Genomic DNA, 72,089 nt, shown 5'->3' on the forward strand with positions numbered 1-72,089 from the left:
CTCTGATGAGAGAAACTTTTCCCACAGTCAGAGCAGCAGTAAGGCTTCTCTCCTGTGTGTATACGTTGGTGTGACTTTAAGCTGCTCTGTTGAGAGAAACTCATCCCACAGTCAGAGCAGTAGTAAGGCTTCTCTCCTGTGTGTGTTCTCTGATGAACTTTTAGCTCAAATGATGCTGTGAAGCATTTTCCACAGTCAGAGCAGGAGTAAGGCTTCTGTCCGGTGTGTATATGTTGGTGTGATTTTAAGCTGCTCTGTTGAGAGAAACTCTTCCCACAGTCAGAGCAGGAGTAAGGCTTCTCTCCTGTGTGTATACGTTGGTGTCTTTTTAAGTGGCCCAATCCTGAGAAACTCTTCCCACAGTCAGAGCAGGAGTAAGGCTTCTCTCCAGTGTGCACTCTATGATGAACTGTCAGAGCCCTTGATGTTGTGAAGCTCGTCCCACAGTCAATGCAGGAATACTGATTCTCTCCTGTGTGTATTCTTAGGTGTATTTTTAGCATAGATAGAGTTGGGAAAATTTCCTCACAATGTGGGCAGTGGTGAGACCTCTTAGCTCTGTGATCTTCCTGCTGTTGCTCTCTGGATGTAGAGAATGTCTCAATACGGTCTCCTGTGTGAACAACATCAGAAGAACCAGTCAGTTGGTGTGATATACAAATGACTTCATATCAGTAGGCTGTTCAATACAACAGGGAATAAAACTATTCTAAAAGTGGATAACAGTCAAAGGCAAAAAGGAGCGGGAGTGAAAATTATGAGCCATATCATCCTCCACTCACTATCACAAGTTAGCAACTACCAGGGTGGGTCAATTCCATTTCAATTCCAGTCAATTCGAATAATCCAAATTGCAATTTCAAATGTTCTTCTTTGAAAAGCATTGAAGAGAATTGTAATTTCAGTGATCTTCCTGAAATAACTGGAATTGAATAAAACCAATTCTGACAATACTGGTGTCAAACTATGCAAGTCTCAGTAGAATGAATTAACATCTACCTTCTCACTGAAACAGTTCATCATGAAACAGTTCTACTGCAACTTTTCATGCACAGTGGGAAGTTGGAACGAACAACACAAGCAAAAGAATGTCAGGGATGTGGGAGTCAGAATTACAGAATTCCACCTAGCAATAGACTGGGTCATAACTAGTGGAGATTTCTGTGAAGATATTATGAAGATAACTTATTGATAAATACAACCTGCTCTTACCATGAGAAACAGATTTCCCAATCTTCTCCTCCTCTTCTTCATCTTTAATGTTGACATTCAGCTCCAGTGTTTTCAGCTCCAGTGTTTGACTGCAGTCTTCCAGCTTCACTGACGCCATCTCTGGATCCTGAAATGCACACTGGGCTCCACTGTCACAATCAGGACCCAGTGACTGTAGGTTTGGACTCAGTGTGGAAGGAGAGAGGCAGGCTGGGTTTGTCCTCACTGTTGATGTTACCAGCCTCAGACTTAATCTGAGTCAGCCTGTAGTAATAAAGAGAAACGGACACAAAAGTTATTGTCTTGACAGTTCTGGCACTTTATTTTCTAAAAATATATAATATTTTCTTATTGTTCAACTATCTCATTTCAACAGATCAGGTAGCAAAGCATTGACAACAAAACATGAATTCATTCACATTAGACACAAAGTACACGCTTTAAATTACACCAATACTAATAACCTATAGTAGATTTCCTACATTCAAATAATGCATAAATGACTCACAGACCATTTAGTACAAGGTTGCAGTTTGTTTTAGGCAGCACTATGTACTATTTTCCTGAATAACCTTGTCTTCACTGTATTATTTCACTGAAAAACCGTTGGTCAGTGGTGGAAAAAGTACAAAATTGTCATACTTGAGTAAAAGTAAAAAGTAAAAGCTATACATCAAATTCCTTATATTAGCAAACCATTTTATTGTATTTTTTAACGGATGGCCAGGGGCACACTCCAACACTCAGACATAATTTACAAACGCAGTATTTGTGTTTAATGAGTCCGCCAGATCAGAGGCAGTAGGGATGACAGATCGTGATATTGATAGGTGCAATTGGGCCATATTGCTGTCCTGCCTGAGCATTCTAAATGTAACGAGTACTTTTGGGTGTCAGGGAAAATGTATGGGAGTAAAAAGTACATATTTTCTTTAGGAATGTAGTGGAGTAAAAGTTGTCAGAAATATAAATAGTAAAGTACAGAAAACCCCAAAAACGACTTGTTTATGGTAGATAGACGGAAGACATAGACCGCCTGTGCTAATTAGCTATCTAATCTAGCGTGCTCCCAACACCTGTGTGTAAGCTAACAGGGGAGGAAGTGTAGTTTGTCAACTGGAGGCACACACAGTGTATGGATCTGTGTAAAACTGCTACAGTAAGTGTATCTTTATTTGAAAGATTCGATCTCACTGACATGAAAGATAAGGGGCATATCAGAAGGTTTTATTACCCTGAGAATGGCTCACCCCTCACAGTTCTGGGTGACTTTAACCTCCCTACGTCTACCTTTGACTCATTTCTCTCTGCCTCCTTCTTTCCACTCGTCTCCTCTTTTGACCTCACCCTCTCACCGTCCCCCCCCCTTCTCACAAGGCAGGCAATACGCTTGACCTCATCTTTACTAGTTGCTGTTCTTCTACTAATCTCACTGCAACTCCCCTCCATGTCTCCGACCACTACTTTGTATCCTTTTCTCTCTCGCTCTCCTCCAACACTACTCACTCTGCCCCTACTCAGATGGTAATGCGCGGTCGCAACCTTCGCTCTCTCTCTCCCGCTACTCTCTCCTCTTCCATCCTATCATCTCTTCCCTCTGCTCAATCCTTCTCCCTCCAATCTCCTGATTCTGCCTCCTCAACCCTCCTCTCCTCCCTTTCTGCATCCTTTGACTCTCTATGTCCACTATCCTCCCGGCCGGCTCGGTCCTCCCCTCCTGCTCCGTGGCTTGACGACTCATTGTGAGCTCACAGAACAGGGCTCCGGGCAGCCGAGCGGAAATGGAGGAAAACTAAAGCTACTTTCTACCACTCTAAATTCCAAGCATCTGCCTCTAACCCTAGGAAGCTCTTTGCCACCTTCTCCTCCCTGCTGAATCCTCCTCCCCCTCCCCCCCGTCCTCCCTCTCTGTGGATGACTTCGTCAACCATTTTGAAAAGAAGGTTGACGACATCCGATCCTCATTTGTTAAGTCAAATGACACCGCTGGTCCTGCTCACACTGCCCTACCCTATGCTTTGACTTCTTTCTCCCCTCTCTCTCCAGATGAAATCTTGGGACTTGTGACGGCCGGCCGCCCATCAACCTGCCCGCTTGACCCTATCCCCTCCTCTCTTCTCCAGACTATTTCCGGAGACCTTCTCCCTTACCTCACCTCGCTCATCAACTCATCCTTGACCGCTGGCTATGTCCCTTCCGTCTTCAAGAGAGCGAGAGTTGCCACCCCTTCTCAAAAAACCTACACTCGATCCCTCCGATGTCAACAACTACAGACCAGTATCCCTTCTTTCTTTTCTCTCCAAAACTCTTGAGCGTGCCGTCTTTAGCCAACTCTCTCAGAATGACCTTCTTGATCCAAACCAGTCAGGTTTCAAGACTGGTCATTCAACTGAGACTGCTCTTCTCTGTGTCACGGAGGCTCTCCGCACTGCTAAAGCTAACTCTCTCTCCTCTGCTCTCGTCCTTCTAGACCCATCTGCTGCCTTTGATACTGTGAACCATCAGATCCTCCTCTCCACCCTCTCCGAGTTGGGCATCTCAAAATAAATAGATTGTGGCGGGAATGTAGTCATAGCGGGTTGTACACCTTTCAGTTGATGTACATTGTACACGAGAACACAGGTGAGTAAGAGGGAGCGCATCTCGCTCCTACCAGGTGGCGTGGCGAGAATCTGTCTCTGCACCACGTGCTCTCACCACTGGTGTCCCCCAGGGCTCAGTTCTAGGCCCTCTCCTATTCTCGCTATACACCAAGTCACTTGGCTCTGTCATATCCTCACATGGCCTCTCCTATCATTGCTACGCAGACGACACACAATTAATCTTCTCCTTTCCCCCTTCTGATAACCAGGTGGCGAATCGCATCTCTGCATGTCTGGCAGACATATCAGTGTGGATGACGGATCACCACCTCAAGCTGAACCTCGGCAAGACGGAGCTGCTCTTCCTCCCGGGGAAGGACTGCCCGTTCCATGATCTCGCCATCACGGTTGACAACTCCATTGTGTCCTCCTCCCAGAGTGCAAAGAGCCTTGGCGTGACCCTGGACAACACCCTGTCGTTCTCCGCTAACATCAAGGCGGTGACCCGATCCTGTAGGTTCATGCTCTACAACATTCGCAGAGTACGACCCTGCCTTACACAGGAAGCGGCACAGGTCCTAATCCAGGCACTTGTCATCTCCCGTCTGGATTACTGCAACTCGCTGTTGGCTTGGCTCCCTGTCTGTGCCATTAAACCCCTACAACTTATCCAGAACGCTGCAGCCCGTCTGGTGTTCAACCTTCCCAAGTTCTCTCATGTCACCCCGCTCCTCCGCACACTCCACTGGTGAAGCTCGCATCTGCTACAAGACCATGGTGCTTGCCTACGGAGCTGTGAGGGGAACGGCACCTCCGTACCTTCAGGCTCTGATCAGTCCCTACACCCAAACGAGGGCATTGCGTTCATCCACCTCTGGCCTGCTGGCCCCCCTACCTCTGCGGAAGCACAGTTCCCGCTCAGCCTAGTCAAAACTGTTCGCTGCTCTGGCACTCCAATGGTGGAACAAGCTCCCTCACGACGCCAGGACAGCGGAGTCACTCACCACCTTCCGGAGACACTTGAAACCCCACCTCTAAGGAATACCTGGGATAGGATGAAGTAATCCTTCTACCCCCCCCCCCCCTTACCCCACTCCAAAAAAATAAAAAATATATTGTAAAGTGTTTGTCCCACTGGCTATCACAAGGTGGATGCACCAATTTGTAAGTCGCTCTGGATAAAAGCGTCTGCTAAATGACGAAAATGTAAATGTTTTGAAAACCGTTTAAAAAGCAATGATTATTGACAAGTTTCTAAACGTTAAAACACAGCGTCCGAATTGTAGTTTACGCAGAGCCAAATGTGGGCAAAAGCAATGGCTGAAAACCCTACAATCGGAGAAGGGATTTCATACTGTACTATTGTTCTAAAAGTTGGGTTTGAGGTTCTCCAAATCAGCTCTAACTTTGGAAACAATCCCACAATGCCTCGCTGTCAGTGTCACACAGTGAGGCATAAGGCTAGCAGTGGTTAAGGTTGGGGTTAAGTTTAAAATACAATTTTAATAAGTGACATTTTAGAAATAAGTGGGGTTTATGACTTTGTGGCTGTAGTAACTACCTTAATATACAGTGCATTCGGAAAGTATTCAGACCCCTTGACTTGACTTTCTTGTTACGTTTTGCCTTATTCTAACATTTATGAAATAGTTTTTCCTCCTCATCAATCTACACACAATACCCCATAATGACAAAGCAAAAACAGGTTTAGTAGAATTTTTTGCACATTTATTAAAAATTAAAAACGGAAATACTACATTTACATAAGTATTCAGACCCTTTACTCAGTACATTGTTGAAGCACCTTTGTCAGTGATTACAACCTTGAGTCTTCTTTGGTATGACGCTACAAACTTGGCACACCTGTATTTGGGGAGTTTCTCCCATTCTTCTCTGCAGATCCTCTCAAGCTCTGTCAGGTTGGATGGGGAGCGTTGCTGCACAGCTATTTTCAGGTCTCTCCTGAGACGTTAGATCGGGTTAAAGTCCGGCCTCTGGCTGGGCCACTCAAGGACATTCAGAGACTTGTCCCAAAATCACTCCTGCGCTGTCTTGGCTGTGTGCTTAGGGTCATTGTCCTGTTGGAAGGTGAACATTCACCCCAGTCTGAGGTCCTGAGTGCTCTGGAGCAGGTTTTCATCAAGGATCTCTCTGTACTTTGCTCTGTTCATCTTTCCCTCGATCCTGACTAGTCTCCCAGTCCCTGCCGCTGAAAAACATCCCCACAGCATGATGCTGCCACCACCATGCTTTACCGTAGGGATGGTGCCAGGTTTCCTCCAGAAGTGACGCTTGGCATTCAGGCCAAAGAGTTCAATCTTGGTTTCATCAGACCAAACAAACTCCAAGCGGGCGGTCATGTGCATTTTACTGAGGAGTGGCTTCTGTCTGGCCACTCTACCATAAAGGCCTGATTGGTGGAATGATGTAGCGATGGTTGTCCTTCTGGAAGGTTCTCCCATCTCCACAGAGGAACTCTGTCAGAGTGACCATTGGGTTCTTGGTCACATCCCTGACCAAGGCCCTTCTCCCCCGATTGCTCAGTTTGGCCGCGCAGCCAGCTCTAGGAAGAGTCTTGGTGGTTCCAAACCTCTTCCATTTAAGAATGATGGAGTCCACTGTGTTGTTGGGGACGTTCAATGCTGCAGAATTTTTTTACCCTTCCCCAGATCTGTGCCTTGACACAATCCTGTCTCGGAGCTCTGCAGACAATTCCTTCGACCTCATGGCTTGGTTTTTGCTCTGACATGCACTGTCAACTGTGGGACCTTATATAGACAGGTGTGTGCCTTTCCAAATCATGTCCAATTAATTGAATTTACCACAGGTGGACTCCAATCAAGTTGTAGAAACATCTCAAGGATGATCAAAAATGGAAACAGGATGCACCTGAGCTCAATTTCGAGTCTCATTGCAAAGGGGCTGAATACTTATGTGAATAAGGTATTTATTTATGTATTCATTTTTACATTTGCAAAAATGTCTAAAAACCTATTTTCGCTTTGTCATTATTGGGTATTGTGTGTAGATTGATGAGGAGTTCTTTTTTTAAATCAATTTTAGAACAATGAAACACTGTAAAAAGTGGGATACATCTACTCGTCAATCTGCTGGGGAACATTTAATCCTTGAGAACTTCCATGGCTTTCAACAATAGAAGGAGGGCTTCAGCAAAACGTTGCTTTTCAAAGTGGATGGTGTCCCTACCAACAACGTGGTCATAAAGTATCACAAACAGCCAGCAGCAGCAGAGACCGAGCAATATGGCTTCACCCGGTAAGTTAAAGAGCTAGCTTACTACCTCTATGCTAACGTTAGCTAGCTATAAAGCTACTGCATTTAGCACATGATTTGGTCACACCAATGTTAAATTAAAGCGCTAGCTTACTATGCTAACGCTAGCTAGCTACAGAGCTGCCGTATTTAGCTCATGCCTTCCATCTAAATCAGCTTGGCCATCTCTTCTTAAAATTTGATTTTCAACCTAACCTAAACCCCAACCTTGACCACACTGATTAACGCTAAAGTAACATGTCTGCTAGCTAACTGCTGGTGCTGTCCTACTATAAATAGTACAAGCCTTTGGGAGAAAATTGTAGTTTTGGTCGCAATGGAGGTCAATGTTTTTGTATAGAGCCAGGCACCTGCACAGATAGGGCTCTACCTGCAGAGATCATGCCCCTTTGCCCTTCCAGTCTCCAAAGTGCCCTTTTCGGTGGTGGTATATATATTACATATATATTTATATATACTGTAACGACCCTGTATTGTGTTCTGTGTTCATGGATGTGTTATCGTTCTCATGGGTACTAGCAGGGGTTAAATATGCCGGGACAGATGGAAAGGTTGGGGGGTATGATGGGTAATCCCGCGGGATTTTGGGAATGATTAAATAGGGGTTACGGTCTCATATCTCTCTCTTCGGTTCGGGACCCTTGATTTGACATGTTCTATTTGTGTATGTTCGAGGTTTAGCGGCGTGGGTTGTGGCCTGAACAATAGCCCATTTAGGAATAAACCTGTGTTCTGCCTGTACACCTGGTGCCCGTCTCTCTTTTACTTTATGACCCAGCTGGGTCATTACATTGGTGTCAGAAGTGCTTTTGAACGACGGGATAGATCGAGATTAGGCGAGTTAGCTGTTTCAGTATAGGCCGTGGTTAGCTTTAGCGTGACTCGCATCTACGGTCAGGATGATCGGGGCGAGGCGGAAAGTTAAGGAAGAGTCGGACAAAGTGGCCGTTTGGGGGCTCGGGTGTACCCGGTCGGGAGGGTCAGGCGAGGACGGCTGTAGAAGAGCTGGAGAGCCACATGGCGGGAGTTAAATTGTCAGTCAGCAAGATGGCAGAACGGGCGGGTTTTCCTTCAAACCGCTCGACCAGAACAGACGTCACGGCGACGGAGATATCGACGTCACCGCGCGCGGAAATGGCTGGACCTCCTTATGTAAACAGAGATGGCAGCGCCCTATTGCCATTAGCCACGGTAGCGGCTAAACTTCCAAAGTTCAATGGACAAGGTAAATGGGAAGTTTTTTTCACTCAATTCGAGTTGTTGGCTAGAGCCGGGAGGTGGTCTGACGAGACGAAAGGGTTACAGCTTGCCCTGAGCCTGTCAGAGGAGGCGTCGGAATGCCTGCTAACGCTAGCCCCGGACGAGAGGGGCGACTACGGTGCGCTAGTGGAGGCATTGGGGGGCCGTTTCGGCAGCGATGCACAGCCCAACATGCTGCGGATTGAACTGAATAACAAAAAGAGACTTCAGGGGGGAATCATTAAAGGCGTTGGCAAGTGATATTCTGAGCCTGACCAGGCGGGCTTATGCAAATATGTCGATTGGGGTGCAAGACGAGCTGGCACGGGACAGTTTCATTAGAGCGCTCTCCTCCACCGAACTGGGTAAGCATGTGCAGATGTCGGACCCAGCATCTCTGCGGGCTGCAGTGGAGATAGCCAGGAAGAGGGAGCTGATCTGGGGTGAGGGAGTGAGAGTGGAAGTTGCCAGTCAACCAGAGGTGAGAGCAGCGGCGGCCGGGGTGCTGGGGGTCACCAAACCAGAGTGGGTCGACGAGTTGGGAGGGTTAGTCAAGACCGCTCGCTTGTCATTGAGAAGGGCTCCAGACAACATCGCAGTGTCAGCTCAACTTCCATTGTCTGCTGGGGTTGTGGCCAGACTGGCCACATTCAGCGGGAGTGTGGCAGATTCTCCAGTCAACAGGGAAACGACAGCGGGTTCTCGCGCAGGGGGCAGCGCGGGCCCATTCCTCCGCCCCGAACCCACAGTAAGCAGAAGATGTACCCAGCAGTGCAGGCAAGAGGGTGGGGACCTGCTTCCCCAGGGTGTAGCGGCCACCGTGTTTCCTAGTCCGGTAGTTGTGGTGGGACGTACCACCATTGGGGACTTCTGCAATGTCATCGTCAAGGTAGAGGGGTGGAATGTTTGGCCCTGGTCGACACGGGCTCTACAGTAACCCTGGTGAGACCAGACATACTACCTGTTGGGGTGCGGGTGGAGCCGACCTTTGTCCAGCTACGGACTGTCACGGGGGAGCTAGCCCCCATGTTAGGAAGTGTCGGGTGTCTGTGACTGTGGGGGGAGAACTGTGGGGTGTCCGGTGTGGGTAGCAGCGGTACAGGACCCCTGTATACTAGGAATGGACTTTTGAAAAGCTGTGGGGCTCAGTTGGACTTAGCTTCGGGCACTTTGAGGCTGTCGGGGGGCCCACAGTGGGAATGTCGCCTACGGGAGGGCCAGCAGGGGGCAGGGCTGTCCCTCCGTCTTCCTCCAAGCTTGCCGAAACTCCACTGGTCGTCCCGGCTGCTCCCTTGGTCGTTGTTCCATCCCAGCAGCTGTCTCCGGCGGCAACGACCTTCACTCCCCATAATGGTGCAAGCACAGGCATCCCAGTAGCCCAAAAACACACTGGCTCCTTCACCCCATCAGCCCGACGGGGGAAGGAGGAAGTTATCGACGCCGTTGAGGCTGTGTGGCTGAAAAACTGTCAAGGTCTGGACGAGGGACAACAGAGACAATTAAAGCAGCTGCTGTTTGACTTTAAAGATAGCTTCGCTTGGGGGGAAGATGAGGTAGGGCAAACGCACCTGGTTCAGCACGACATCGACACTGGGGACAACCAACCCATTAAAATTCGGCCCGTCGCATTCCCCTTGCCAAGAGGGAAGCAGCAGCCACAGCTATTGCTGACATGTTGCGGGCCGATTTCATTGAGCCATCAGACAGCCCGTGGTCCGCGCCGGTCGTCATGGTGCCTAAGAAAGGGGGTAAACTTAGGTTTTGTGCGGACTACAGGGGCCTAAATTCTGTCACCATTAAAGACTCTTACCCCATACCGAGGATCGATGAGTCGCTAGACCACGTCAGAGGGTCCTCGTGGTTCTCTTCCCTTGATCTGCGCAGTGGCTACTGGCAGGTGCCCCTCTCGCCTGGGGCACGTGAAAAACGGCCTTCTCCACGGATAGGGGCCATTGGCAGTTCAAGGTGCTGTGCTTCGGGCTTTGTAATGCTCCTGCCACCTTTGAGAGGCTCATGGACAGAGTGCTGGCGGGGGTTCCGAGAGACGAGTGTGTCGTGTACCTAGACGACATATTGGTACACGGCACGTCGTTTGAGGGGGCACTGGGGCACTTAGGCGAGTGCTGGAGAGGATCTCGGGGCGGGGCTAAAATTACACCCGGAAAAGTGCCATTTCATGCAAAGGGAGTTGGCGTTCCTGGGTCATCAGCTGGGTGGTGAGGGTATCAGCACGTTGCCAGACAAAGTGGAGGCTGTGAGGGGGTGGCCAATTCCAAAGGAAAAAAAAAGAGGTTAAGAGCTTCCTGGGTCTGGCATCCTACTATCGTAGGTTTGTGAAAGGGTTTGCGGGGATAGCAGCTCCTTTGAACCACCTTCTCAAGAAGGACACTGTCTTTCAGTGGACCGAAGAGCACCAGCGGGCGTTTGAGGCCCTCAAACGTGCCCTGGTGGAGGCCCCTGTCCTGTCCTCACCAGACCCAAACCGTCCGTTTATTCTGGACACCGATGCAAGCAAAGAGGGCTTGGGGGCCGTGCTGGCTCAGCGTGGTTCTGACGGGGAGCACGTAGTAGCTTATTACAGCAGAACTTTTGATAAGGCTGAAAAACGCTACTGCGTGACAAGGAGGGAGCTTTTGGCTGTCGTGGCAGCAGTACGCCATTTCAAGTACTACCTGGGGGGCCTGCCGTTTGTGGTGCGGACGGATCACTCCGCCCTGCAGTGGCTTCTCTCCTTCAAGGAGCCAGAGGGTCAGATCGCCCGCTGGTTGGAGGAGCTGCAACCCTACGACTTCCAGGTGGAGCACAGGGCCGGCCTTCGCCACAGCAATGCAGACGCCTTGTCCCGCCGCCCGTGTGCTGAGGACGGCTGTGGGTACTGCGCCAAACGGGTGGAGCGAGAGAGGGAACTGTGCATGGAGGAGGGAGTCACCGCCACGGTGAGTCAGCTGAGGGTGACAGAGTGCCGGGAGCTTGAGGCTGTGGACGTCGGGGAGTGGAGGCGTCGCCAGGAGGAGGACGCAGAGCTGCGTCCTGTGCTGGGGTGGGTGGAAGAGAGAAGACGACCGCCATGGGGGAAGTAGCCCCTCTATCACCAGTCACCAAAGGACTCTGGGCTAAATTCTCAGTCCTTAGAGTGGCTGAGGGAGTGCTCCAGAGGGGGTGGAAAAAGCCAGCTACTGGAGAAATGACGTGGCAGGTAGTGGTTCCCAAAAGGCTGCAAGGGAGCGTGTTACAGCAGCTTCACGGGGAGTAGGCGCAGGGCATTTTGGGGTCTCCAAAACGTTAAAGCGCGTACGTAAAGGCTTCTATTGGGCCAGGCACAGGAGGGATGTGGAGGACTTTTGCAGGCAGTGCGATGAGTGTGCTGCTAAGAAAGGACCTCCAGGTCAGTCACACGCCCTCCTACAACAATTCCCAGTAGGGGAGCCCATGGAGAGACTGGGGGTAGACATAGTTGGACCGTTTCCAATCACAGACAGCGGTAACAGGTGGATTCTAACTGCTATGGACTACTTCACCAAGTGGCCAGAGGCTTACGCTCTCCCAGACCAGGAGGCAGAAACAGTAGCTGATGCATTGGTAGGGGGAATAATCAGTCGGTTCGGGGTGCCACAGTCTATACACAGCGACCAGGGGAGAAACTTTGAGTCACGGGTGTTCTCAGAGTTGTGTAGACGGTTAGGCGCGGAGAAGACGCGCACTACTCCGCTTCATCCCCAGAGTGATGGGCTGGTGGAAAGATTTAACAGAACATTAGCACAACAGCTGGCTATCGTTACCTCAAAACACCAGAGAGATTGGGACACCCACTTACCGTTTATTCTCATGGCATGTAGGTCGGCTGTTCAGGAATCGACTGCGTGCTCCCCAGCGCTACTAATGTTAGGTCGTGAGTTGCGCACCCCAGCCGAACTGACGTTTGGCCACCCTCCTGATAACGACGACGGGGTTTTGCCTGGCCCGAACTATGTTTGTCGACTGCAGAACCGGTTAGAAGCGGCTCACACCTTCGCAAGAGAGCAACTCGAGAACGCAGGAATGCGCCAAAAGCGCCACTATGACTCACGCGCTAGGGGGAGGCACTTTGGAGCGGGAGAACGAGTGTGGCTTCACAACCCCACGCGCAAGAAGGGGCGGTGCCCAAAGTTGGACAGTGCCTGGGTGGGGCCGTGCCTGGTGATAGAGAGAGTGGGGGAGGTGACGTACCGGGTGGAGGTTCCCCACGGGGCAGGAAGGTGGTGGTCCACCGGGACCGATTGGCGCCCTACAGAGGGAGGAAAACGGTAGGGAATGGAAGTGAGGACTCTGATGTGAGCACACGGGGACAGTCTAGCGAGGAGACTATAATGCAAGCTGAGCCTGGGACGGGGGCTGCCTCTTCGGGGGTGCTGGAAATGACATTGGGGCAGATGAGTGTTCTGGGGGTCCACCAGTGGGAGTCAAGGGGAGGCACAAGAGACTGATGCGACCTCCGGGTCGTTTTAAGGATTTTGTTTTGTAACCCTAGGGGCTAGGGTTTAGAAAGGAGGGGGCTATGTAACGACCCTGTATTGTGTTCTGTGTTCATGGATGTGTTATCGTTCTCATGGGTACTAGCAGGGGTTAAATATGCCGGGACAGATGGAAAGGTTGGGGGGTATGATGGGTAATCCCGCGGGATTTTGGGAATGATTAAATAGGGGTTACGGTCTCATATCTCTCTCTTCGGTTCGGGACCCTTGATTTGACATGTTCTATTTGTGTATGTTCGAGGTTTAGCGGCGTGGGTTGTGGCCTGAACAATAGCCCATTTAGGAATAAACCTGTGTTCTGCCTGTACACCTGGTGCCCGTCTCTCTTTTACTTTATGACCCAGCTGGGTCATTACAATACATTTTTTTTGTTGTTGTTCTGAACCCACTGCCAGCAAGTCTTTATTAATTCTCATCTATTCTTCAGAGCCAAAACGTTGCACGTCATGATTGATGACCAATGACAGCCAGCATTGTTGTGTAAATGCACGCGCATATCCAGATTAGTGACCAGAAAGTATGCGTTTCATTTCCACCAGTTTTGCAAAATCAGAGTAGACCTACGTTTATCATCCATATAAAATACAGTTTATCTACTACTGACTACTATCTACTACTGACTACTATCTACTACTGACTACTATCTACTACTAACTACTATCTACTACTGACTACTATCGACTACTATCTACTACTGACTACTATCTACTACTGACTACTATCTACTACTAACTACTACTGACTACTATCTACTACTAACTACTATCTACTACTGACTACTAACTACTACTAACTACTATCTACTACTGACTACTATCTACTACTGACTACTATCTACTATCTACTACTGACTACTATCTACTACTAACTACTATCTACTACTGACTACTATCTACTACTGACTACTATCTACTACTGACTACTATCTACTACTGACTACTATCTACTACTGACTACTATCTACTATCTACTACTAACTACTATCTACTACTGACTACTATCTACTACTGACTACTATCTACTACTATCTACTACTAACTACTATCTACTACTGACTACTATCTACTACTGACTACTATCTACTACTATCTACTACTAACTACTATCTACTACTGACTACTATCTACTACTGACTACTACCTACTACTGACTCATCTTAGCCAGAACAACATCTTTGCCAGAACCTGGTGATTTGATTGATAATTTTCATATTTCAGATAGGCCTTGTTTGGGTGCCTACTGCCTCTGTCTAAAGATAATCAGCTGTGACATCACACTGCCTTCTATATTATGTGATGAAGATGTACACAGACTTCCACATTATAGGATGAAGTCGCTCTGGATAAGAGCGTCTGCTAAATGACTAAAATGTAAATGTAAATGTAAGATTTAACATGGTGAATTTATTATGATATATGTGAGGAAGAACAGGGCTATATATCCCTAGTTGATTCTGCTTGCTCTGGATTCCAGAGAAGTGACATGACATATCCCTAGTTAATATTGGCTGCTAACATGAATGACTTCCAGCTCCAAATGCAGGTGTAAAACGCAGTTTGTTTCTGTAGCCTATCTTGTGTTTTGAAAATGCATCACCTTTAATGGCTGTAATGACAGGCTACATTTGCGTAGCGATTGTGCGCTCATGTTTCACGTGTGCACACGTGCGTGTGCGGGGTCGCAAGTTTTGTACCACTCCTTTTTTTGTGGGTCGCGGATCAAAAAGGTTTGCAAACCACTGGGATACATGATAGTGGCAACACATGGAGTTGGGTTGGATCTAGCAAATGGTTGGCTACAGTATTTCTTACAATCTATTTTGACTGGAATTGTGTTGTTCATTGTTAATAAGTGCAGCATTTATTCCAGTTCAAAATAGTTTAGCAAAATACTTTACTCCTCAGATTGTGCTGCTTTCCCCTCTTCTTGTAATAATAGCTCAATAGAGCCCCACAGTGGAGGTGTCATAATACCCATAAAACCTAGCGGTCAAACAGTGAAATGGTTCCAATCTTTTATCCATTAATTTTTCCCATAGGGGATTTCTATTTTTTTTTGTAAATTTTTATTCAAGAGCACATAAATAACATGTACCATACATACAGAACATATCTTTGCAAAGGAGCGTAATTACATTCACATGTTAAGGGTACATTTTGGCTGTATAGAGCAAATATTTCAAGAGTCTCAATTTTTTTTATTTTTTTTTTATTTCACCTTTATTTAACCAGGTAAGCCAGTTGAGAACAGGTTCTCATTTACAACTGCGACCTGGCCAATATAAAGCCAAGCAGTGCAATAAAAACAACACAGAGTTACATATGGGGTAAAAAACATAAAGTCAAAAATACAACAGAAAATATATATACAGTGTGTGCAAATGTAGCAAGTTATGGAGGTAAGGCAATAAATAGGCTATAGTGCAAAATAATTACAATAGTATTAACACTGGAATGCTAGATGTGCAAGAGATTATGTGCAAATAGAGATACTGGGGTGCAAAAGAGCAAAGTAAATAACAATATAGGGATGAGGTAGTTGGGTGGGCTAATTTCAGATGGGCTGTGTACAGGTGCAGTGATCGGTAAGGTGCTCTGACAACTGATGCTTAAAGTTATTGAGGGAGATAAGAGTCTCCAGCTTCAGAGATTTTTGCAATTCGTTCCAGTCATTGGCAGCAGAGAACTGGAAGGAATGGCGGCCAAAGGAGGTGTTGGCTTTGGGAATGACCAGTGAGATATACCTGCTGGAGCGCAGACTACGGGTGGGTGCTGCTATGGTGACCAATGAGCTAAGATAAGGCGGGGATTTGCCTAGCAGTGATTTATAGATGGCCTGGAGCCAGTGGGTTTGACGACGAACATGTAGTGAGGACCAGCCAACAAGAGCGTACAGGTCACAGTGGTGGGTAGTGTATGGGGCTTTGGAGACAAAACGGATGGCACTGTGATAGACTACATCCAATTTGCTGAGTAGAGTGTTGGAGGCTATTTTGTAAATGACATCGCCGAAGTCAAGGATCGGTAGGATAGTCAGTTTTACGAGGGCATGTTTGGCAGCATGAGTGAAGGAGGCTTTGTTGCGAAATAGGAAGCCGATTCTAGATTTAACTTTGGATTGGAGATTCTTTATGTGAGTCTGGAAGTTGAGTTTACAGTCTAACCAGACACCTAGGTATTTGTAGTTGTCCACATACTCTAGGTCAGACCCGTCGAGAGTGGTGATTCTAGTCGGGTGGGCGGGTGCCAGCATCGTTCGATTGAAAAGCATGCATTTAGTTTTACTAGTGTTTAAGAGCAGTTGGAGGCTACTGAAGGATTGTTGTATGGCATTGAAGCTCGTTTGGAGGTTTGTTAACACAGTGTCCATAAGAATACAATTTGGATAAAGCCACAGAAAAACAACAGAAACAAACAGAAATGACAGAATAAGACCAGTACGCTATGTCAGGAACTCTGACCAGATCACAGGGGATTTTCTTGATAACCATGTAAATCTCTCTCGGACAAGGACAAGGTGACTATTATCAATATATTCAGCTCTTTTTCCTCTCAGATCATAAAATGCAAATTAGCGTCAAAGTAGACATCGTGCAAAACTACAAATCCCTGCAAGCGCCTGCACATTATCTCTAGCTGACACCTTTGTTAACAGTTACTGTCAATTTAAAACTTGCACAAAACAGTTCACAGAATTGATAGTTTAAATACATTTAGGCAATGTATTAATTCTACATTTAGCTAACATTAGATAGTTAATCCAGATATTCTTACTTTTCCACACTTCGGCAGTCTCATCCAGATCAATATGGCATTTGTAGTTCTTTATGATAGCCACATTAGAAGCTAATTAGCATTTCAAATTTGTGTGGGGTAAATATATCGATAAGTCACTTTGTCCTGGAGTGATTTACAAGGCTATCAAAATATGACGCCAGGGTAAGACTACACGAAACACAGCCCTTATTTTAAGTGTTTCTAAAATCGCCTATGGGAAAAATGAATGGTGGAAAAACGATTGGAACCGTTTCCCTGTTTGACCGCTAGGTTTTATGGGTATTACGACTCATATTGTGGTACACTATGAGTCTGTGACCACAGTTGCTGAAAATGTTTTTTTGGGGGGTTGCCCTTTTTTTAGTTGGTGCACATGCTCCCCGATAGGTCTGTGCACGGTTCTGTATAGAGCCCTATGCTGGGGCCGAAACTGTGTGTGTGGATCGTAGGCTAAACCGAAATGTGGCCATGTATTCGATCATGGATCAGGTGGCATTTCGGAGAAGTCCAGGAGCAAGGTTTTCTTTAGAGGAGTGGATTGTGGATTTTGCTCAATGGGAAAGTTTATTTTGGGAGTTTAGGATCAATGTTGTCACAGTTGCTTCTTGTTGAAGAGGCATCAGCTAACCTTAGCTTGCTCCGATTCTGAATTAATTTGTGGCCGTTTCTTCCTAGCTGGCAAGTGAGCTAGACTTTGTTTGTGTCCTGCCATATGTCGATAACATAGCCAAGTTTGTCACTCGTATGGGCTAGTAAATATCCCAGACAGTGATAGGGGCAAGCAAAAACCAGGGGATCTTTTCTGTTTCATTTTAGTCATTTAGCAGACAGAGCGACTTACTGTTAGTGAGTGCATACATTTTTCATACTGGCCCCCCGTGGGAATCGAACCCACAACCCTGGCGTTGCAAGCGCCATGCTCTACCAACTGAGCGCCATCTGCTGCTGGCTTGATACTGTTCACTCAAATATATTTTTCCACATGCAATTTATTAGATTTGTATTCTCTAAAGATTGTAATTGTGTTCATATCTTGTGAATATTGAAGAAAAATCCTCAGCCGTTTTCCATACCAAAATGTGAAGTACAATTTGGTGCGCACCAGTTTACCATGTATAGTAGGCAGTAAACTCACCATGTGTCATCAAAATTACATCTTGTGTTCGTGGTTTTATATGCGGGAAGCATACATTGTACAATTGTAAACTAATAAATAATGGTTCAAGTTAGAACCCATGTATATTAGTTAATATACTGCAACAACTACATAAATATATGATCGGGTCCATTATCTTCTATTTGGACTTCAAAACGCAGACAATGGCCGCCGCCATTTTACCAGCTCGTGAGATTTATTTTTACACAAAACCAATGACATATAAACGAACTCAGAAATCTCAAATAAATTGATTATTTTTAAATTACCTTAACGAAATGGTGTACATTAACTCAGACAACCCCAAAATCTCAAGCTATATGACTTGTAAAATCGTTTTCATCACGAAACAAAAATAACACATAACATCTGGTAATCCCTTGACGGATTTGTTACGTATCATGTTATGACATGTTCTTTCGATATTATAAAGTTTAAACTTGCTATTACCTACCTGTAGTAATAAATAGAAACGGATACAACAATGATCGTCTTCACAGCACAATTCTGCTGCTTTCTTTATTCTGAACAATGGTGTCCGCCCATAGAGACAGAAAAGGACTCATCTTTGTCTCTGTGCTATTATAGCGTCTGTGACAGAATGCTCAGCGGCATTGAGGGGATTCGATTAATCTGGCCTGGGCGCCCGTGTAGGCGTGTTTTGCACCGGGTGAAAGTTGATGGCATTAGTTATGGAACCGGGCTGCCTCCCAGGCGTGAGCCAGGTGCCACATTAAAAGCCCACAGTTTATTCGGCTCAAAACAAAATAGATATAATTAAGCACTTGGAGTAATGAGCAGGATTCTGTGTTATCACACGAAAAAGTTATTGCTTTTGATTAAAACGCTTTATCTGCCTTCCCAATGAAAACTGGTTTGAAAATTCTAACAAATATTTGATGGAAAAGTGATGTATGTTTCTGGATGATGTATTTAATTCTGTTATGAATGCATTGTCATGTTTTTAAAATTGTATAACCGTCTTCATTTTGCTGGACCCCAGGAAGAGTAACTGCTGCCTTGGTATCAGCTAATGGGGATCCATAATAAACCCCAGGAAGAGTAACTGCTGCCTTGGCATCAGCTAATGGGGATCCATAATAAACCCCAGGAAGAGTAACTGCTGCCTTGGCATCAGCTAATGGGGATCCATAATAAATACAATACAAATACCATGCTGCCTTGGTGACAAAATGACCGAAAGGCGCAGATTACTGTTCCATTTGAGAAGGGCGCTCCTCCCTTGCCGCTTTTGCCCATTCACTTTTTACACCATAGACCGGTGCACTGTGGCTCAGCATAATCGAATCCATATTCATGACTCCAACAGCGTCACCAGGAGGGATCAGCCAATGAAGTTGGAAGTCCCACCCAGATGACTACATTTAAAATGGTGGAAGCCCGCAATGCATTGACTTATAATATGTACTAGAGACAGCCTCCAAGATGGCCTACCGTTGTTTTGAACGTAATCTACTCACGGTCGCATACGCCTATTCATGGAGGCTGGCATCTTGCTAGTTCCGGTTTCAGCAGCCCAGTGGCTTTTTTTTAAATGAGCATGGCCTTATTTCTATTACAGCATATGGGATGACTATCATTCATATGCCATTCACCCAGCTCAATATAACATCGATAGGTTTAGGCTACTACATGATACTCTAATTTTCGCTATACCCATCATGAGGTTGCTAAAACCTAGCCTATTTCAACCAGAAATACGACTTTCCTGAATTGGATCCTTTGTTCGTACCCCCCGAGGCAATTCCACTGATCCCAGGGGCTGCTCCAAGGCGCCGCAGACGGAGAAGAGGTGTGCGTAGTGGACTTTTGGTTCGACTCAAGGTAGGTTTTGACCAGAAGCGACGCCTCCGCTTGACAACGCTACGTGTTTGAATGTTAAATGACGAGGCATTGATGCGAGTAACCAGTCTTGTTCAGTATATTGCAATACATCCGGGTATCTCAAGTACACCGGTAAAACACTGGAGTTGCAGTAATTAACATTTACCAACAGATGGCATCATCGTGCCATCTTCCAGCCATAACATCTTCCCTTTTATAAAATAGGACAGGAGCTGTCAATTCACTAACAAAACAAACCTAGTAGTAATTTCCAACATGAACAGTTAAGTATATATATTTTAATTTTTTTAGTTAACCACTTTACACATTTTGATACTCTTCACTTTTATCTCTGTCTGTCAACAATCCCTAATGGGAAACCTACAGATTAAGTCTTTTTGGTGGCTGGGACAGACGCCCGCAGCGTGAAAAGACAGGGGGCTTGTCTGCGTGGACTGCCGGCTCCCGCACAGGCATGTCACCTGACTGTCTAAGGGGAGTATTGATGGGCGAGGGAGTGGCCGACCTGTGATCCCCTGGCTCTTCGCCCAGTGCCTCAGGCCCCATGTGACTTGCTGGGGTTCCGTCTTTTGTCATGCGACCCCTATGACCATCAGAGTTCTGAGTAGATGCTGGCTCAGCAATCCGAAGGTCAACCCTGTTACGACGGTATAGTGATCCATTCACTTCGACCAAGTAGGAGCGTGGTGCCACTTTCTGTACACAGGATCCGAGTCTCCAGAGGCCCGTCCGGTCCCCTGGTAGTGGCTTCATTCGCACCGTTTCACCCACCCTGAGCTCAGGTAAGTCTTTTGCTGATTTGTCGTAGATGAACTTGGAGACCTGTCTTCTGTGACGTAGCTTCACCAGCATGTCTGTCACCACACATGGCTCCAGGAGAGTGCTTGCTACTGGCAGATCCATGCCTTCTGTCGGGGTATTGCGCCACTGCAGGATTGCTTTCCAGGCATCTTTGCCCTCTCGCAGAGCTTTTTTGCAGAGGTTCTTTGCGATTTTGACTGCCGACTCAGCCTTCCCATTAGCTGTTGGGTGTCGTGGTGATGAAGTGACGTGCTCGAATTCCCATTCTGCAGCACATTTTCGGAACTCACATCCGGAGAATTGGGGTCCATTATCTGAAATTACCCTATCTGGCTGGCCATAGCGGGCAAACTGAGCCTTGCAGCGTTTGATCGTTGTCTCTGCTGAGAGGTCGGGGAGGAGGTCAATCTCCCAGAAGTCTGAGTAATGATCAACTACCAGCAGAAAGTCTTTGCCACTGTGCTGGAAGAGATCTAGACTTACTATCTGCCAGGGGCGCATTGGTAGCTCGTGGGACATCATCGTCTCTCTCTGTTGCTCAATGGCATATTCATTGCAGATTGTGCATTTACTGACATAGTCTTTGATTTCACTCTGCATTCCTGGCCAATACAGTGTGTCACGTGCTTGTCTGTAACAGGCCTCACCTCCTATGTGACTTGAGTGCACGCGCGCCAACATCTCAGGGCGCAGAGACCGGGGAATAACGACTCTCTGACCCTTGAATATTACTCCGTTTTGAACACTGAGCTCTTCTTTGACTGGCCAATATTCTCTGATGGCTAAAGCAGTTTCTTCCTTGCAGTCGGGCCAGCCCATCAGAATCACAGACCTCAATGCCTGGAGTTGCTCGTCCCTGTCTGTGTACTGTCTGATTTGTATAAGGCGCTGGTCCGTAACATTGAGGTAGTCAGCCTGGTTGATGTGTTCAACATCCACTTGCTCTGTTTGTAAGCTGCACACTGCGTGTTGTTCATGCATGGAGCGTGTGTGAGTGCCTGATGCAGTAGCCCTGCTGAGCGTGTCACTCACATACATCTCTGGCCCTGGCTTATACACCACCTTGAGGTTGTAGTTTTGTAGGGCCAGTAGCATGCTCTGCAGTCGTTTCGGGGCATTCAGGAGAGGCTTGCTGAATATAGCAATAAGGGGCTTGTGATCTGTCTCTGCGGTAATATTGTCACGCCCGTACAGGTAGTGGTGGAAGCGTTGGCATGCAAACACAATGCTGAGGCACTCCTTCTCTGTCTGGGCATAGTTCTGCTCTGTTGGAGTGAGTGCCCTAGAGGCGAATGCCACAGGCTGGCCCTCTTGCATGAGGCAACAGCCCAGTCCATACTGGCTTGAGTCACTCTGAATCGTGACAGGTTTTGACACATCGTAGTATCGCAGTACAGGTGTCTGGGTGACCAGTTGTTTTATTTCCCTCACCGCTGTGTCATGTTTTGGGAGCCAATGCCAGATGGTGTCCTTGTCCATGAGCCTCCTTAGTGGTTCACACACTTCAGAGAACCGCGGTAGGAACTTGGCCAGGTAGGTGACGAATCCGACGAAGCGCTGCACTGCCTTCACGTCAGATGGGTGGGGCATATCCAAGACAGCCTTCACTTTTTCTGGATCCGCCTTCAATCCGGTGGAGGACAAGATGTGCCCATGAAAGCGAACCTCTGGCACTTTAAACTGAAGCTTTTTTATGCTTAGCCTTAGCTTGACCTGTCTGCATCTGACCATCAGGGCCAGCAGCTTGGCGTTAGGGTCACATTCTGCCTCCTCATCACTGTCCCCACAGCCCACTACGAGGATGTCATCTGCTATGGGTTCCACGTCGCTGAGTCCCATCAACAGCTCGTGCTGTTTCCGCTGATACACTTCTGGAGCCACGGAGACACCAAACAGGAGCTTCAACCACCTCTTCCTGCCCCAGGGTGTCCAAAAGGTGGTCATGTAGCTGCTGGGCTCGTCAAGCTTGCACTGCAGGAAGGCATCTCTGGCGTCCACGAGCGTGAAGACTCTGGCCTTTGGGAGCTTGTAAAGAACATCCTCCAACGTGGGCATAATGTAATGTGAATGTCTCAGAGCCCGGTTGAGGTGTTTAGGATCCATGCATATCCGTAGCTTGTCTGGTTTCTTGACGATAACCAGATTACTTATCCAGTCTGTAGGCTCGGTGACGGATATGATGTGGCCATCTGCTTCGTATTTGTCAAGCTGAGCCTTCGTAGCTGCTTTCATGGCCACTGGTACATTGCGGGGTGCACACTGGACAGGCTGGATTGCTGCATCCAACTCAAAGTGGACTTCGCCGGGAACTGACTCGACCGGTGCGTTGAAGACATCATGGTACTTGCTTAGGAGAGTCTCCTTGCTCAGGGGCCCAGCCTGGACTTTGTCTATAATGTTAAGATCAGCTGGGATGGTGAAGTTAATAAGCCCAAGGCGCTCACATGTAGAACCTGACAGTAATGGCTGTTGACTAGCCTCAACTATTTCAAACTCAAGAGTGTGTTTCTGGCCACGTAAAACACACTCTGTCACAAACAGGCCTAAAGAGGTCATGAACTGGCCTGAATACAGTTTCAGCTTGGTGCTACTCTGTGTGAGTTTGTCTCTCGGCGCGAGCCTCCTTTTATCTTTAAGGCTCATAACGTTACATGTGGCCCCTGAATCTAGCTGGCATTGCTGTGGTTTATTATTAAGTAGCAGAGTGACAAACCATTTTTTCCCTTTTGCCCTTACTGCCCCTATGCACTTGCTAGCATATCCATCCTCTGTGCTGTTGTTCCCTTCATCTGTGTTTATTTCAATGGAGTGCACTTTACCCTCCTTTCTCTTGCTTTTCATGCAGGCCCTTGCGAAGTGATTAGCTGTACCACAGGATTTGCATATTTTTCCATAGGCTGGGCAGTGTTCTTTTCCTCGTCCATGAGAAATGCCACAATATCAGCGGCATGCATTGGGGTTGTCTACTGCAGAGTTGGCTGTAGTATTAGCATTAGCTGTGGCAGACCTGTTCGTTTTTCTTTAAGAAGCCCTCCTGTTCTCCACTCATTACCTGTTAACTGCACCTGTTTGAACTCGTTACCTGTATAAAAGTCACCTGTCCACACACTCAATCAAACAGACTCCAACATCTCCACAATGGCCAAGACCAGAGAGCTGTGTAAGGACATCAGGGATAAAATTGTAGACCTGCACAAGGCTGGGATGGGCTACAGGACAATAGGCAAGCAGCTTGGTGAGAAGGCAACAACTGTTGGCGCAATTATTAGAAAATGGAAGAATTTCAAGATGACGGTCAATCACCCTCGGTCTGGGGCTCCATGCAAGATCTCACCTCGTGGGGCATCAATGATCATGAGGAAGGTGAGGGATCAGCCCAGAACTACACGGCAGGACCTGGTCAATGACCTGAAGAGAGCTGGGACCACAGTCTCAAAGAAAACCATTAGTAACACACTACGCCGAGCAGGTTTTCATTAAGGATCTCTGTACTTTGCTCCGTTCATCTTGCCCTTGATCCTGACTAGTCTCCCAGTCCCTGCCGCTGAAAAACATCCCCATGTTGCCACCACCATGCTTCACCGTAGGGATGGTGCCAGGTTTCCTCCAGATGTGAAGCCTGGCATTAAGGCCAAAGAGTTCAATCTTGGTTTCATCAGACCAGAGAATCTTGTTTCTCATGGTCTGAATGTCCTTTAGTTGCCTTTTGGCAAACTCCAAGCGGGCAGTCATGTGCCCTTTACTGAGGAGTGGCTTCCGTCTGGCCACTTTACCATAAAAGCCTGATTGGTGGAGTGCTGCAGAGATGTTTGTCCTTCAGGAAGGTTCTCCCATCTCCACGGAGGAACTCTGGAACTCTGTCAGAGTGACCATCGGGTTCTTTGTCACCTCCCTGACCAAGGCCCTTCTCCCACGATTGCTCAGTTTGGCCGGGCGACCAGCTCTAGGAAGAGTCTTGGTGGTTCCAAACTTCTTCCATTAAAGAATGGAGGCCACTGTGTTCTTGGGGACCTTCCATGCTGCAGACATGTTTTGGTACCCTTCCCCAGATCTACGGACAATTCCTTCAATCTCATGGCTTGGTTTTTGCTCTGACATGCACTGTCAACTGTGGGACCTTATATAGACAGGTGTGTGCCTTTCCAAATCATGTCCAATCAATTGAATTTACCACAGGTGGACTCCAATGAAGTTGTAGAAACATCAAGGATGATCAATGGAAACAGGAGGCACGACCTCAATTTTGTGTATATATATACACATTTGCAAAAATTTCTAAAAATCTGTTTTCACTTTGTCATTATGGGGTATTGTGTGTAGATTGATGAGGGGAAAAAAATTAATTTTATCAATTTTAGAATAAGACTATAACGTAACAAAATGTGGAAAAAGTCAAGGGGTCTCGATACTTTCCAAATGCACTGTAGGCCTACCTGATGATATGTGGCTGCTGTGTTAAACAATGAATGGCTTTTTCTCTAATTCGCTGATATCTATGTACTTCAGTTGTAACTGGTTCTGTTGCACTCAATGTTTTTTTATTTGGCATTTTTTATGATTTATACAGATAAGACAGAACAGGTAGAGAGCAGAACATACACGGATCCCACCAAATCAAACCCCACCCCATGCTCTAACAGAGCCCCACCCCAAAACCAGACTTAAAGCAGGCATGATATTACAATGAGTAATGGAATCAAATAGTAAAACAAAGATATTATAAAACAAAAAGTTAAAAATAATGATACAGATTCTAATTCGGGTTGGTTTATGGAGTTGTGAAATTAGCTGGGTCCATGTCTTCTACAGAGGATAGGAAAGGTTGCCAGATATTATAAAATGTAATTGCAGATCCCCTAACAGAGTAGCCTATTTTCTGTAACTTGAGATGTTGCATAACTTGAGATGTTGCATAACAGTTCAAACAGGTGCCATTAATACAGGTAACGAGTGGAGGACAGAGGAGCCTCTTAAAGAAGAAGTTACAGGTCTGTGAGAGCCAGAAATCATGCTTGTTTGTAGGTGACCAAATACTTATTTTCCACCATAATTTGCTAATACATTAATTAAAAATCCTACAATGTGATTTTTTTTCTCATTTTGTCTGTCATAGTTGACGTGTACCTATGATGAAAATTACAGGCCTCTCATCTTTTTAAGTGGGAGAACTTTCACAATTGGTGGCTGACTAAATACTTTTTTTCCCCACTGTATATTATAAAGACGTCTGATGTTGAAAAAATAAGGACGATTTTTTATGAAACCAGTTTGATCTGTAGAGATAATGGAGGGAAGGACTGACTAAACGGCAGGCAATCATCTTAGAAAGTATCTTTACATCGCAATTCAGTGAAGAAATTGGCCTATATGAACCACACAAGTTTTTTTCCCCTTTTTCAGAATAAGTGAAATACATGCTTGTGTCATTGTTGAAGGTAAAGAGTTTGAGGAGAGAGTGGTCAAAAGTGCGGAGATGTGTCTCCTGAGGAAAGGCGATATCTACTTTAAGGTGATTTAAATGAGAACCCTTTTACATGTCACTGGGTGATTTCAAGATTTACCATTACAGCTAGCAAAAGTGACAGAGCAACCAGCTGTCCCTCTCATGATATTAGGCCTAACCATGTAAAGTCAGGTGGGAAAAGGATAGATGCCAGATTACAATAACTGATCAATTAAACATTTTTCCAAAAATAGCAAATAAAAAAACCAAAAGTTGAAAAATAAAAAACAAACAAACAATACTCTGAAGTGTGGTATGAAAAATAAAACCCACCCTGGTCACCTAATAGAACAAGGTCACCACTAATCCCCACGCAAAGATATCCACACATAATGTGCTTGTAGTGTGGAACACTAAACCTATCGAGTAGAGAGCCCTGCTGAAATAGTGAAGGGTTGAAAACAAGTTGCGCATAATAAATAAATAAATACTTATTTACAACCCAAAACTAGGCTGTTTTTAAAAGAAAGTATAAAACATTTTATAAATCACATCTTACAGCAATACCACTAAGTTAGCGGCAACGTCTTTAAAGAAATGACATAGCCTAATAATAGTACTGTGCTCCATCTACCCTAGATACGGGTACCATCGATATAGAAATGAGCAGCCTCATGGTAATAAAATAAAACGTTAAAACAAGGAGAATTGACTCACCAGAACTAAGGCACTAATGTTACCTAATAATAACAATATCAACTGATACTTTATAGCGTTGCCAGTGGTATCTACAAAAGAGAGACTGAGTCTGCAGTGGTAGACACATTCACCATTACCCTAAATCACCAAATAGGTAAACATTCAAACATTTTGTTTCGTTCGACCTCGGTAGAATGTTCGCCTTTACGAAGGCCATCGCCTTATTGGGGTCTTGGAACTCTTTTCTCTGTGCCGTTGTATGTTATACGGAGCCGGGAAGGAAAAGATACACCATACCGAACATCGGTCCATCCAGGGCGCAGACTCTCGACATCGTTGAAAGGGGCACGGTCACGAGCAACGCTGGGGGCATAGTTTGGGAAGATAGAAATGGGTGCTCCGTTGCATCGAAGTGGGCCAAATTCTCTGGCACGCCGAAGAACATCAACACAATCCTGATAGTAGTGTAGTTTAGCCACAATGACGCAAGGTTTTCCGCCAGGCTTTCTTGCTTGAGAGCCCCAATGTGAGTGGTCTACAAGGACGTCTTTATCCAATATGATTGTCAAATGTATGCATTGTTCCTTAAGGCTAGCCACATTAGGTTCAAGCTTCTTAACCGTGGTTTGTAGCGTAGTTGTGTCGTCTGAGCATGTTGACAAGCCTTGTTCCATGTGAGACCGTTTCTTAACTGTTTCCAGTTCAGTACGAACCATTGCTGTATGCTTTGCGAGTCATTCTTGACTTCTTGTAACTCCGACTTAATAAAATTAAAGTCCTCACTGAGCGCCTCGTATTCCGACTTGAGTATTGAGATTAAATGTCCGCTCTGAGGGCAGCAAGAATCTCAGCCTTCAAACCTCTGTGTTCATTATTTGGCCGAGGGGAGGAGCCGCTGCTCCCACTTGTTGAAGAACTCGAGCTCCTCATCTTGGGCCTAGTGTTCTCTTTTGTCAGTGACTCCGCTGAACTTCAACTTTTGCAGGTTATGCGGCATTTACGCATTAACACTCAAATAAAAGTTGAACAAAGTAAAGCACGTCATTCAAAGGCTGTTTCTCCTAGTTCTTTTTGGGTCAAAGCACAAAGAATGTATTAAATAAATGCAATTTCAGCAGGAGCTTGGAAAAACGTGACCTACTCCATGGCTTGCTCAGTAGCGCCCCCTGTTGCACTAAATCTTTACAGTTGATAGATAACTTTAGCGCTGTTCCAAACTTAGACTTTACTAAAGCAATTTTACACGAGAAGACGTGCTCAACAACTTTTTTAGCACGGCTACGCTGCAGTCATAGGTACGAGGCGGAGCACAGCCGTGCTAAAAAAGATGTTGTTCACGAGTGTACATTTGCTTTTCTACAATGAGTTACCAATTAAATAAAAAACATTATTTTGATAAATGTATTCATAGGCTACTATTTCATCACCCAATTGAAATATAGGCCTAGCCCTGAAACATCTATGGTTGCTAGCCAAGCAGGCTGGCCGTTCATTTTATTGGTTAGGTTGCCAGAGACGCGACCCAGTCGTTAAGTATTTTTGTTCTATATCTATGGCCGCAACCTATTCGTTCATAAAAAAAAAAAATCCATTGACATGCTGGCTGGCAACACTTATCCATTGCTTGCTAGCACGCAAACTACAGCTAACACAGTCAGGTCAAACAGTGCAGCTAGAATAACAGCAAAGCTGTTTTGGATTTCACATGGAATAGAAAATGTACTCTCTCTCCTCCGGAGTGGCGCAGCGGTCTAAGGCACTGCATCGCAGTGCTAGAGGCATCACTACAGATCCGGGTTCGATCACGGGCTGTGTTGCAGCTGGCCGCGACCGGGAGACCCATGAGGCGTCGCACAATTGGCCCAGAGTCGTCCGGGTTAGGGGAGGGTTTAGCCAGCCGGGATGTCCTTGTCTAGCGACTCCTTGTGGCGGGCCGGGCGCATGCAAGTTGACTTCGATCGCCAACTGTATGGCGTTTCCTCTGACACGTTGGTGCGGCTGGCTTCTGGGTTAAGCGAGCAGTGTGTCAAGAAGCAGTGTGGCTTGGCAGGGTCGTGTTTCGGAGGACATGACTCTCAACCTTCACCTCTCCCGAGTCCGTACGGGAGTTGCAGCGATGGGACAAGACAGTAACTACCAATTGAATATCACAAAATAGGGGAGGAAAACAAAGGGCTAAAAAGTTAAAAATAGAAACTAGCTAACGCAATCACTTCAAACTGAAGCTGGTAAGACTGCAAATTAGCCGCATTTCATGTCATTTGACCTGTTTTTCTATTGACATTTCTTTGTATATATCCATAAAAATTATTTCGACTGGCTGAGAAAAGATATCCGTTCATTCTATTGGATAGGTTGCCAGAGACGCGATCCAGTCGAAGTATTTTTATTCTGTATCTATGGATGCAACCAAGTCGTTCATTCTGGCTCTTATCCCTTGCTTGCTAGCTAGCCAACTACGGCTAACAGTCACGTCAAACCGTACAGCTAGAAAAACATCAAAGTAGCTGCATTTAATTTATTTTGACTTGTTTTTCTATTGACATTTCTTTGTATATATCCATAAAATGATTTTGACTGGATGAGAAAAGATGTCCTTCTCTCTTATTAAATGACGTAGAATTGCATAAAATTAGTTTATAACAGGCTATTCTTTCCTCAGACCGCAAATAAGATTCATGCAGTGCTCATATTATAATGGATATATTTTCACCCCTACCCTTGTCCATGATGTTCTGTGAATACACAACCTCCTGGCTACTTTGTCATGTAATGCTTACAAAACGAAGAACAGTTTCTAAAACTGCATACCAAGGGCTCTGGTCTGGAAGAAAGGAAGAGAGACAGATTCTTCAAAGCAACTTATTTTATTGTAAGATTTGCAAATCTGGAGCGGTTAACAATCACTCAAAATGTACATAGTTAAGAGCCCAATGAACTGGAGTTGGTTCTCAGCTTTTATAGAAAGTACAACCCCTACTTTGGGTGGTGTGAGAACCAGACAGAACAATAGCCGTGAGGAAGCACTGGTTGTTGACCCAAATGTACAGTTAAAGGATTATGGAACCGAGAGGCTGCGGTTGGCCTGTGGTGAGGTATTTAGAAATGTCACGCCATTTCTCAGTGCTCATTGTCTCAACACTGTTTCTCAAAAGGAACCGAAACCATCTGTCCTGCTCATCTCTCACAGCTTAGTTCAGTCTACTGCTAAATAACAGGATATAGAACAGCAGCATCTGGCTGTAAGTCCAGAACCATGAGTCAGTCACGTAGACAACGGGAAGTGTTCTGGCAGAGGGAGCAAGTCTCATTAGTACATTGTGACTTCACTTAAATGCATAGATACACTGGATAAACATTATACCAGCAATATTTCCACTATACCAGTCAACCATCAGACTCCATTATTTCAACAAAAGAAACCTCAGAGGGTATTCAACGCTAAGGGCAAACCCTAGGTCATATCAATATCTTCGCAGTAGAAGCTAACAAAATACAACAAAACTGACCAGGTGCACACTGATCAGTAAAGTAAAGCGAGGTTAACATTCTATAACGTTCCCTTTCCTCTGCACAGTTCTCTCACAGTGAGAAACAATAGGATTACAATAGTGTTCTACGCTTTCTTTATTTGATCCAATTCACTGTTGCCACTTTTACAATAATTAAGTGATGGAGTGACTTTAATCTTAGCTGGTCTGAGAGAACTGATGAAGCTTCTCTCCTTCTGTTAACAAAAAAGGAGGATACTTTAAAAACAGGGGTCCATTGTCAATCAACCGAAAACGTAAGGTTTTAATCTGCAAAAGGCTTCACTCGTGTATATCTGTTGGTGTGCTTTTAAGTTGCTCTGTCGAGAGAATCTCGCCCCACAGTCAGAGCAGGATTAAGGCTTCTCTCCTGTGTGCATTCTCTGATGAACTGTCAAAGCACTTGATGTTGTGAAACTCTTCCCACATTCAGAGCAGGAGTAAGGCTTCTCTCCTGTGTGTATACGTTGGTGTCTTTGTAAGTGTCCCAGTCGAGAGTAACTCCCCCCACATTCAGAGCAGGAGTAAGGCTTCTCTCCTGTGTGCACTCTCTGGTGAACTGTCAGAGCACTTGATGTTGTGAATCTCTTCCCACATTCAGAGCAGGAGTAAGGCTTCTCTCCTGTGTGTATACGTTGGTGTTTCTTTAAGCTGCTGTGTTGAGAGAAACTCTTCCCGCAGTCATCGCAGGAGTAAGGCTTCTCTCCTGTGTGTATACGTTTGTGTTCCTTTAAGGTGCTGTGTTGAGAGAAACTCTTCCCACAGTCTGAGCAGAAGTAAAGCCCCTCTCCGGTATGTGTTCTCTGATGAACATTTAGCGCAGCTGATGTTGTGAAGTATTTACCACAGTCAGAGCAAGAGTAAGGCTTCTCTCCTGTGTGTATATGTTGGTGTGATTTTAAGCTGCTCTGTAGAGAGAAACTCTTCCCACATTCAGAGCAGCAGTAAGGCTTCTCTCGTGTATGTATACGCTGGTGACATTTTAACGTATCAAATTGGGTGAAACAATTCCCACAGTCCGAGCAGGAGTAAGGCTTTTCTCCTGTATGTAAACGTTGGTGTATTTGTAAGTTGCTCCGTTGCGAGAAACTCTTCCCACAGTCAGAGCAGGAGTAAGGCTTTTCTCCTGTATGTATACGTTCATGTGCTTTTAAGGTATCGAATAGGGAGAAACTCTTCCCACAGTCAGAGCAGAAGTAAGGCTTCTCTCCCGTATGTATACGATGGTGTCTTTGTAAGTTTCCCAGTCGAGAGAAACTTTCCCCACAGTCAGAGCAGGAAAAAGGCTTCTCTCCTGTGTGTGTTCTCTGGTGAATTGTTAGCTCAGATGATGCTGTGAAGCATTTTCCACAGTCAGAGCAGGAGTAAGGCTTCTCTCCTGTGTGTATACGTTGGTGTGATTTTAAGTTGCTCCGTTGAGAGAATCTCCCCCCACAGTCAGAGCAGGAGTAAGGCTTCTCTCCTGTGTGCACTCTCTGATGAACTGTCAGAGATTGTGATGTTGTGAATCTCTTCCCACAGTCAGTACAGGAATAAAGATTCTCTCCTGTGTGTATTTTTAGGTGTATTTTTAGCTTTGATAAAATTGGGAAAATCTCCTTACAATGTGGGCAGTGGTGAGACCTCTTAGCTCTGTGATCTTCGTGCTGTTGCTCTCTGGATGTAGAGAATGTCTCAACGTCACCTGTGTGAACAGCAACAGAAAAAGTAAGTTGTGATAAACAGTGATTGTACAAAATATTATGAACACCTGCTCCTTCCATGACGTAGACTGACCAGGTCACTTGTTAAATCCACTTCAAATCAGTGTAGTTGTATGGGAGGAGACAGATTAAAGAAGGATTTTTAATCCTTGAGATAATTGAGACATGGATTGTGTATGTGTGCCACTCAGAGGGTGAATGGGCAAGACAAAAGATTGAAGTGCATTTGAATGGGGTATGGTAGTAGGTGCCGGCGCACGGGTTTGTGTGAAGAACTGCAATGCTGCTGGGGTTTTCACGCTGAACAGTTTCCCTTGTGTATCAAGACTGTTTCACCACCCAAAGGACATCCAAACAACTTGACAACTGTGAGTCAACATTGTCCAGCCTCCCTGTTGAACACTTAAAACACCTTGTACAGTCCATTAGGGCTGTCCCCGACACCAAGAGTCGTCTGTTCTTTACACCAATCGATTGGCCGAAATTTTTTAAATGTGTAATTCTCCATATATAGACACGTGTTTTAATCAAATCAACCATATGCACTGAGCTTGTCTGATGGTTTAAGCGCACTGTTTCATTCAATCATTAAGACAGAAATGACTAGAGGGAACCCGACCGCAATTGATGCGATTGTGCTCAGACGTACAAAAAAAAAAAAAAGACTAGCACCTGCTGTCTCTCTCCTCCCCCTGGCCGCCCGCCACAACAAATCGCTGTCTCTCTCTCCTCCCTGCTGCAGCGACCACCACAGAACATCAGTGTTTATCACGCGGTCCATGTTGCTGAAGCTGCAACATAATTACAGCCATTTCTGACTGAACAGTTCCGTTACCGAAATCCCTCATTTGTTTAGGAAAAACATTCCCTATTCCTTCAACTTTTTCTCTCTTTGTGTCACATGTATGCATCGCATGTTCACCAATAGGGCCTGACCTATAGCATATTATAATCACATCTATAAATTGGTTATAACAAACTCAGAACAGCGTAATGGTTGCGGGGGGGGGGGGGGTTAATGTTTTGTACACTCTTTGTACATGCCAAATGTATTTTAAGATGCCCTTTTTACATCAGCAGTTGTCACAGTGCTTTACAGAAACCCAGCCTAAAACCCCAAAGACCAATCAATGCAGATTGTTACGTGTGACATGTTTTTCTTTCTCCCAATCTTCCTTTGTAGTGTGTGTGGTTCAGAGTGGTTGTTCTGTTGGTGTGCTCTGGTTATTTCAGGTGTGCCGAGTTGCGGCTGACGATGGTGGGCGTGGCTTCGGTTCCAGAGTCCTGGCAGCTGTGGTTGAATGACTGATTGACTAGAGTATATAAACTGTTTGTCGTGTGAGTTTGTTTGTTTGAGGATTTGGTTATTGGTTGTTTTGATTTATCTTTGTGTTCCAGCCTGTCCTCTTGCTGTATTCCACCCTACCTGGGTCCTGGAGAAGGGAAAGGTCGTTCTGCCCATGGGTGTACATTCACATGTCGATAATCCACTGTTTTATACACTAGGTTAGCCGGGCGGGTGTCACCCCTGTATATGTGGTAACAGGTAGGAGAGCTGGTTAAGGCTTAGAGTGTGATAGGAAGGATTAGGTGTGTAGAGGAGGGACCTTTTGTTTATTTTCATTACTTGGACCCCATTCCCAAACATTCCCTTCTCTTACCATCCCTGGTTTGTTTGATTGGTCTTTATTTATTACCGTTTCTTTATGGGTGTTGTATGTTATGTTGTCCAGTACCTTACTAAATGTCCCCAGAGAGCTAACATTGAGTTCTGGTTGTTGTATCTGGTTATTTTAGTTAGTTACACCCCACATTTCTTCCCCACCCATCTAGTTTACATTGTGTGCGCAGGCACGGGCATTTACGTCTCCTCCTCAGACCAACTACGCCCGAGGGGAGAACGTAACACAGATGTAGAAGCACAGTGGCTAGGAAAACCTCTCTAGAAGGCAGGAACCTCGGAAGAAACCTAGAGAGGAACTAGACTCAGAGGGGTGGCCAGTCCTCTTCTGGCTGTACCAGGTGACATATGAATTTATACAAGTAGGCTGTACAACACAAAAGGGGAAGAAAACTATTCTGAAAGTGGATACGAGTCTTCCAGAAGGACAACCATCTCTGCAGCACTCCACCAATCAGGCCTTTATGGTAGAGTGGCCAGACGGAAGACATACAACCGTAAAAGGCACATGACAGCCCGCTTGGAGTTTGCCAAAAGGCACCTAAAGACTCTCACACCATGAGAAACAAGATTCTCTGGTCTGAATGCCAGGCGTCATGTCTGGAGGAAACTTGGAAATGCACGGTAGCAGGCGATTGTTACAACCATTTGACAAAAAAAAAAAATTAGCTGGACAAGTTAATGGAAACGTAACTGAGTGGCGCAGTGGTCTAAGGCACTGCATCGCAGTGCTAACTGTTCCACTAGAGATCCTGGTTCGAATCCAGGCTCTGTCGCAGCCGGCCGCGACCGGGAGACTCATGGGCGGCGCACAATTGGCCCAGCGTCGTCCAGGGTAGGGGAGGGAATGGCCGGCAGGGAGGTAGCTCAGTTGATAGAGCATGGCGTTTGCAACGCCAGGGTTGTGGGTTCGATTCCCACGGGGGCCAGTATAAAAAATAAAAAAATTATTCACTAACTGTAAGTCGCTCTGGATAAGAGCGTCTGCTAAATGACTAAAATGTAAATGTAAAGCTAAACAGGGGTGAAAATTACGAGCCATATCATCCTCCACTCACTATCACAAGGGTTAGTAACTAGTAGGGTCGGGAAGTATCCAGATTTCTATACCATGCCTCTGCCACCCCGGGATATATGGTATTACCGGTAGTGCACATAAGGGGCGCATTTTTTTCTTCAGCAAATGTTACTTACCAGAATGCTAACAAAATGCTAACAAGTATTAAGGAATTCTCATAGCGGATGCAAGGTTGAGTAAGTTGATCACCTCACTTAAATTGCACTGAAGGAGTGACTCACCTCACGAAGCACCCATTTTGGTCGTTGTGCTTAATTGTAAACAAACACACGTGGCTCAAAACGCTGTTTTGGGAAACTACAGTTTCTGACCTCAACTATACAGGTAACTCAAAAACGCTCCTCACAGTGCTGCACAAACCTAATATTATCCAGCAAGGCTCTTGATCCAGGAGGGGATTCTCTGCTGTTACCAAGCGAATGCTTGATTTTGGAATCACATTGTAGACGGTTAACTTAATAGTTTTAAGATATCTAGCTGGCAAACATTTAGTTGTGAATTCCATACTTTAATTAGGTCACCTGGCGCATGCTGCACCACAGTGAGTGATTCACAAGGCTCCGGTCTCTCCTAGTTGTGTGCTTGTAAACATCACCATGTGACTGGGGACTACCGTAAACTACATAATGTGACAGATGAAATTAAGAACAATGTTCTTTATCTCCTAACATATTGCAAATTCACATTAAGTCATTTAGCAGACGCTCTTATCCAGAGCGACTTACAGTAGTGATTGCATACATTTCAAAATATTTTTCATACTGGTCCCCCGTGGGAATCGAACCCACAACCCTGGCGCCATGCTCTCCCAACCGAGCTACACCAGACCGACATCTACCTTCTCATTGAAACACTTCATCGTGAAACAGTTCTACTGCAACTTTTCATTCACAGTGGGAAGTTGGAATGAAATCACAAACTTAGTTAGTTAGAACCTGCTCTTACCATGAGAAACAGATTTCCCAATCTTCTCCTCCTCTTCTTCATCTTTAATGTTGACATTCAGCTCCAGTGTTTGACTGCAGTCTTCCAGCTTCACTGATGCCATCTCTGGATCCTGCGGTGGAAACTGGGAACCACTGTCACAATCAGGAACCAGTGACTGTAGGTTTGGACTCAGTGTGGAAGGAGAGAGGCAGGCTGGGTTTGTCCTCACTGTTGATGTTACCGGCGTCAGACTTAATCTGAGTCGGCCTGTAGTAATAAAGAGAAAAGGACACAAAAAGTTAGTCTTGACATTTCTGGCACTTTCTTTATTCTCTAAAAATATACTTTTAATTGTTCAATTATCTCATTTCAATAGATTAGGTAGCTAAACATTGACAAAGCATTAATTCACATTAGACACAAAGTACACACTATAAATTAGGCTACACAACGTAAGTGTACTTAACCTATAGTACATTTCCCAAATGCACATAAATGACTCAAAAACCATTTAGTACAAGGTTACAGTTTGTTTTAGGCATTATGTGCTATTTTCTACCCCACGGCATGGGTCCCAGATCATCAAAAAGTTTTACAGCTGCACCATCGAGAGCATCCTGACCGGTTGCATCACCGCCTGGTATAGCAACTGCTCGGCATCTGACCTTAAGGCGCTACAGAGGGTATGGCCCAGTACATCACTGGGGCCAAGATTCCTGCCATCCAGGACCTATACACTAGGCGGTGTCAGAGGAAGGCCCAAAAAATGGTCATAGACTCCAGTCACCCAAGTCATAGACTGTTCTCTCTGCTACCACACAGCATGTGGTACCGGAGCGCCAAGTCTAGATCCAAAAGGCTCCTTAACAGCTTCTACCCCCAAGCCATAAAACTGCTGAACAATTAATCAAATGGCCACCCAGACTATTTGCATTGACCCCCCACTTTGTTTTTACACTGCTGCTACTCGCTGTTTATCATCAATGCATAGTCACGTTACCCCTACCTACATGTACAAATTACCTCGACTAACCCCCGCACATTGACTCGGTACCGGTACCCCCTTTTATATAGCCTCCATAGTTGTTTTATTGTTACTTTTTTTGTTATTACTTTATTTAGTCAATATTTTCTTAACTCTTATTGTTCTTAAAACTGCATTATTGGTTAAGGGCTTATATGTAAGCATTTCACCGTAAGGTCTGCTGTTACTCCTGTTGTATTCGGCATATGTGACAAATCAAATTTGATTTTCCCGAATAACCTTGACTTCACTGTATTATTTCACTCAAAAACCAATTGATTTCCCGTTCACACCAGTAACAATTATAGATAACGCTGGAAACAACTGAATGTCTCTGCATATTACTACACATGTAGAAAACGGATCATCATTACGTTCAGCTTCAAAACGGTAGTGCGACCGTGAAATCGTCGCTCTGATGATGTCCGTTGACGCAGACCGAGTGGTCGCCGCCATTTTAACAGCTGGTGAATTTTACACAAAACTAATAACGACATCTAAAACAAACTCAGAAATTTCAAATACATCGATTCTTTGTGAAATTACCTTGACGAAATGATGTACATCCACTCAGGCAAACCCAAAGTCTATAACTAGCTAACGTTATGTGACTTGTAAAATATACATTTTTAATCACGTTCTTCACTCACTCGGTTAGACACAAAAATAGCACATAAAACCTTTAACAAACGTGCTAATACCTTGAAGTATTTGTTACCTAACATGTTATGATATGTTCTTTCGATATTAGAAAGTTTAAACGCGCAATTACATACCTGTAGTAACATTTTTGAAACGGACACAAAAGTTGTCGTCTCGACTGCACAATTCTGGCGCTTCCTCTATTCCGAAGAATAATGCGCGCCTGCCCGGAACTTCCTGTTCCCCCACAGAGTTTCTAAACCCAGAGACTCAACAACGCGAGTTTTTATTATTATTATTAATTCGTCTTCATTCTACATTCTTCTTATTCATTCATTCTTCTGTGGGTTTTATGGCGGACTATAACCCAAAAAGGTGTATTGCCACCACCAACTGGATGGGTAAAAAAAAAAAGAGGTAAAAATAGTTTCCCTATCACATATGGATGTTAATTTAATCCACCCAAATAAAAGTAATAAATAGCCTAAAACAAAACTCCCACTTCTTCCTTCTTTCAAATCTCCATCTCTAATTTATCAGGCTCTAGGACCTGAATGGGTGGTACGGTTTGTGACAATATTCCATGTAACTCCTCTGCCGAGAAATCTCAGGAACCGCTCCGCCGCATCCACAATAATATCTATTTTTCCTGGACCTTCTCTCCACCTTGGCAGTGCAATTAATCACAATAGCTATAAAGTCCACAAAGTCTACCTCCTTAACCTTTAAAATATCAGGGTCCTGCCGGTGAAAGGCAACCCCTAAAGCTTGCAGTGAAGGCCTATCCACCACCATGGACTGGTCAGGAGCACCATTCAAACCCTGGAATATTTTTAATCTCTACAACATCTACTTCCCACGAGATGCCAGATATTACCCCCTTGTGGGGGTGCCCTGTTCCGAAGAGACACACACGACACTTCAAACTTATCAAATCGGGTTCCTTTTGATCCGCAGAAGTACAAAACATCTAAACAAGCCCGCCTCTAGTAATCCTCACAGCCTTCACTTTACCCAGCACTCTCTCCACCAGTTTGGATTCCTCAAGCTGCTTCTCATTTACAAACCGTATTCTTACAAGATACGAAGGGACATTCTCAGCACTGTACACTACTTTGCTCCGATTTCCATTCGTTTGGACAATATTCCAATTCTCCTTGATTCTATTAGATTAGATTCACAATCCACTTTAGCGTCCGCTTCCGCCATCTTTGCCTCCCACACGGTTGAGTGACTGATCCCGCGGTCCCTATGGTGACCGATTACGTTCTACAAGTAGAACAGGCCGTCAAGTGAGAGTAGTGGCCACGCGAGACTTCCGAGAACGCTTGGGAAGCAGACCAAGCCGGGGTTTGGGGTTTGATAAGTCAATGAGAGAAGTGAATAATTCTGATGCTTTTTCAGCGGCTAATGGGGATCCTAATAAATACCAAAAAGATTTCGTGGGCACACACTTGATACATGGCCATTCTTTTATCAATTTTGTCACTGCAACGGCTTATTCACAACAACTCTCAATGCGTATCTTACATATTCTATCTTCACATGAGTAAACCGATACTGTTCTTCAAACATCAGTAAAACTGATTGACTTTCCTCCTCCGTTCCATCTACTACACGGTTTTGTGCTCCAACCACTCCAGGAATCTTCCCCTTAAGACGATGAACCTCAATGTCCAAAACTAAACCAATACTGGTCCCTCTGACTCTACCTTTCCTAATGCCTCCTTTACCATCTTCCTGACCTCAAATGGGTCTCTCAAAAATATATCATTGTTGACGAATCGCACTCCAAAAGAAACCGATGTTCGTGTACAACCTTGTTCCATTTTTCGTTGTCACCGTCTTCCATTCATTTTTACCAATTTCAGTTGAGCCATCAGAATCGAACAGCACTTCTGCTTCCACCATATTTCCCTACAAACAACCACACACCCCGCTACGGACTAACCCCTGCATGTAGAATCCTGCATTGAAGAAATCCAACAACTACAGGTTAAAGGTGAATTTCACCCTGGTTCTGCCATGGCATATAGTCATTAGTATATTAACAACATTACGTTTTTGTCATAAACATCAAAATGATCCAAACCACAAGCTAGAACTACCACATTTTTATTTCACTGGTAGAATCGGGGACTTTCTACTTCCGGTGTGTTCATCTGCTCATAGTGAACCACCAAGTCTGGCATTCATAGGGACATGGCGGGAGTTGAACAGTTGTAGTCAAGTCGAGAGAGAGGGAGGGAGTTTTTGAGGCACGAATCTTGAACCTCATGGAGTGTTTTTTTGCGTGGGCATATCCTTGTCCTTTCATTAGTTTCTTCTTTATTTTGGTGGTCAACATGGCAGGTGATTCAGGTGGTAGTGGTATTAAAATGTATATTGATTGTGATAATGATGAGAATTCCAGTGAGGATCAACCTTTTACACCGGTTGTAAATAGGAAAAATATAAATAAAAGGGATGGTAATGAGAGTGATGGAGGAATGAATACAGTGGTGCTGAAAGTAGACCTGCTAGAAAACTTGGGAATGTTCTGGAAAAGGAGAATGTAGAAGAGCGCTACAAAGTTATGGTTGATTTCCCAAACAACCATCAAACAAACACTGTCTTCCTATTCAGTTGACAAAAGCAATTCAGAGAGAGACAGGGGTGACTAAATACGACAACGTTTTGGGATTTGGCAAAGTATTGATTTTTTTGCAAATAGTAAAAGGGAGCAGGAGAAAATTCTGAAGTTAGAATCATTTAATGAGGGTCGGGTGAAATATCATATCCCCGGTGCTGAGGCCAAACTGAGGGGGATATATGCTGGGATACCATTGTCAGTAACCATGGAAGAAGTTTTGACTTCCTTGAAAGGTGGGAAAGTAATTGAAGTAAAAAGGATGTTGAGCAAACAGTGGCAGTTGAGTGGACAGCGCCACGGTACTTTTACATTTTGAAGGGAAATTGCCAACCACAGTACAGCTAGGAATGCTAAGTTATTATGTTAGAGAACATGTGCCACCTCTGCGTTAAGTGCTAACGGATGGGGCAGTTTGCTAATGTGTGCAAAAATAAAATTATGAGTATGGAAAATGTGGACCTGATACTAAAGTTAAATGTTGCAACTGTGATGGTGAGCAAAGTGCAGCATACAGGGATGTGAACTACAAAAACAAGCCATGGGAGCGCAGAGGTACAAAGTAACGAATAATGTATCATATGCGGAGGCTGTTGGCGAAATGAACAAGCCTTTTGATGGAAATGCTCTGACGCCTTTAGGATCCCATAGCACCTAGGGAGCACATTGTGCCTCAGCCTAGTGGCAATGTGACATGCCAGCATAAATGCTCGGTTACAGAGAAATCCATGGTAGTGAATCGTATTTCCTGGAGCACAGAGGTTTTATTGTGTCAACGTAAAAGTGGATTCCGTAAAGGTAGACCTACCTTGGATGCATTAGTAAAGGTGAGCAATGAAGTGGAGAAAAACTCTGGTCATGAAAGAAGTAATGGCTACTGTGTTTTTTGAACATCGAAAAGTCTTACGATACTATGTGGAGAGAAGGACTACTGATAAAGATGGAAAGATTGTGTATTGATGGGAGGTTATATAACTGGGGTTTGGCCTTCTTATTTAATCGTTCCTTTCGATTTAAAATAGGACCCAGTTTATCTGATGATTATGGAGTTGACAATGGTATTCCTCAAGGCAGGGCTATTAGTCCTATTCTGTTCAACATTATGATTAACGATGTGTTTACGAATGTGGGTAGAGGTATTGGGGCTTCCTTATATGCTGACAATGGAGCGATTTGGAAGAGGCGAAGGACTGATCAAATCGATTCAACAAGCTCTATTGGCTGTTGTAATATGGTCGATTGACTGGGGATTTAAATTATCATTGGCGAAGTCTTGCTGTATGTTCTTGAAGAAGAAAGTTGCTGAAAAACAGTTTTGTATGGACAGCCTATGGGTAGGGTTTCTACCTTCAAATATTTGGGTTAACGATTCAATGAGAGATATACATGGAAAGATCATGTCATTAATGTTGAAACAAAGTGTAAGGTGGTGGTGAATCTTGTGCACTCAGTCTCTGGTTATGAATGGGGTGCTGACGGATAATCACTTATAAATATCTATAGCGCTCTGATCAGAACATTGATCAATTGATTATGGGTGCATAGTTTATGGAACATTGGCGAAGACTTGGCTTCAGAGGCTGGACAGAATCCAGTATAGCGCTTTAAGGATCTGTATTGGTGCATTTAAATCAACACCTGTAAGTGCATTATTAGTAGAGGCAGGAGAGATGCCTTTGGACATATGTAGTAAACTTTAACTTTAGTCACTGTTACTTGCCGGCTACTCTACCCTGCACCTTAGAGACTGTTGCCCTATGTACATTGTTATTGAACACTGGTCATTTTTTTATAATGTTTACATACTGTTTTACCCACTTCATATGTATATACTGTATTCTAGTCATGGTTCATCCTATACAGTGAGGGAAAAAAGTATTTGATCCCCTGCTGATTTTGAACGTTTGCCCACTGACAAAGACATGATCAGTCTATAATTTTAATGGTAGGTTTATTTGAACAGTGAGAGACAGAATAAAATAAAATAAAAACAGAAAAACGCATGTCAAAAATGTTATAAATTGATTTGCATTTTAATGAGGGAAATAAGTATTTGACCCCCTCTCAATCAGAAAGATTTCTGGCTCCCAGCTGTCTTTTATACAGGTAACGAGCTGAGATTAAGAGCACACACTTAAAGGGAGTGCTCCTAATCTCAGCTTGTTACCTGTATAAAAGACACCTGTCCACAGAAGCAATCAATCAATCAGATTCCAAACTCTCCACCATGGCCAAGACCAAAGAGCTCTCCAAGGATGTCAGGGACAAGATTGTAGACCTACACAAGGCTGGAATGGGCTACAAGACCATCGCCAAGCAGCTTGGTGAGAAGATGACAACAGTTGGTGCGATTATTCGCAAATGGAAGAAACACAAAAGAACTGTCAATCTCCCTCGGCCTGGGGCGCCATGCAAGATCTCACCTCGTGGAGTTGCAATGATCATGAGAACGGTGAGGAATCAGCCCAGAACTACACGGGAGGATCTTGTCAATGATCTCAAGGCAGCTGGGACCATAGTCACCAAGAAAACAATTGGTAACACACTACGCCGTGAAGGACTGAAATCCTGCAGCACCCGCAAGGTCCCCCTGCTCAAGAAAGCACATATACAGGCCCGTCTGAAGTTTGCCATTGAACATCTGAATGATTCAGAGGAGAACTGGGTGAAAGTGTTGTGGTCAGATTAGAACAAAATGGAGCTCTTTGGCATCAACTCAACTCGCCGTTTTTGGAGGAGGAGGAATGCTGCCTATGACCCCAAGAACACCATCCCCACCGTCAAACATGGAGGTGGAAACATTATGCTTTGGGGGTGTTTTTCTGCTAAGGGGACAGGACAACTTCACCGCACCAAAGGGACGATGGACGGGGCCATGTACCGTCAAATCTTGGGTGAGAACATCCTTCCCTCAGCCAGGGCATTGAAAATGGGTCGTGGATGGGTATTCCAGCATGACAATGACCCAAAACACACGGCCAAGGCAACAAAGGAGTGGCTCAAGAAGAGGCACATTAAGGTCCTGGAGTGGCCTAGCCAGTCTCCAGACCTTAATCCCATAGAAAATCTGTGGAGGGAGCTGAAGGTTCGAGTTGCCAAACGTCAGCCTCGAAACCTTAATGACTTGGAGAAGATCTGCAAAGAGGAGTGGAACAAAATCCCTCCTGAGATGTGTGCAAACCTGGTGGCCAACTACAAGAAACGTCTGACCTCTGTGATTGCCAACAAGGGTTTTGCCACCAAGTACTAAGTCATGTTTTGCAGAGGGGTCAAATACTTATTTCCCTCATTAAAATGCAAATCAATTTATAACATTTTTGACATGCGTTTTTCTGTTTTTATTTTATTTTATTCTGTCTCTCACTGTTCAAATAAACTTACCATTAAAATTATAGACTGATCATTTCTTTGTCAGTGGGCAAACGTACAAAATCAGCAGGGGATCAAATACTTTTTTCCCCTCACTGTATAACTACTGCTGTCCACTTCATATGTATATACTGTATTCGATTCAAGGCTCATCCTATACAGTGCATTCAGAAAGTATTCAGACCCCTTCCCTTTTTCCACATTTTGTTACGTTACAGCCCTATTCTAAAATCGATTAAATACAATTTTCCCCTCATCAATCTACACACAATACCCCATAATAAGTGCATACATTTTTACGTATGGTGGTCCTGGGAATCTAATCCACCATCCTGATGTTGCAATGCTCTACCAAGATGCACGACACGGTTATAAATGCTTTGTGACACCTCAATTTAATATGATTTATAAAACCTTTATTAAGCAGTGCTTATGCCACCCTTTATAAAGAACAGGTTTATGTCATATTTGACATTGGTGGTTATGACACAGTTATTACACATTTATGAACTCTTCATTGAGCATGACATATGGTTATAGATGCTTTATGAATGCATTATGAAGGCTTTATGAAGCCTTTATAAGATGAACATCATTTAAAGTGGGACCTCATTTTGTATTGAGTATACACCTCCGTACAATGTTTTTAGATGCTTGTGATTCATAAGTTAACCGTTCTTGTTTACAATGTCCTTCATGAATATTATACCCAACTTTTACAAGAAAATAGTTTTTTTTCTCTATCAGTACATTGGAGTTTAGTCATATTATTTGATCTGCCTTATCTGGAGGATGACATTGTAGCCAACTCTGTATGACTTCATTTAAAAAGTAGGATACTTTAAACAGGGATCCATTGTCAATCCACCGAAAATGTATTGTGTTATTCTGAAAAAAAGCTTATCTCGTGTGTATTCGTTGGTGTGGTTTTAAGTTACCCTGTCGAGAGAAACTCTTCCCACTGTCAGATCAGAAGAAATGTTTCTCTCCTATGTGCACTCTGATGAACTGTCAGAGCCCATGATGTTGTGAAGCTCTTCCCCACAGTCAGAACAGGATTAAGGCTTCTCTCCTGTGTGTGTTCTCTGATGAGATTTTAGCTCAGATGATGTTTTGAAGCATTTTCCACAGTCAGAACAATAGTAAGGCTTCTCTCCTGTGTGTATACGTTGGTGTTTTTTTAAACTGCTCTGTTGAGAGAAAATCTTTCCACAGTCAGAACAATAGTAAGGCTTCTCTCCTGTGTGTGTTCTCTGATGAACTTTTAGATCAGTTGATGTTGTGAAGGACATCCCACAGTCAGAGCAGTAATAAGGCTTCTCTCCTGTGTGTATACGTTGGTGGGATTTTAAGTTGCCCAGTTGGGAGAAACTCTTCCCACAGTCAGAGCAGAAGTAAGGCTTCTCTCCTGTATGTATACGTTCATGTGTTTTTAAGGTATCCAATCTGGAGAAACTCTCCTCACAGTCAGAGCAGGAGTAAGGCTTCTCTCCTTTATGTATACTTTGGTGTCTTTTTAAATGGCCCAGTCGAGAGAAACTCTTCCCACAGTCAGAGCAGGAGAAAGGCTTTTCTTCAGTGTGCACACTCTGGTGAACTGTCAAAGCCCTTGATGTTGTGAAGCTCTTCCCACAGTCAGTACAGGAATACAGATTCTCTCCTGTGTGCATTTTTAGGTGTATTTTTAGCTTTGATATAATTGGGAAAATCTCCTCACAATGTGGGCAGTGGTGAGACCTCTTAGCTCTGTGATCTTCCTGCTGTTGCTCTCTGGATGTAGAGAATGTCTCAACATGGTCTCCTGTGTGAACAACATCAGAAGAACCAGTCAGTTGGTGTGATATACATATGACTTCATATCAGTAGGCTGTTCAATACAAAAGGGAATAAAACTATTCTAAAAGTGGATAACAGTTGAAGGCAAAAAGGGGCAACAGGAGTTAAAATTATGAGCCATATCATCCTCCACTCACTATCACAAGGGTTAGTAACTACCAGGGTTGGGGTCAATTCCATTTCAATTCAGAAAGCAAACCAAATTCAATTGTTCCTCTTTGAAAAGCCTTGAAGTGAATTCCGATTTCAGTGTTCCTCCTGAATTAACTGGCATTGAATAAAACCACAAAGCTGACAATACAGTTAAGAACGTTGGGCCAGTAACCAAAAGGTCAATGGTTAGAATCCCGAGACGACTAGGTGAAAAATCTGTCTGTGCCATTGAGCAAGGCACTTAACCCTAATTGCTCTGGATAAGAGCGTCTGCTAATGACTAAAATGTAATGTAAACTGTAAACCATGCAAGTCTCAGTAGCATGAAGTAACATCTACCTTCTCATTGAAACATTTCATCAAATCAAATCACATTTTATTTGCCACATGCGCCGAATACAACAGGTGTAGACATTACCGTGAAATGCTTAACCAACAATGCATTTATTTTTTTATACAAAAGTTAAATAAAACAACAAAACAGTGTTGAGAAAAAACTAGCAGAAGTAAAATAAAATAACAGTAAATAACGTGAATAAACACACATAATAGTCCAATAGGCGATATGCACAGGCGAGCATGACGTATCTCTGGTTAAATCTCAGCATGGATGTAAACCTCCGGTTATGGTAGAATGCTGTGCTACCGTATGCTAGCATTGAATGCTTGTCGTCAAAAACATCCGAAACGGTTAATTTTCGTCGTTGTTGTTGTTTATCTTAATGTTTATGTTAATGTTTTTACTTCGTCTTGACTTATAACACGATGTCGTGTAAACGTACGAAAGTACAGGAGGGACGACAGACATGCCACATTCAGAGTAATGGGCAGTCTGATATAGTAATGCAACCAAATGATTGCATATCCCACACCCAGCCACACAGGAACAGTAGCTTTTAACAAGCACAACTGGCTGTGAATCACGCAATGTCATCTGAAATACACAGAAGCATCATTTAATGGGTTTTGAAAGACGAGGGTCTACAGCAGCAGGAGTAGGAGCAAAACTTGTTCTTTCTACTTTTTACTGGTGTAAGCAACTTATCTACTGTCTCGTGTCACTTTTGTGCTTTCTGCATCACTTTCCTACTGTCTCCCACCACTTACCTATTGTCTTGTGCCATTTACCTACCTTCAAACAGTATTGGCAGAGCAGTAGGTGAGTGGTGCAACATTGTAGCCTAGTACCAAGTGTGAAGGTTTTGCTCCTAATTCCTCTTGAAAAGTAGAAACATCAAGTACAAAAGCAAGGAAGTTGGGCCATATGTTTATAAAGAAAGAAGTAAAGATGACAGGACAGTTTTGAGTAGAACATCAGCAGTTTGAAGAATAGCTGAGTGGAATATGTTACTGTCATTGCAGTCATCAAGTCAGGAAAAAGTAGTAATCTCACTATTGTTTACATTTCAAACCAAACTCCAATTTGTTTACAACAGACCCAACAACAAAGCATGGCAATTCCCACTCAGCTACCCTGGTCTGTATTAGGCTACCACTGTTCAGCTATCGTGAAAACCACTAAAGTTCTAAAGTGTTCTCTTTAGCAATGGCAATCAAAGCTGTGGTAACATTAAACGAGTAAAACATGTGTTGAACGGAACCTTGAACAAGTTCAACAGAACTTTGAACGTGTCACTTAATCTAGTCCTACTCTCAGCTGGTGTGGTGGCTTTAGTTTCTTCATTGAGCGGTAGCAGTGGGCTCACAGAGATCTCATTTGTAGCCCTGTTTTTACCTGATACTTTCATAAAGGTACAAACACATGAAGTGAGAGGTATATACACATGATTAAACTTTATTTAAAGCATGATTAACCTGAAGCAGGACGGAGTCATGACTTAAAACACCAAAGCAAGGCTTCTAGCTCAGGCTAGCTAGCGTTAGCATATTACCTTCAAAGTTGCAAAGAAAATAAGAAACGTAAAATTTGAAGCCTTTATCCAGTTTGCTACGTGGTGTCGTACTGGATGTCCGGACGATCCTCCGTATATCATTAACAGATACTTTAGGCAACTCCAGCAAACACCTTGTAAACTTCATCTCTGCCATCATAACTGTCTACTGTCACTGTCTAATGTTTTTTTCCGCTAACCGGAAATGCCCAAGCATCCTTAGGCCAATGCGGAAGTGATGCGTGCATACAGCCTATTGGTTAGAGGGCTGTAAACAGTTCTACTGCAACTTTTCATGCACAGTGGGAAGTTGGAATGTATAACACAAACTTAGTTAGATAGAGCCTGTGCTTACCATGAGAAACAGATTTCCCAATCTTCTCCTCCTCTTCTTCATCTTTAATGTTGACATTCAGCTCCAGTTTTTGACTGCAGTCTTCCAGCTTCACTGTTGCCATCTCTGGCTCCTGCAGTGCAAACTGGGCTCCACTGTCACAATCAGGACCCAGTGACTGTAGGTTTGGACTCAGTGTGGAAGGAGAGAGGCAGGCTGGGTTTTTCTTCACTGTTGATGTTATCAGCCTCAGAGTTAATCTGAGTCGGCCTGTAGTAATAAAGATAAACGGACACAAAAGTTATTGGCTGACATTTCTGGCACTTTCTTTATTCTCAAAATATATAATATTTTTTCTTGTTCAATTCTCACTTCAATAGATCAGGTAGCTAAATATTGACAACAAAACATTAATTTATTTCCATTAGACACAAAGTACAAACTTTAAATTACACTGGGTCCGACGTACTAAATTGTCATACTTGAGTAAAAGTAAAGATACCTTAATAGAAAATTACTCAAGTAAAATAGATAATCACCCAGCAATATACTACTTGAGTAAAAGTCTAAAAGTATAACGTTTTAAATGTACTTAAACCAACGGTCAATGGTGGATAAAGTACTAAATATTCATACGTGAGTAAAAGTAAATGCCATCAAATTAATATTAATGGATTTTCTTGTTTATTTTAATTCACGGACAGCCAGGGGCACACTCCAACATCATTTACAAACGCAGAATTTGTGTTTAGTGAGTCCGCCAGATCAGAGGCAGTAGGGATGACAATGCGTGATATTGATAGGTGCGTGAATTGGACCATATTGCTGTCCTGCCTGAGCATTCGAAATGTAACGAGTACTTTTGGATGTCAGGGAAAATGTATGGGAGTCAAAAGTACAACTTTTCTTTAGGAATGTAGTGGAGTAAAAGTTGTCAGAAATATAAATAGTAAAGTACAGATAACCCCAAAAACTACTTAAGTAGCACTTCAAAGTATTTTTACATTTTAGTCATTTAGCAGACGCTCTTATCCAGAGCGACTTAATGTAGTGAGTTCATACATTTTTCATACTGATCCCCTGTGGGACTCGAACTCACAACCCTTGCGTTGCAAGTGCCATTATCTACCAACTGAGCCACACAGGACCACGTAGTTACTTTAAAGCACTGCCAATTGTATTTCTCATTCACACCACAGAAATGGTCTCCCTCTCATGCACCTGCACCCCATTCATAGATGCAAACTGCTTTAGTGCCTATACGATAGTATCTTCTGAACAGGGACGTTTTGTTAAGAGCCCCGACACTAGTCTAAACATTACACGCATCGCTTGCGGTAGGTTTTTTTGGAAGCATAAGGAACGTATCTTTCATATCAGCTAAATATAATTTTCAAAAAACAAAAAGGTTAAATTACTACACACCTTTTATAGGGTTAGTGTTTCCACATGGTCCTATCTCCATGTTACAGCACTTGTTTACCGAAGATAGACGGAAGCCATAGGCCCTGTGCTAATTAGCTATCTAGCGTGCTCCCAACAGCTCTGTGTCAGCTAACTGGGGAGGAAGTGTAGTTTGTGTACTGGAGGCACACACAGTGTATGGATCTGTGCAAAACTGCTACAGTAAGTGTATCTTTATTTGAAAGATTAGTTCTCGCTGACATGAAACGATGATTATTTACGTTTCTCAACGTTAAAACACAGCATTGGAATTGTAGTTTACACAGAGCCAAATGTGGACGAATGTAATGTCTGAAAACCCTACATACGGAGAAGGGATTTTGAGAGCTACTGCACTGCCTTCACTGAATTCTGTTAAAGGGCATGTAGCAGCTATTTCTCAATGCTTGAAATGCATATAATAGTAACTTAGAGAACCCCCAGAAAACATTCCCAAATGACAAACTTATAAATCCATTTTTATAAAACTGTAATATTGTTCTAAATGTTGGGTTTGAGGTTCTGCAAATTAAATGTTAATAATATTGTAATCCTCACAGTTTTCCATACTAAAACGTATAGTACAACTTGGTGCCACCAGTTTACCATGTAGAGTAGGCTACAGCAGGCTATTTTTTAAGCCTTTTGAGTCATAAAAATTAGATCTTGCTTTAGGGCCTTTCCGGCCGTCTCCGTGGTTATATGCTTGGAGCATAAATTGTACCATTGTAAGCTAATAAATACATTTCCAAGTTAGATCTCATGTATATTTATGCAATAAGGCCCGAGGAGGTGTGTTATATGGCCAATATACCACGGCTAAGGGCTGTTAGGCACGATGCAACGCCTGAGGTGGCCTTATTGCTATTATAAACTGGTTACCAACATATGTAGAACAGTTTTTTAAAAATGTTTTTCTCATATCTGTGGTGTATGTCTGATATACCACAGCTTTCAGCCAATCAGCATTCAGGGCTCGAACAACCCCGACCACCCAATGTATATTTACTACAGTAAAATAATATACTGCACCAACTACATAAATATCTGATAGGGGCCATTATCTTCTACGTGGACTTTAAACGAACATCAAAATGGACGACGCCATTTTAACAGCTCGTAAGATTATACATTTTTACACAAAACCAATAACATGTCAAACGAACACATAAATCTCAAATTGATTCTTTATTAAACTACATTGACGAAATGATGTACATTCACTCAGACAAATACAAAATCTCTAACTATGTGACTTGTAAAATAGTTTTTAATCACGTTTTTCACACACTCGGTTTGACACAAAATAACACATAACTTTATCAAACGGGAGAATACCTTAACGGATTTGATACCTAGCATGTTATTACATGTTCTTTCGATATTAGAAAGTTTAAACGTGCTATTACATACCTGTAGTAATACATTTGAAACGGACACAAAGTTGTCGTCTTGACAACACAGGTCTGGCGCATTCTTTATTCTGAATAATAGGGCGCGCCAATCCGGAACTTCCTGTTCCCCCACTACCACAGTGCAACAACGACATCTATTGGACTGATGGACTAACTACCAGAGGTGTGGACTCGAGTCATGTGACTTGGACTCGAGTCAGACTCGAGTCATGAATTTGATGACTTCAGACTCGACTCGACAAAATGTACAAAGACTTGCAACTCGACTTGGACTTTAACATCAATGACTCGTGACTTGACTTGGACTTGCGCCTTATGACTCGAGAAGACTTGCTACGAGGACTTGTAATGACTTGCAAAGGCTTGCTAAGAGGACTTGAAATGACTCGAAACTAAAATGTAGGACTTTGGACTCGACTTGAGACTTGATGGCTTTGACTTTTGACTCGACTTGGGACTTGCCTCATCTTTGACTCGACTTGACTCGGGACTCGAGGGCAAAGACTTGAGACTTACTTGTGACTTGCATAACAATGACTTTGTCCCACCTCTGCTAACTACCTCTTCTTCTTATCTAGTATAATGACGTTCAGGTAATGTGTATGCTGCAACCTACTGTTCTGTTAGTAAACTGGATTTTAAAAAAAATGCCCATTGCGGAAAAGGGAGATAAACTACATCACACAAAATTAAAAGATATTAAAAAAGTCACAGTCCAATCCAGATCACATCCCTACACAGGCTCTGGGGCCTTGGAGGGCGGAACATCTTCAGTCAGTATTCCCTGCAATCAGTGGAGGCTCCTCAGAGGAGGAAGGGGAGGACCATTCATTATTTTATTTTTTTAAATAGCGAAACATTTAAAAAGTTATCCTTTTTAGAAACAATTATAACAAATATATTCACATCACCAAATAATTACTTAAAACACACTGTTTTGCAATGATGGTCTACAGTAGCCTCAACAGCACTCTGTAGGTTAGCACCATGGTGTAGCCGGAGGACAGCTAGCTTCCGTCCTCCTCTGGGTACATTGACTTCAATACAAAACCTACGAGGCTCATGGTTCTCATCCCCTTCCATAGACTTACACAGTAATTATGACAACTTCCGCAGGACATCCTCCAACCTATCTGAGCTCTTGCAGCATGAACTGACATGTTGTCCATCAAATCAAAGGATCAGAGAATGAATCTAGTACTTAAAGCATAAGGTACAGCTAGCTAGCACTGCAGTGCATAAAATGTGGTGAGTAGTTGACTCAATGAGAGAGAAAGACAATAGTTGAACAGTTCTGAACAAATTCACTTCTTCAAACATGAAGGAGGAGGAAGAGAGAGATATTTATATTTTTACTTTCACTTACAGTGAGGGAAAAAAAGTATTTGATCCCCTACTGATTTTGTATGTTTGCCCACTGACAAAATAAATGATCAGTCTATAATTTTAATGGTAGGTTTATTTGAACAGTGAGAGACAGATTAACAACAACAAAATCCAGAAAAACGCATGTCAAAAATGTTATAAATTGATTTGCATTTTAATTAGGGAAATAAGTATTTGACCCCCTCCCAATCAGAAAGATTTCTGGCTCCCAGGTGTCTTTTATACAGGTAACGAGCTGAGATTAGGAGCACACTCTTAAAGGGAGTGCTCCTAATCTCAGCTTGTTACCTGTATAAAAGACACCTGTCCACAGAAGCAATCAATCAATCAGATTCCAAACTCTCCACCATGGCCAAGACCAAAGAGCTCTCCAAGGATGTCAGGGACAAGATTGTAGACCTACACAAGGCTTGAATGGGCTACAAGACCATCGCCAAGCAGCTTGGTGAAAACAGTTGGTGCGATTATTCGAAACACAAAAGAACTGTCGATCTCCCTCGGCCTGGGGCTCCATGCAAGATCTCACCTCGTGGAGTTGCAATGATCATGAGAACGGTGCGGAATCAGCCCAGAACTACACGGGAGGATCTTGTCAATGATCTCAAGGCAGCTGGGACCATAGTCATCAAGAAAACAATGGTACATGGCGCTGTATTAGCAAAGACACTATTAAGACTTTCTAGAGTACCATATATAACTGGATTTTTTTATGCTAAGGTCAACTATATACAAAGAAACATGCGGCCAGAGCTGCTCTGTGTGTGTGTGTCTGTCATCTTATTTGTACAGGAATTTTGCCCGTCTGTCCTTCTGAGTGGCAAACCTCTCAATGACCCTTTGATTAAAGTCAGGAATGTCCCTGACAAGTTTCTTCTCCATGGAGAGCATGGCCAGAGCGTTCAGGCGATCCTGTGTCATGCTGTTTCTCAGGAAGGTCTTGATCCTTTTCAGTGTAGAGAAGCACCTTTCTGACTCAGCAGTTGTCATGGGTGTGGTGATGAGGATCTTGAGGAGGCTGGCAGTCTCTGTGAAAGTGCTCTGAAGGTTGTTCTCCATGAAGAACTGGTACAGGGGCACTGCACCACTACAAGCCTTGAACTCACTGTTCTCATAGATGAGGGACAGTTTGGTTTTGAGCTTGGCCTTGTTCAACATGGGGTACGCCTCCACGGTTGTTTCAAGCGCTGTATCGGGGAACTTCACACTGTGTTGTGGGAACAACTCTCCGTGCAATAGTGTTGCGCTGATGAGGTGCTGGGTGAAGGAGAACCTCTCTTTGGCATGACTCAGGATGGTATCACATACCTGTAAAAGATACATCATCAGCTTTAATTTGCAATTAAGCTATTTTGATGCAAGTGATCCTGACTGACACATGCCTATGTCCAACTCAAGTATATGATTACCAAGGTGCTGATTGTTCAGGGTTTTGGCTACATACTACCAGGCCTGAAAAAAGTTCTAGGTGGGAAACACTGACAATTACATCACAACTTACCTCTATAGCCAACCTCTGTTGTTCTCCTGGTCCCAGCATCCTCCGTCGCTTGATGGGCTGTTGCTGCTCGTCAGATGCGCTGTCCCCACACAAAGAGGGAATTGAGGCCCTGGGTCCAAAAAATAAAGTTTAATTTGATAACTTGCAATCAGACTTCTTAACTCACTGTAATTCCCCCTCAACACACAACCAGTGACTTATATATATATATATAGACAGACAGACAGACAGACAGACAGACAGTGTGTATATACACACAAACTATGTCTAGTAACTGCTTTTAACCTGTGATGTACATAATTAACTGATGTTATTACGTTTTAAAGCCTTTTTCTATTACATTTGTGAGAGGGATGCAACATAATTTTTGTTCTGCTGTTCACTTAGCAATAAAGTTAATATTCAATAACAACTAGGCCTCTTCTAGAAATTGACCTGGTGGACACCTGAATAATTATTACAAACTGTGTAGTACTTTCCTGCATTATTATCAACGTCTGATTGTGTCTTCTCTTTCCTTTTAAAATACTAAAACAAATATAATTGTGACGGCTCTATGATAATCACTCACACAAGCACCAACTGGCAGTGGGTGGAAACGTCAGTCGTCTCGTCAGCTTGAATGGCGATAAAATCAGCACTCTTTACTTCCTCCAGGATGTAATCCTTAAGCATTGACAGCATACAGTCCAACAGCTCGTTCTGTATCGTCTTTGACGTGCCCTTAAAAAACGGTAGCTGTCTTCAGGTGCTCCTCCAGCACACTGTCGAGGGAGGCAACAAAATCCACTAAGCCCCGGAAAATGCCGGGGGTTGTCTGAGGAGTCAGTCTCCTCGTGCCCACGCAAGGCCAACTCAAAAGCCCCACAGAACTTCACACAATCGATAATTTTGGATAGAATGTGCCTGTTTTTATCCACCTCCTCATTGTGTTTCCTCACCGCAATCCTGTGGCCGTCATCCAGCTGCGTAGCAATGTTCACCCCTTCCTAATACAGCTAGCTTTACAGAGTTGTCCATGTGTGCCCTGGTGTTCTCATGTTTCTTTACCTTCTCTGACAGGTGCTTCATATCCCTCACTCCGGTACCTGTCCATGCTGAATCTGACCCCGTCGTTTTAAAAAGCAAGCACGGAAAGCAAAATAAAGCATTAGCATCAGTGCACCCAGCTAGCCAAGCCTTCCTGGTGTACCAGCTACGGGAGAAGCCGCGCATATACTGCTTCCCTTTCTCGCTAGCCTGCTGTCTGATTGAGAGGTCAGGTTGATCTGGGCCCAGCTCTTTCACCCGAACTTTCTCTGACAAAGTTCTCCTCTCAAACGGATCTTGGAGGAGAGATTTCACCGAGTTAGGGTTGGGTCTTGGAGGAGTAACGTTTGCGTTCGCCATTGTTGTCTAGTAAAAATGGCGTCACTGGACCCCGGTCCTTATTTTATCAGGGGCGAGCTTGAGGCGGTAAAATAATCGCCCTCCTTGGATTCGATTTAAGATCGCTTATTGACTACATTTTATGTCATACATTCATATCTTAAATTAGCAATTGGCTTAACTGCTACGTAGACCCGCCTCCTCGGGGCACTTTCTGTATCGCCCAGAGCTGACGAGGGCGTTTGACAGGCAGAGGAAAGGTTGCGAATATGATTTTCTATCATATCTTACACATATTACTGTGTGCATTCCATATTTCAAACACACAAATATTGACATACTGATGTTTTTATTATTATTATTATTATTATTTTTTATTTTTTTATTTTTTAAAATAATTTTATTTAAGGGGCGCCCAGCGCCCTCTATCGGCCAGCCGCCACTGGGTAACACACTACGCCGTGAAGGACTGAAATCCTGCAGCACCCGCAAGGTCACCCTGCTCAAGAAAGCACATACACATGCCCGTCTGAAGTTTGCCAATGAACATCTGAATGATTCAGAGGAGAACTGGGTGAAAGTGTTGTGGTCAGATGAGACCAAAATGGAGCTCTTTGGCATCAACTCAACTCGCCGTGTTTGGAGGAGGAGGAATGCTGCCTATGACCCCAATAACACCATCCCCACCGTCAAACATGGAGGTGGAAACATTATGCTTTGGAGGTGTTTTTCTGCTAAGGGGACAGGACAACTTCACCGCATCAATGGGACGATGGACGGGGCCATGTACCGTCAAATCTTGGGTGAGAACCTCCCTTCCCTCAGCCAGGGCATTGAAAATGGGTCGTGGATGGGTATTCCAGCATGACAATGACCCAAAACACACGGCCAAGGCAACAAAGGAGTGGCTTAAGAAGAAGCACGTTAAGGTCCTGGAGTGGCCTAGCCAGTCTCCAGACCTTAGTCCCATAGAAAATCTGTGGAGGGAGCTGAAGGTTTGAGTTGCCAAACGTCAGCCTCGAAACCTTAATGACTTGGAGAAGATCTGCAAAGAGGAGTGGGACAAAATCCCTCCTGAGATGTGTGCAAACCTGGTGGCCAACTACAAGAAACGTCTGACCTCTGTGATTGCCAACAAGGGTTTTGCCACCAAGTACTAAGTCATGTTTTGCAGAGGGGGTCAAATACTTGTTTCCCTCATTAAAATGCATATCAATTTATAACATTGTTGACATCCGTTTTTCTAGATTTTTTTGTTGTTATTCTGTCTCACTGTTCAAATAACTTATCATTTCTTTGTCAGTGGGCAAACGTACAAAATCAGCAGGTGATCAAATACTTTTTTCCCTCACTAGCTAGCAAATGCAGATGGTTAGTTTAGCCTACTCAAACACCCGGCTCAAACAGAGGGATACTATGTTAGCTAACTGGCTATGACTATCCAACACTGGAACTCTTCCAAGTCAAAGTAAGCTTTTGGTTTTACTAATTTATTGCCACCGGGGCCCGCCGGTGTAACTGCTAAACTGCTTTCTGACTGTACTGCATGATTGTAGCAGGTTTACTAACGTGTTAGTTCTATTAGCTATGTTCATTATTACATTATTTTAGCTAATATGGTGACAACGCTGTAGGCTGTGTGTAGCGGTTATGATATGATGGTTTGGCTTGGAAAGGATTTGTGTTGTTCACAAGTGAAGGGAAAAGGTGAGAGGAGGCGAGCGTTTAGATGCGAGAAGGAATACAACAACCTGTTTGGCTATGAAAGTGAACTGTTTGTGTGTGATCAGGGTGTATTCATTCCGCTGATTCTGTTGAAAAACTTTTCTTAAAAATGGAAGCAAACTGAATTCAGGATAAACATACCTGAATTTGTCCAATAGAAACTCTTGTTTGCAACTGTTGGACTAATGATTACACCATAGATAAGCTAGATGCAGGCAAGAGTGTGCAAGGCGGTATTGAATGTGTCACGGTCTGTCACCTAAAATCTTTCTCTCAATCTGTGCGCCTATGTTGTAAACTTTCATTCATAGGCTAGGTTGTAGCAACCTCATGATGGGTACAGGGAAATGTTGGGTATCATGTAGTAGCCTAAACCCATTGATGTTCCATTGAGCTGGGTATCATGTAGTAGCCTAAACCTATTGATGTTACATTGAGCTGGGTATCATGTAGTAGCCTAAACCTATTGATGTTCCATTGAGCTGGGTATCATGTAGTAGCCTAAACCTATTGATGTTCCATTGAGCTGGGTATCATGTAGTAGCCTAAACCTATTGATGTTACACTGAGCTGGGTATCATGTAGTAGCCTAAACCTATTGATGTTCCATTGAGCTGGGTATCATGTAGTAGCCTAAACCTATTGATGTTCCATTGAGCTGGGTATCATGTAGTAGCCTAAACCTATTGATGTTCCATTGAGCTGGTGAATGGAGTATTAATGACAGTCATCCAATAGGCTGGAATAGAAATAAGGCCATGCTCATTAAATAAACGTCCTCCCTCATCTTCAACTGTTGTTAATTCCTGAAGACCCAAAAACCTTTCAGCCGCACATAAACTAGTTCTCAATCCATGGTGGGGCACAACTAGTATTGCTTTAGAGCCCTAATAAAACGAGGTAGATTGGTCCTACTGCTGTTGAAATGATGGTCCTGATACACTGATTGTAAAGAAGGTGGATTTTGTGGCATTTATTGTCTCACAAAGACAATCTCCAATTTGGACTCCAGACCAAAGGACACATATCCACAGGTTGATGTCCATTGCTCGTGTTTCTTGGCCCAAGCAAATCTCTTCTTATTATTGGTGTCCTTAGTAATAATATAATAATAATAATAATATGCCATTTAGCAGACGCTTTTATCCAAAGTGACTTACAGTCATGCGTGCATACATTTTTGTGTATGGGTGGTCCCGGGGATCGAACCCACTACCCTGGCGTTATAAGCGCCGTGCTCTACCAGCTGAGCTACAGAGGACCACTTTAGTAGTGGTTTCTTTGAAGCAATTCGACCATGAAGACCTGATTCACACAGTCTCCTCTGAACAGTTGTTGTGACTAGAACTCTGTGAAGCATTTATTTGGGCTGCAATTTCTGAGGCTGGTAACTCTAATGAACGTATCCTCTGCAGCAGAGGTAACTCTGGGTCTTCCATTCCTGTGGCGGTCCTCATGAGATCCAGTTTCATCATAGCGCTTGATGGTTTTTGCGACTGCACTTTCTTCAAATGTTCCGTATTGACTGACCTTCATGTCTTAAAGTAATGATGGACTGGCGTTTCTCTTTGCTTATTTGAGCTGTTCCTGACATAATATGGACTTGGTCTTTTACCAAATAGGGCCATCTTCTGTATACCACCCCTACCTTGTCACAACACAACTGATTGGCTCAAACGCATTAAGAAGGAAAGAAATTCCACAAATTAACTTTTAAGAAGGCACACCTGTTAATAGAAATGCATTCCAGGTGACTACCTCATGAAGCTGGTTGAGAGAATGCCAAGAGTGTGCAATGTTGTCATCAAGGCAAAAGGTGGCTATTTGAAGAATCTCAAATATAAAATATATTTTGATTTGTTTAACACCTTTTTGGTTACCATGATTCCATGTGTTATCACACCATCTCTATCTGATACATGTGTCTTCTAGCTCATTCCCACAGAAAACTGCAGAGGGAATCAGTACCACCCGGTTCTACACTTTCTTCATTTGATCCAATTCAACATTGCAAATTATTTTATGAGATGAGAATTAAATGATGGAGTGACTTTAATCTTAGCTGGTCTGAGAGAACTGATGAGGCTTCTCTGCTTGATGTATACTTTGGTGTCTTTTTAAATTGCTCGGTTGAGAGAATCTTTTCTCACAGTGTGTGCAGTGATAAGGCTTCTCTCCAGTGTGTATCCGTTGGTGTGTTTTTACGTAGCCCAATCGGGAGAAACTCTTGCCACAGTAAGAGCAGAAATAACGCTTCTCTCCTGTGTGTGTTCTCTGATTACCTTTTAGCTCAGCTGATAGTTTAAAAGAATTTCCGCTGTCAGAGCAGTAGTTAGGCTTCACTCCTTTATGTATACGTTGGTGTCTTTTTAAGTGGCTCGGTTGAGAGAAACTCTTCCTACAGTAAGAGCAGGAGTAAGGCTTCTCTCCTGTGTGTGTTCTCTGATGAACTTTTAGCTCAGTTGATCTTGTGAAGCATTTTACACAATAAGAGCAGGAGTAAGGCTTCTCTCCTGTATGTTTACGTTCATGTATTCTTAACTGGCCTAGTTGAGAGAAACTCTTCTTACAGTCAGAGCAAGAGTAAGGCGTCTCCCCTGTGTGTGTTCTCTGATGACCTTTTAGCTCAGCTGTTGTTTTAAAACATTTTCCACAGTCAGAGCAGTAGTAAGGCTTCTCTCCTGTATGTATAAGTTCATGTAGTTTTATGTGGCCCAGTCGAGAGAAACTTGCCCCACAGGCAGAGCATAAGTAAGGTTTCTCTCCTGTATGTGTTCTCTGATGAACTTTTAGCTCAGTTGACGTTGTGAAGCATTTTACACAACTAGAGCAGGAGTAAGGCTTCTCTCCTGTATGTATACGTTCATGTAGTTTTAAGTTGCCCAGTCGAGAGAAACTCGCCCCACAGTCATAGCAGGAGTAAGGCTTCTCTCCTGTGTGTGTTCTCTGATGAACTTTTAGCTCAGTTGATGTTGTGAAGCATTTTACACAATTAGAGCAGGAGTAAGGCTTCTCTACAGTATGTATACGTTCATGTAGTTTTAAGTGGCCCAGTCGAGAGAAACTCGCCCCACAGTCAGAGCATAAGTAAGGCTTCTCTCCTGTGTGTGTTCTCTGGTGAACTTTTAGCTCAGCTGTTGTTTTAAAGCATTTTCCACAGTCAGAGCAGTAGTAAGGCTTCTCTCCCGTATGTATACGTTCATGTGTGTTTAAGTTATCCAATCGGGAGAAACTCTTCCCACAGTCAGAGCAGGAGTAAGGCTTCTCTCCTGTGTGTGTTCTCTGATGAACTTTTAGCTTAGTTGATGTTGTGAAGCTCTTCCCACAGTCAGTGCAGGAATACAGATTCACTCCTGTGTGTATTTGTAGGTGTATTTTTAGCTTTGATAGAATTGGGAAAATCTCCTCACAATGTGGGCAGTGGTGAGACCTCTTCGCTCTGAGATTTTCCTGCTGTTGCTCTCTAGATGTAGAGAATGTCTCAACACGGTCTCCTGTGTGAACATCAGAAGTACCAGTCAGTTGGTGTGATATACATGTCAAATCAAATGTATTTTATGAAGCCCTTTTTAGATCAGAAGTTGTCAAAGTGCTTTACAGATGCCCAGCCTAAAACCCCAAAGAGCAAACAATGCAGATGTAGAAGCACAGTGGCTAGGATAAAACTCCCTAGAAGGCAGGAACCTAGGAAGAAACGTAAAGAGGAACCAGGCTCAAAGGGGTGACCAGTCCTCTTCTGGCTGTACCTTGTGACATATGTATTCATATCAGTAGGCTGTACAACACAAAAGGGGAATAAAACTATTCTCAAAGTGGGTAAGAGTCGAAAGCGAAAAAGGTGTAAAAGGAGTGAAAATGATGAGATCATTCTCAACTCACTATCACAAGGGTTAGTCACTACACAGACTCATTCTACTCAACTTTTCATGCACAGTGGGAAGTTGGAACAAACACAAACTTAATTAGATAGAACCTGCTCTTACCCTGAGAAACAGATTTCCCAATCTTCTCCTCCTCTTCTTCATCTTTAATGTTGACATTCAGCTCCCGTGTTTGACTGCAGTCTTCCAGCTTCACTGATGCCATCTCTGGAGAAACGGTCACAAAAGTTAGTCTTGACAGTTCTGGCACTTTCTTTATTCTCAAAAAATATATTATATTTATTTTTGTTCAATTATCTAAGTCCTCTATTGGCTGTACCGGTTGACATATAGTACATTCGGAAAGTATTCAGACCTCTTGACCTTTTCCACATTTTGTTACGTTACAGCATTTTTCTAAAATTTATTAAATTGTTTTTTCCCCCCTCAATCTACACACAATACCCCATAACGGAAAAATCACATTTACATAAGTATTCCGACCCTTTACTCAGTCCTTTATTGAAGCACCTTTGGCAGCAATTAGTCTCGAGTCTTCTTGGGTATGATGCTACAAGCTTGGCACACCTGTATTTAGGGAGTTTTTCCCATTCTTCTCTGCAGATCCTGCACACTTATTTTCAGGTCTCTCCAGAGATGTTCGATCAGGATCAAGTCTGGGCCACTCAAGGACATTACGAGACTTGTCCCGAAGCCACTCCTGCGTTGTTTTGGCTGGGTGCTTAGGGTCGTTGTCCTGTTGGAAGGTGAACCTTCGCCCCAGTCTGAGGTCCTGAGCGCTCTGGAGCAGGTTTTCATCAAGGATCTCTCTGTACTTTGCTCTGTTTATCTTTCCCTCAATCCGCACTAGTCTTCCAGGCCCTGCTGGTGAAAAAACATCCCCACAGCATGATGCTGCCACCACCATGCTTCACCATAGGGATGGTGCCAGGTTTCCTCCAGATGTGACACTTGGCATTCAGGCCAAAGACTTCAATCTTGGTTTCATCAGACCAGAGAATCTTGTTTCTCATGGTCTGATAGGCCGTTAGGTGCCTTTTGGCAAACTCCAAGTGAGCTGTCATGTGCCTTTTACTGAGGAGTGGCTTCCATCTGGCCACTCTACCATAAAGGCCTGATTGGTGGAGTGCTACAGAGATGGTTGTCCTTCTGGAAGGTTCTCCCATCTCAACAGAGGAACTCTGGAGCTCTGTCAGAGTGACCTTCGGGTTCTTGGTCACCTCCCTGACTAAGGCCCTTCTCCCTGTATTTCTCAGTTTGGCCGGGTGGCCAGCTCTAGGAAGAGTCTTGGTGGTTCCAAACTTCTTCAATTTAAGAATGATGGAGGCCACTGTGTTCTTGGGGACCTTCATTGCTGCAGAAATGTTTTGGGACCATTCCCCAGATCTGTGCCTCGACACAATCCTGTCTCAGAGCTCTACGGACAATTCCTTTGACCTCATGGCTTGGTTTTTGCTCTGACGTGCACTGTCAACTGTGGGACCTTATATAGACAGGTATGTGCCATTCCAAATCATGTCCAATCAATTGAATTTACCACAGGTGGACTCCAATCAAGTTGTAGAAACATCTCAAGGATATCAATGGAAACAGGAGGCACATGAGCTTAATTTCAAGTCTCATAGCAAAGGGTCTGAATACTTACGTAAATAAGTTATTTCTGCTTTGTTTGTTTTTATGTGCAAAAATTTGTAAAACCTGTTTTCGCTTTGTCATGAGGGGAAACATTTTTTACATCCATTTTAGAATAATGCTGTAACATAATAAAATGTGAAAAAAGTCAAGGGGTCTGAATACTTTCTGAATGCACTGTATATCATCCACTCACTATCACAAGGGTTAGTAACTACAGACTCATTTCATAGAAAAATTTATGCACTCACTAACTGTAAGTCGCTCTGGATAAGAGTGTCTGCTAAATGACTAAAATGTAAAATGTAAATAGAACAATACTGGTGTCAAACCATGCAAGTCTCAGTAGCATGAAATAACATCTACCTTCTCATTGAAACAGTTCTACTGCAACTTTTCATGCACAGTGGGAAGTTGGAATGAATAACAAACTTAGTTAGATAGAACATTTTCTTACCATGAGAAACAGATTTCCCAATCTTCTCCTCCTCTTCTTCATCTTTAATGTTGACATTCAGCTCCCGTGTTTGACTGCAGTCTTCCAGCTTCACTGATGCCATCTCTGGAGAAACGGTCACAAAAGTTAGTCTTGACAGTTCTGGCACTTTCTTTATTCTCAAAAAATATATTATATTTATTTTTGTTCAATTATCTAAGTCCTCTATTGGCTGTACCGGTTGACATATAGTACATTCGGAAAGTATTCAGACCTCTTGACCTTTTCCACATTTTGTTACGTTACAGCATTTTTCTAAAATTTATTAAATTGTTTTTTCCCCCCTCAATCTACACACAATACCCCATAACGGAAAAATCACATTTACATAAGTATTCCGACCCTTTACTCAGTCCTTTATTGAAGCACCTTTGGCAGCAATTAGTCTCGAGTCTTCTTGGGTATGATGCTACAAGCTTGGCACACCTGTATTTAGGGAGTTTTTCCCATTCTTCTCTGCAGATCCTGCACACTTATTTTCAGGTCTCTCCAGAGATGTTCGATCAGGATCAAGTCTGGGCCACTCAAGGACATTACGAGACTTGTCCCGAAGCCACTCCTGCGTTGTTTTGGCTGGGTGCTTAGGGTCGTTGTCCTGTTGGAAGGTGAACCTTCGCCCCAGTCTGAGGTCCTGAGCGCTCTGGAGCAGGTTTTCATCAAGGATCTCTCTGTACTTTGCTCTGTTTATCTTTCCCTCAATCCGCACTAGTCTTCCAGGCCCTGCTGGTGAAAAACATCCCCACAGCATGATGCTGCCACCACCATGCTTCACCATAGGGATGGTGCCAGGTTTCCTCCAGATGTGACACTTGGCATTCAGGCCAAAGACTTCAATCTTGGTTTCATCAGACCAGAGAATCTTGTTTCTCATGGTCTGATAGGCCGTTAGGTGCCTTTTGGCAAACTCCAAGTGAGCTGTCATGTGCCTTTTACTGAGGAGTGGCTTCCATCTGGCCACTCTACCATAAAGGCCTGATTGGTGGAGTGCTACAGAGATGGTTGTCCTTCTGGAAGGTTCTCCCATCTCAACAGAGGAACTCTGGAGCTCTGTCAGAGTGACCTTCGGGTTCTTGGTCACCTCCCTGACTAAGGCCCTTCTCCCTGTATTTCTCAGTTTGGCCGGGTGGCCAGCTCTAGGAAGAGTCTTGGTGGTTCCAAACTTCTTCAATTTAAGAATGATGGAGGCCACTGTGTTCTTGGGGACCTTCATTGCTGCAGAAATGTTTTGGGACCATTCCCCAGATCTGTGCCTCGACACAATCCTGTCTCAGAGCTCTACGGACAATTCCTTTGACCTCATGGCTTGGTTTTTGCTCTGACGTGCACTGTCAACTGTGGGACCTTATATAGACAGGTATGTGCCATTCCAAATCATGTCCAATCAATTGAATTTACCACAGGTGGACTCCAATCAAGTTGTAGAAACATCTCAAGGATATCAATGGAAACAGGAGGCACATGAGCTTAATTTCAAGTCTCATAGCAAAGGGTCTGAATACTTACGTAAATAAGTTATTTCTGCTTTGTTTGTTTTTATGTGCAAAAATTTGTAAAACCTGTTTTCGCTTTGTCATGAGGGGAAACATTTTTTACATCCATTTTAGAATAATGCTGTAACATAATAAAATGTGAAAAAAGTCAAGGGGTCTGAATACTTTCTGAATGCACTGTATATCATCCACTCACTATCACAAGGGTTAGTAACTACAGACTCATTTCATAGAAAAATTTATGCACTCACTAACTGTAAGTCGCTCTGGATAAGAGTGTCTGCTAAATGACTAAAATGTAAAATGTAAATAGAACAATACTGGTGTCAAACCATGCAAGTCTCAGTAGCATGAAATAACATCTACCTTCTCATTGAAACAGTTCTACTGCAACTTTTCATGCACAGTGGGAAGTTGGAATGAATAACAAACTTAGTTAGATAGAACATTTTCTTACCATGAGAAACAGATTTCCCAATCTTCTCCTCCTCTTCTTCATCTTTAATGTTGACATTCAGCTCCAGTGTTTGACTGCAGTCTTCCAGCTTCACTGATGCCATCTCTGGCTCCTGCAGTGCAAACTGGGCTCCACTGTCACAATCAGGACCCAGTGACTGTAGGTTTGGACTCAATTGGAAGGAGAGAGGCAGGCTGGGCTTGTCCTCACTGTTGATGTTGCCGGCCTCAGACTTAATCTGAGTCAGCCTGTAGTAATAAAGAGAAACAGACAAAAGTTATTGTCTTGACAGTTCTGGCACTTCCTTTCTCTAAAAATATATTATATTTCTTCTTGTTCAATTATCTAATTCAGTGCTTGACTTGGACTGAAATAGGTGCTGGTACTGTTTATATTAAGGTGCAGGAACTCCACAATACTGTTGAGTTAATATTCTATAAGAGGAACATGAGCTCAAGCCGTAGAAATTTGAGGTGCCGGTACTCAGCTCCGGTGAGCTCCTGTCCAAGTCAAGCACTGATCTCATTTCAATAGATCAGGTAGCTAAGCATAGAAAACAAAACATGAATTCATTCACATTAGACACAAAGTACCCACTTTAAATTAGGCTACACAATGTAAGTGTACTTAACCTATAGTAGATTTCCCAAATTCACATAAATGACTTAAAAACCATGTAGTAAAGTTACTGTATGTTTTAGGCAGCACTATGTACTATGTTCCTGAATAACCTTGTCTTCACTGTATTATTTCAATCAAAAACCAATTGTATTTCCGTTCACACCACAGTAACATTTATAGACAAAGATAGAAACAACTGAATGTGTCTGAATATTAGTACACATGTAGAAAACCGATAATCATTACATTCAGCTTCAAAACTGTAGTGCAACCTGTTATATCTAGCCTAGTTGTAAAAGAACGGACATCTGCACAGTTTCACATTGAACATCACTCTGTCGTTTAATGACATGTGCCACGCATTCTGACAACCCATTCATCCGTAACGCAGCACACTGTCGTAAACCATAACAACGTACAGTACGACGTACAGCACGTCGTACCATACATAACATTTCCCCCCCCTTTCCAAAACCAGGGACTGGTACCATATATAAAATGTCCATAGGGCAAGAACCTAGAGTGATACCTGTAAGAAATAAACATTAACCCTTAAACGGATGGACTCTCCAAACTAGCCAGTTCAGTCCATTAACCTGGAGGTTGACTAAGACACCTAACGGAGCCTAAGAATGAAAAGAGGTTAAGTAGTCCCCCAGATAAGCAGGGCGAGTTCGTGCCCGCATAGGCCTTTCTTCCACCGTCACCGCTTGTGGCTCTGGCCCTTGGGGAACCCACAGAGGCTGGGGCTCAGGTGGTAGTGGTGGAGGAGGTCCATCCGGTGGCGTCTCTGGCCTGCATGTCTGTTTTGTGTGCCTTCGTGTTCCTTGAGGGGCAGGGACTTTTCTGAGGCGGCTGGCGTGCCAGCGTGATCCATTGCTCATCATGAATGTGGCGGGCCCCAGTTGTCGACTGACCTGCAAGGGGTCCGACCAGAATGAGGCCATTTTGTTGCACCGCTGAGGCCGTCGGGCTCGGACCCAGTCTGACACTTGAATGATCGACTTCTTCACCCTGTGTGCCTTGTCAAAACGCTGTTTCATTGCTCTTTGGTGCCTGGTCACTGCCTGCTGTTCTTGGGTGCGCCTAGTCGCCGGTTCTGCTACTCTCTGTGTTCTGAGTCTGTCCAGTGGCAGTTCCATCTCACGACCTAGCATGAGGGATGCCGGGGAGACCTGTGTTGTTGTGTGTTTGCTTGCTCTGTAGTGCATTAGCGTTTGATTCAAAGCAGTTTGGAACGTGCACCCCTGGACCAGGTGCGCTCTGATGCCGTTCTTCAGCGTTTGGTTGAAGCGTTCCACCCCTCCGTTAGCTTGTGGGTTGTAGTAGGCCGTGCGGATGTGTTTGATTCCCTTGTTGCTGAGATATGAGGAGAACTCGGCAGAGGTTAGCTGGGGCCCATTGTCCGTGGTAAGGGTGAGGGGTAGGCCCCACCTTGTGAACAGGCTGTCTAGGATGTCCACGATGGCCTGTGCTGTGACAGTTCCGACAGGAACCACTTCTGGCCACTTAGAGTGGAGGTCATACACCACCACCAGGAAGCGCTGATGGTGAGGGACTGCGTGTCCATGGATCTCGCCACAGATGTCCAGTTGGATGTGCTCCCAGGGGTGGGACGGCCATGCGAGAGGCTGCAGGGGGGTGGGGCGGACTGTCCTGTTTTCCCACTGAGGAGGCATGCAGCACAATCCCTGACCAGGGCTTCAATGTCGTGGTCGATGCCTGGCCACCACACAAGGTCTCGACATCGCTGTTTGACCTTGACTATGCCCAAGTGACCCTCGTGCGCCATGGATAGAACACGCGCACGCAGGCCACTCGGGACCACAGTGCAAAACCCTCGAGAGACACAGACTTCTTCCCAGCAAGAAAGTTCGTGCTTCACTCTGGCGAAAGTCGCCAGCTCTTCCGGCACATGTGCTGGCCATCCAGTGCGTATGTAGGTGCGCAGGGTAGACAGTGTGGGATCCTGTTCCGATGCTTGCTTCAGCTCCTCCAGTGAGACGACTGACTGAAGAGGAGCGTAGAGCATTTGTACAAGCTCTGTTTCGTTGTCGTCTGGCAAGACGGTTGGAGTAGGAGCGTCAAAGGAGCGTGAGAGGAGGTCTGCCACCACGTTATCCCTCCCCGGAGTGAACTTCAGCTGATAGTCATACTGTCTGAGGCGGTCGGCCCATCTGTGCAGCCGAAGTGGCTTGTGGCCAGTTCCTGATGCTGACAGTAGCGTTGTGAGGGACTGGTGGTCGGTTCGGAGTGTGAACAGACGGCCATATAGGTAGAGGTGCCACCTTTCGCACGCCCAGACACAGGCCAGTGCTTCTCGTTCGCCCACAGAGTACCGTTGTTCTGTGGGGCTCAGGGGCCCCTTGAGGCGAAGGCGACGGGCCTCTCAATGCCATTCTGCAGCTGTGAGAGGACAGCTCCTAGTGCTCCAGCTGAGGCGTCACATGTGACAATGGTGTGGCAGACGGGGTCAAAGTGAGCCAAGACTGGGGCTGTGGTGAGCTGGCTCTTCAGTGAGCGGACCGCGTCTGAGCAGGCTGCCGTCCAGGCCCATGGCTCATCCTTCTTGAGGAGCTGGCGAAGGGGCGCTGTGGTCTGAGAGTAGTGGGGCAGAAACCGGAGGTAGTAAGCTGTCATGCCCAAGAATGAGGCCACCTGAGAGGCTGAGGTCGGTTCCGGGATCCGGTGGACGGCTTCAATGTTCGACATGAGTGGGGCAATGCCTTTGGCCGACAGGCGGAAGCCCACAAACTCGACGGCTGGAGCTGCAAAGGTGCACTTTCCACCGTTCAGGGTCAGGTTGTTCCGCAGTAGAGCACTGAATACTCTGTGGAGTCGATAATCATGGATGTGGAGGTCAGGGCCGTGGACCACGATGTCATCCAGATAGACCGCCACCCCAGGTATTCCAGCGAGGATGGTGCTCATCACCTTCTGGAAGCAGCTGGGGGCGGAGCTAAGTCCAAAAGGCATGCGTGTATATCTGAACACGCCAGCGTGTGTGACAAAGGCCGTGAGGTCTCTGCTAGCTGCATGGAGGGGTACCTGAAGATAACCCTGACGAAGGTCAAGCTTCGTGAAGATCGTGGAGCCATGGAATTGTGCGGTCAGCTCCTCAGCTGTAGGCAAGGGGTACTTATCCGGGACAACGGCCTTGTTCACAGCACGGAGATCCACACAGGTCCGGATTCCACCGGACTTTTTGGTTGCAATGACCAAGTTTGAAATCCAGGGGGCAGCGTTGACTGGCTCAATGATGCCTGCATCCAACTGTGACTGGAGATCTTTTGTGACATCATCACGCAGTGCAAAGGGAATGCGCCGCAGGGGCTGCATGACTGGGGTCACTTCCCGGATTCACTAGGGGCCTGTGAGTAAAGGCTGTGAGGCAGCCCAGTCCATCAAACAGAGTCGGCCAGTTCTGTTGCCATGTGCAGGTAACCTGGTAGATAGCTGACCCACTGTCATCTCTCAGTGTGAATCCCAAGCCTGTGAAGAGGTCGAGGCCCAGGAGGTTGGCACCCCGCTTTGCAACATGAAATGTGAATGATGGCAGATGTTTGGTGCCGTAGTGTACTGGGACCTGGAGGGTGCCTACAATGTCTATCTTAGATCTACCGTACCCACACAGGGCAGTGGAGGGCTGTTGGAGTGGTAGGTGACTGAAAAACTTGTAGTAAGTGGCAAGGTTGAGCAACGACACCGCAGCGCCAGTATCCAGCAGCAAAGGCAAACCCACCTCACCCAGCTGCACAGTGCATGTCCTGAATGACACATGGTTGGTGGAGACGGTTCGGATTTCCGTGTGTTCATGTTGAGAGTGAGATGAAACGAAGGGCCTATTCTGGGTGGAGCTAGTAGCAGGGGCAGAACGACACACTTTCGCAAAGTGATTGTATTTTGAACAGTTCTTGCATATTTTCCCACGGGCTGGGCAGTTTGAAGCCCTTGAATTGTGAGAGCTAGCCCCACAGTTGCCACAGCTAGTTCTGTTTGTTTGTCTGTGTGCCTGCTGCACGGGCATGTCGGTGTCTGTGTCCATGCAGCTATCGACGCGGGAGGGCGTGCGCAGCGCGTGATCGTTGTAGTGCGCCTGCTCGGGCTGAAGCTGCTGTGTGAGAATGGCTGGGGGCCGAGTGTATGCTGCAGAGCTGTCTGTTAGCATAGAAGAGCATTCCAACGCCGCTTCAACCTGGAGTGCTATTTTAATAGCTCCATCTAGTTGTAAATTATCCGATTCCAAAAGCAGTTTCTCCCTTGTCTTTTCACATAACGTCCCCTCTATCAACTGATCCCTGATGATCTCGTCCTGAAGTGTCCCGTAGTTACAAGAGCTAGCCAAATCCCTCAGATTAGCCACGTAGCTTTGAATGGACTCACCCGGCCGTTGGTGTCTCTTCCGTAGCCGGTAGCGTCGGAGGAGCACTCGCTCTTTCCCGGCGAAGTGGTTCCGTAAGAGGCTGACTGCAGCAGTGAATGTAGGAGCCGATCCAAGCGCTCTGAAAATCCTCTGTCCCTCTGTACCAAGGCAGTGACGGAGCAGTGCTGTCCTCCGCTTGTCGGAGATTGTAGAAAAGTCCATAGCTTCTAAATAAGTGTTAAAACTATCAAGCCAGTTATTCCACGGGACTGGAGGTTCGCCAGGCACGGCGAGGAATGGTGCTGGCGGTGGTAAACTGAATTCAGCCATCTTCGTCGCCAATGTTATATCTAGCCTAGTTGTAAAAGAACGGACATCTGCACAGTTTCACATTGAACATCACTCTGTCGTTTAATGACATGTGCCACGCATTCTGACAACCCATTCATCCGTAACGCAGCACACTGTCGTAAACCATAACAACGTACAGTACGACGTACAGCACGTCGTACCATACATAACACAACCGTGAAAATTGTCTCTATCTGATGCACCCGCACTGTCCGCACTGAAGTCCGTTGACGCTGACCGAGAAGACGCCGCCATTTTACCAGCTTGTGAATTTTACACAAAACCAATAACATGCAAAACGAACTCAGAAATATCAAATAAATTGATTATTTATTAAACTAACATGAGAAAATTATGTGCATCCACTCAGACAAACCCAAAGTCTCTAGCTATGTGACTTGTAAAATAGTTTTTATCACGTTCTTCCCTCGGTTTGACAAAATAATAACACTTCAAACCTTTGCCAAACGTGATAATCCCTTAACGGATGTGTTACCTAACATGGTATGACATGTTCTTTAGATATTAGAACGTTTAAACGTGCTATTACATACCTGTAGTAATAAATAGAAACGGACACAAAGGTTATCTTCTTGACTGCACAGTTATGACGCTTTCCTTATACTGAAGAACGGTGCGCGCATGCCCGGAACTTCCTGTTCCCCCACTACCACCGTCCGTGCATTCCGGCATCCTTGGAATGGACCTACCCCATTACATGAGAAGGGGGTCGCTTCTCTCGCTCTCGCTGCTCGCTGCTCGCTGCTCGCTCTCGCTGCTCGCTCTCGCTCGCTCGCTCGCTGCTCGCTCTCTCGCTCTCGCTGCTCGCTCTCTCGCTGCTCGCTCTCTCGCTGCTCGCTCTCTCGCTGCTCGCTCTCGCTCTCTCGCTCTCTCAATTTCAATTTAAGGGCTTTATTGGCATGGGAAACGTATGTTAACATTGCCAAAGCATGTAAAGTAGATAGTAAACAAAAGTGAAATAAACAATAAATATTAACAGTAAACATTACACTCAGAAGTTCCAAAAGAATAAAGACATTTCAAATGTCATATCATTTATATATATACAGTGTTGTAACAATGTGCAAATAGTTAAAGTACAAATGGGAAAATAAATAAACATAAATATGGGTTGTATTTACAATGGTCTCTCTCTCTCTCTCTCTCTCTCTCTCTCTCTCTCTCTCTCTCTCTCTCTCTCTCTCTCTCTCTCTCTCTCTCTCTCTTCTTCTTCTTCTTCTTCTTCTTCTTCTTCTTCTTCTTCTAAATCCATACTGGGTCGCTGTCTCTTCCGGAACACATCTCCTTTGCATAGAGTTGATCAAGCTGTTGATTGTGGCCTGTGGAATGTTGTCCCACTCCTCTTCAATGGCTGTGCGAAGTTGCTGTATATTGGCGGGAACTGGAACAAGCGGTGTTACAGGTCGATCCAGACCATCCCAAACATGCTCAATGGGTGATATGTCTGGTGAGTATGCAGTCCATGGAAGAATTGGGACATTTTCAGCTTCCAGGAATTGTGTACAGATCCTTGAGACATGGGGCTGTGCATTATCATGGTGAAACATGAGGTGATGGAGGTGGATGAATGGCAAGACAATGGGCCTCAGGATCCGCTCCCCACACCACTCCCCACACAACACCATACACCTCGTCTGCAATTGTGAGAAATTAACATTAAATTCTCTGTCAACAGCTCTGGTGGACATTCCTGCAGTCAGCATGCCAATTGCGTGCTCCCTCAACTTGAGACATCTGTGGCATTGGGTTGTGTGATAAAACTGCACATTTTAGAGTGGCATTTTTGAATTTGCATTTATTAGGTGCACCAGTGTAATTATGATCATGCTGTTTAATCAGCTTCTTGATATGCCACACCTTTGAGGTGGATGTATTATCTTGGCAAAGGAGAAATGGTCACTAATAGGGATGTAAACACATTTGTGCACAAAATTGAAAAGATAAGATTCCGTGTGTGTGGAACATTTCTGGGATCTTTTATTCCAGCTCAAGAAACATGGGACCAACGCTTTACATGTTGCGTACAGTATAACAAAAATTATAATACAAACTACAATAACAAAATGTAAATTCAACTAAAATAAGCCTGCTTTTCTGTTCTAATCAGGTTCCTACACAGGCTCAGAAGGATCCTGGAAGGGAGGAACATTTTCTGGTGACACTAGTCCTTGCAGTGTTTCTGCTGTGAAGTCTGAGGCCCAAAAACATATCAGTTGCAGATATAATAAGGTCCAGCTTGTTGGACTTGTTGTGCAGTACAATTAATAACTGTGGCTATAAATACTAAAAATCCACTTTCTTCACAATACTTGTATCCAGATCACTTGATTGACGTACAACATTTGCAACTGATTTTCTGTACAGTCCTGATCCTTGACACCTCAACCTCTTTCACCCTAACAGAACACTCTGGGAATTCGGGAATATGATCCCCACCACAGTTGCAACATTTTACATTCACAGACTCTTCAATAACATGTTCCTTCCGTCTGCAAACAATTGACACGTGGAAAGTAGTGGGCGTGTGGAAAGGAGTGGGTGTGTCTAAAGGAAAGTAGTGGGTGT

This window comes from Coregonus clupeaformis, unplaced genomic scaffold (assembly GCF_020615455.1).
Source record: "Coregonus clupeaformis isolate EN_2021a unplaced genomic scaffold, ASM2061545v1 scaf0397, whole genome shotgun sequence".
Lineage (NCBI taxonomy): Eukaryota > Metazoa > Chordata > Actinopteri > Salmoniformes > Salmonidae > Coregonus > Coregonus clupeaformis.